General features: G+C 39.5%; 2 protein-coding genes and 2 pseudogenes across 2 annotated transcripts; 2 read left to right on the forward strand and 2 right to left on the reverse strand.

Moving 5' to 3' along the window:
- Positions 1-6945: 6945 nt before the first annotated feature.
- Positions 6946-7972, reverse strand: Olfr102 (olfactory receptor 102). The gene has a single exon (NM_001011721.2). It carries the CDS (start codon positions 7915-7917, stop codon positions 6991-6993), a length of 927 nt encoding a protein of 308 aa, NP_001011721.2. The 5' UTR covers positions 7918-7972; the 3' UTR covers positions 6946-6990.
- A 21851-nt stretch (positions 7973-29823) lies between these two features.
- Positions 29824-30765, reverse strand: Olfr103 (olfactory receptor 103). The gene has a single exon (NM_146833.1). It carries the CDS (start codon positions 30763-30765, stop codon positions 29824-29826), a length of 942 nt encoding a protein of 313 aa, NP_667044.1.
- Positions 55655-56634, forward strand: Olfr104-ps (olfactory receptor 104, pseudogene; annotated as a pseudogene).
- On the forward strand, positions 70249-70809 carry Olfr757-ps1 (olfactory receptor 757, pseudogene 1; annotated as a pseudogene).

A 72089-nucleotide genomic window follows, 5' to 3' on the forward strand; every position in this document is an offset into this window, starting at 1 on the left:
GCAGTGGCCTCCACAATGTGCAAGTATGTGGTGTGCAGATGAAAGAGAAAAAGAAATGAAGCAGCTTATGTGTTATGAAGAGAGATGGAACTGGAGACTCAAGGGTGGAGAGAAGTGGCCTGTTGTGAGTGGCCAGTCCTGCCACTTGGGGCTTTGATGAGGTTCAAGCCTGAGGTGTTATTGAGGATCATGCCTGGATCCTTGATAAAGCAGCAGCAGTAGGTGGTATCAATGTCCATGGTCCATATTATCACTAGAGAACATGGAGACATCACTTTCAGGGTAATGGCACAGTACCATTTAGATTTTTAGTAGCTGTACAGAAGTCGCTCTGTCCCTTACTGGTTGCAGTGCTTTTAAATGTGACCCCATATCACAGCAGCTGTCATATTTGGAAGACCAGGCCCTGAACCTTTCCCAGGAATCACAGTGGAGCTGGCCCTGGTGGTGGAGATGTGGGTGAGGATGAGCTGGCCCTGACAACACGAATGTGGGAGAACTGATCCTACCACTACTGGTCAGCTGTATGGTGGCCCAGGTGTAGTTCTTGAAGCTACCATGGGGTCATAAAAAAGGGATAGCTCCTCACCACCTACAGCACTGAGGAGAGTGGATAGTGTATCTGGCCTGAACAGCACAGGAGAGCTGACCCTGGGGGTGGGGACTACAGTAAGTGGTTTTGTGTGTGTGAGGTGGAGAGAGCTGGTCCCACCACTCCTCTGCCATGAGGTAGGGTGTGGATAGAGGTGCTATCCTCCTCCTTCCTCTCTCCACTTGTAACACTTGGAAGAGCAGGCCCTGCAGTTCACCTTAGCAACACATTTGAGCTGTGGATAGGGCAAAGTGATCCAGCCCCAAAGGTCAAGAGCATTGTAGAGCTAACCACTCCACTCCTCTGCTGTGAGATGGCCGGGCAGCATAGATGTTGTCTGCTGTCTCACTGTCCTCGCCTGTGGCAGTTGGGAGAACTTTTTCTTTGGTCAAGAGGACAGATGAGCTGGCCTTGTTCCTCAGGCTGAGGATTTCAGGAGCACTGGCCCTGTACCTTGTCTAGGCTGCACGGTAGAGCTAGCCCTGGATGTTTGGGCACAGATGAGGATGCAACAATTGGGAGAGTAGGCCCTTTGCCTCGACTGGGCTGCACAGTGGAGTAGGCTGGATATGTGAGTGTGGTTGAGATGACCCAGAGGGCATCATTGCAGGAGAACTGACCCTGCTTCCTGCAGATGTTATTAGATTGGCTTAAGAAGAGTAGTCATGAAGAACTTACCCTGATGGTACACTGACCAGCTCAGCTATCACCCAGGCTCAGATCCAGGGCTCTGCGTTGTCGCACTCTAAAATCTTTACCATGTACAAACAGTTAAGATGTGTGAAAGGGCCAGTCTTGCTGATCCAAAGCTCCAGGATCTCCAATACACAGGGCAACAACAGAATAACGAAGAGGAGACCCAGTGAGGATCTAATATTGATGGTGTCAAAGAAGCCAGAACCAGACCAATTGCAATGAACATGCAAGTGAAGATATGTGGACAGAAGGATATACTGTGGGACACCTTGTGCCATAGTATAGCTTCCATGATGAGATGTTCTCTTTCTCTCTCTCTCTCTCTCTCTCTCTCTCTCTCTCTCTCTCTCTCTCTCTCTCTCTCTCTGTTATTTAGCATGTAGATTGTAAGGGCAAAGAGCAGATATGAAGGATGGGGATGAGCAGGAATGGGGTGCATAATGTGAAACACAAGAATCAATCAAAAGTTTTTTTTAAAGGTAATTATAAACAAAGGTCTTCAAGAAACTTTGGAGACATGAAACCTTCACTGTGCACAATATGTAGGTGTGCAACTTACACCACTGAGAAGAAATTCTTATGTTACCTAAACTACAAATCACGGCTATATTTCCTGAAAATGAGAAAATCAGAGCACATTAGTTTCCAGAGAAGTGAGTAAAGGCACCCAGCTTCACCTGGTAACCATGTAAAAATGACACATAAGGGCATAGATAAACAAATAAATAAATATTGTTCACACAACCTGGGCAATTTAAATAAAAACAAAACCACAACTCTATGACTTTTCTTTTTCGTTTTAAAATAAAATCTAAAATATTTTCAAGAGATTTTATTGTTGTTTTAATGTGTGAGGAAGGGAGGAGGGTATTGTCTGCATGTTTGTCTGTAAATCACACTTATCCAGGTGGCCAGAAGAGGGCATCAGATGCCTTGGAAGTTGGGTCACAGCCAGTGCTTTTAACCAATGCACGATCTCTGAAGTCCTTTAAAAAGATTGTAAAGTAAAATTTGATAGCATTAATTTGAAAAGTAAAGTTTGATAAAGGTGCTGCCTCCTCTCATTCAGAAACGGTCATTGTTACTTTGATGGAATCCAAACGGAAATAACTAGATAGTAAGAAAATAGACACATTCACTAAATGACACTGAGAAAAACTTCAAATCTTTAGATCACAACTATGGGGAATTCTGGCTTAGCAGGAAATGTTTTGCTGGTTGCGAACACCTAACAGTGGTGACCATCTCCATAGGATCAGCCCTAGCTCATCACCAAAGAGCTTTCCTACTGAGGTACAGTTTCTACAGCCTTGTGGCCCCATTGCAGGAACTGAAGGAAGGAGCTTTTCACCTTTTGTCAAGAGCAAAGATCTCTTCTACTTTAAAGTTTATTGTTTTCTTTTTAATATCTTTAATTGTTTTGTTTTTTAGGAGGGGTAAGTCCATATGGGTTTCATTCTTTTAAAAGAAAATCTCATTGAATACATACTGAATATATTTTGTCCTGCCTTTATGTGCACATATGTGCACTCACATACTAGAGCATGGCCTACATTCCTGAAGAAAAAAGACTCTCCTTCTCCCAGTAGCTATTTACTGCCCAAGCTCTTCAGCTAGGGGTGGAAATTCATGCAATTTTGTCTGACTTAATCTTGTGAAAAACTTGTGTATTCAGTCCTGGGCATTGTGAGATCATGTGCACAACTGCATTTTCATTTCTAGTGTACAGCAAACACTGTTTGTCTACAAACATTTACTTCACCAGAGAAAGCAAAGGAAGTTGTATGGTGAAGATAAAGGGTATATAGAGGAGGAGTTGGAGAACAAGGACTAGTGGGTGGATTAGATACAAACATATAAATATTAAATAAAGATATTTGACAAATAAAATAGGTTTGGAACAATCTAACCACAAGACACAATCTCACCTTGGACTAAATTCCAACTTGAACACTGGTAGCTAAGTCTACTCAACCCTTAGAGTGTTGGTGGGGAAAGAGAAGTTACTGACCAGATTTTTCAGAGTTTTGACAGTCAGATATAAAATATTTCAACATCCTTCTGCCTATATACATTTGATATGTCTACTTAATGAAGTATGTTATCTAAACTGTTTATAAAGCTAGGTTTATGTCAGGAGCCATCATAGGACAAGCTAATCATTAGCAGGAGATCTTCCTGAGATGGTCTGCCTGGGCAATAATAATCCACAACAATTTTTCCCCATAGGCAAGGCCCAGGAGAAAATTATTTTAGGGAAGATTCCTGCTGTTAATATGCTTTCTCTGTATTATTAAACATACATGACAATCACTAGGTATTAGTCCACCCTTTGAGCAGATCTCTGCAGATCTACAAAGATGTATTGTCTTGCCGTGATGGTATATAAACAGATGACTTCTTAATTCTTAATGATGATCCCATGAGAATTCCTAAAATTATATCAGTATTTCTTAAGCTCTTTTTATAGTGGGACTACTATTAAGTTCTTTCTGATACTTAAAACTGCATTGTGAACTCTGTCAGTCCCACTATGTGCCACAGTTAATTGCTTCTAGATACTAATCAGACTTTCTACTACTCAGAGTACATTCCAAAAGGCCATAAAACCATTAACCTAAGCTCATAAAAGGGAGATAATGATTTATTATAGGTGCTAGAACAGAACACAAAATATTGACTAGGTTTATCTATAGAAAACGTCACTAATAACTTAATTATGATTTTCAACTCTCAGTGAACCTGTGAAGCTGTCACAGGTGATCAAGTTTTAGCTAGATAAATGCTCCTAATGGATGTGCATGTAATGATACTTACTGTTGTAAACTTTTTATTTGATTTACGACTTGATTTTAGGTGTGAACTTGTGATGAACTTTTTACCATGTGATCATGTATTCTGAAAGATGTATACATGCTGAGGACAAAGAAAAGAGTCAGAACTGAGCTGAGGAGTATTTTTTAAGACAGAATACTTTTTTTTTTTTAAAGACAGATCTGAACAGAGCTTTTTAGAACAGAACTGAGGTTTTTTTTTTTTTGTTTTTTTGTTTTTTTTCTTTTAAGTCTGGACACAAGAGAATGTTTTAAACAGAACTGAACTAAAAAAGAACTTAGCTGTAAAGGCATAGCATTGGGAGAAAAGGCATTGAGAGTTAAAGAATTATTGTGATATCAGAGCAGGAGAGAGATAGTATAGAAGGAGAATACAGAGTAGAATAACTTAGAAACTCTACGCAACATAACAAACTTAGAGAGCAATATGCAGAATGCAGAGGGAAAGAGGGAAAATGAAGATGCTGCAGAGAGAGCAGAGGGAGGAGAACGGATCTTTTCTTAATAATAAGGCAGGCTTAGTCTTTTTTTTTTCCCTTCAAGACAGAGTTTCTCTGTGTAGCCCTGGCTATCCTGGAACTCACTCTGTAGACTAGGCAGGCCCCGAACTCAGAAATTTGCCCTCTGCCTCCCAAGTGCTGGGATTAAAGGCGTGTGCCACCACTGTCTGGCCAGGCTTACTTTTAATAAAGAGAACAGAGCTTTCTTCTTCTTCTTCTTCTTCTTCTTCTTCTTCTTCTTCTTCTTCTTCTTCTTCTTCTTCTTCTTCTTCTTCTTCTTCTTCTTCTTCTTCTTCTTCCTCTTCTTCTTCTTCTTCTTCTTCTTCTTCTTCTTCTTCTTCTTCTTCTTCTTCTTTTTCTTCTTCTTCTTCTTTTTCTTCTTCTTCTTCTTTTATTTTTGTATTTTTTTAAATATACTTTTTATTAGGTATTTATTTCATTTTCATTTCCAATGCTATCCCAAAAGTCCCCCACACCCTCCCCCACCCACTCCTCCACCCACCCACTCCCACTTCTTGGCCCTGGCTTTCCCCTGTACTGAGGCATATAAAGTTTGCACTACCAATGGGGCTCTCTTTCCACTGATGGCCAACTAGGCTATCTTCTGATACATATGCAGCTAGAGACACAAGCTCCGGGGGGTACTGGTTAGTTCATATTATTGTTACACCTATAGGGTTGTAGATTCCCCCCAGCTCCTTGGGTAATTTCTCTAGGTCCTCCATTGGGGGCCCTGGGATCTATCCAATAGCTGACTGTGAGCATCCACTTCTGTGTTTGCTAGGCCCCGGCATAGTCTCACAAGAGACAGCTATATCAGGGTCCTTTCAGCAAAATCTTGCTAGTGTATGCAATGGTGTCGGCGTTTGGAGGCTGATTATGGGATGGATCCCTGGATATGGCAGTCTTTAGATGGTCCATCCTTTTGTCTCAGCTCCAAACTTTGTCTCTGTAACTCCTTCCATGGGTGGTTACAGAGCTTTCTTCTTACAGGCTTGGGTTTAATTCATTTAGCAATAAAAGTGTAGATAAGTTTTCTTTCGCAATGCAGTAAAGATTGAAGCTCATTTTCCATCCAGAATGAATAAGTTCTTTCTGCATTAGTGCTTGTTTTTGTTTTTTTTTGTTTTGTTTTTTTTTTGTTTTTGTTTTTGCTCCAAATGCATATGTAAGTATGGATGTGTGTGTTTAAGTATGTAATTGTGAGAATGTATTTATGTGTGTGTGTGTGTGTAAGTATATAAATGTGGTAATGTATGAAAGCTCATCCCAACTGGTTTGAATGGAAATGTATAAATGTACATGATTGAATCTATATATGAATTTATATGTGTTTATTCATATTTGCTTATGTAAACATTTTCATTCTGTGAGTATTATTCTCTTTTCATGGTTCAAAACTAGTTTATTGCTCCAAAATTCCCCCTAGCCTGACAAGTAAGAGACATCTGGATAACAGAGAAAAGGCTCAAGCAATTAAAGTTTTACTTAATCCACACCTGCTGTTAGACTACAGATGTTAGTTGCCTAAGCCAGGGGCTTTTAATCCTCACAGCAAAAAAAATGTTCTAGGATGTTTTAGAAGTTACCATCTGCATTTCAGTATAGTTAGAGAGCTAGACTGTCTGAAGACACTCAGTCTTTAAAACCAGACCAGAGTCCTACTCTGTGCCTCTTCTTAACTGGTACCAGGTCTGGAGGGTCCAGGCATGTATGGGATATACAGACCTATAATCCCAGCAATTGAGAGTTGAAGCAAGAGTATGGGGAATTCAGGGCCAGCCTGAGTTATAGGAGACCTAGTCTCAAAAATAATAGTCAATAATAAAATTTAAAAAATAAAAACTTATCCCTTCACTTCCAATAGCCCAGAATTACAGAAACAGAATTAGAAAAAGAAATGTTTTGTCTCTGAAATTTTAGCAGCTCATTCATGATATGCAACTAAGATTTCCAGTTGATAAACCATAGTTTAAACAATTCTTCAAAATAAGCAAGTGAAATGACATTCATACAAAAATATGAGTTGAACAATGAACAAGTGTAAGTACTAAATATTCTAGAAGTGGGTAGTATACACAAATTTCTATACTCAGTTACATATAAGACACATTGCAGTAAGTTAAAAGTCAACTGCTATCAACTGATGTGCCAAAATCAAATTTAGGAAATAAATTCTATGATTAAATCACCACAAATTAACTTTCCCCTGCATTAAAAGATCAATACAATTAGATATATTTGACATTATTCAATTTGTTCAGTAATATATGTGTACATCTACTATACATAAGAACATATCTTAATTTTAGAAATATATATTGCCTGGTTATTTACACCAAAGCAGAGTTATTTAGATTTCTTCAAATCAGAGCCATCTTCTCACCTTTCTATTCAATGCACTCCTCACTTCCTTGTTTCTCAAGGTGTAGATGAGTGGATTGAGAGCAGGGGTGACCACACTGTACATGATGGCAATGATTCTGTCCTGATCCAGAGAGCTGCCTGAGGCAGGACGGATGTAGGTGAAGAGAACTGGAACATAGAGCAGAATCACAACCATGAAGTGGGAGGCACAGGTAGACAGAGCTTTGTGGAGCATGCTGCAAGAACGAGTCTTGAGGAAAAGATAGGTGATGATGTAGAAATAGGAGAGAAATGTCAGAAAAAAGGGAGTGAGGGCAATGGTGCCTGTGACTGTATTGAGCAGCCAAAGGTTGAGCTCAGTGTTTCCACAGGCCAGATCCAACAATGGCTTAATATCACAGAAGAAATGATGGACATGATTGGGACCACAGAAGCTCAAACGAGATGTCATTACAGAGTGAAGTAAGGCATGGAAAAAGCCCAGGGTCCAGATAGTAACAGTCATGTGAATACAGAGCTGGTGATTCATGATCACAGAATAGTGGAGTGGTCTGCAGATAGCCACAAAGCGGTCAAATGCCATCACTGGCAGCAGCATGGCCTCAGTGCTACCCAGGAAGTGGAAGAAATGGAGCTGAGTTATGCATCCCAAGAAGGAAATTGCTTTGCTTGTGGAGAGGAGGTTCTGCAGCATCTTTGGCAGTGTCACAGTGGAGAAGCAGATATCTAGACATGCTAGGTTTCCCAGGAAGAAATACATAGGTGAGTGGAGTCTTGGGTCCAAGATGACAATCATCAGGATGGCTCCATTCCCAGTTATATTGACAAAGTAGATTGTGAAGAAAACCACAAAGAGAATAGGGTTTAATTCTTGTATATCTGTTACTCCCAGGAGGAGAAATTCAGTGACTGAGGTTTGATTAGACATCACCTATAAGAAAGGACAATTAGTATATAATACTACCCTGCATGTTAACCAGTCGTTCTAGCCATAGATTTTCTTTTCATAACCAAAATATTTTGAGAGGTAGTTATTTTTTTTCCATGATGCCTTCTCAATTTTTTCCTGGTATTTATCCATTATTATGTTAAGTAACAATGTTAAATACATGTCTGCTGTGGGTTGTGATCAAACATCTTCTAATTTACTACATTATTCATAATCATTTCCTTTTTATTAATAGAACTTTTTAAAAAAATTTTTGATAACATTTTATTTAATCAAAGATGCCAAAATAATGTGATGTTAACAAGAAAGCATTATAAGACATTTTCTGTTTACATTGACATTTGAATAAATTTTTAAATTCTGCATTTTAATATGTAAGCAATATGAAAAAGATGAATGTAATTAACTCTCCATTCTTGCTTTTGAGTCTTTCAAAGGCTTTGTTAACAAATCTTTTAATAGAACACAAGCTCATCATATTTTCTTTGTGTGACCATTTCCATTTTGACCTTATCTCCTCCTTATCTCTTTCTTAAGTTGGCTTCACCATGGAGTAGCTTTTAAATAGTTCACAATGTAGATATCTAAAAGGTAAATACACTTGAAAGATTCTAACTAGAGGAGGTTGAGAATAGATGGACTTATTGCAACCACTGGCCTTTTATAGAAAAGAATCATAGCACCAAAATAATTGGCCAATGTGATTACATGAAATTAAAATATTCTGTGTAGCCAAGATCCTATTCATAGAGCCTACAGAATGGGCAAAAACATTCTCTAGGTATATGTAAGGCAAAGGATTAGTATCATCTAAAGTATGTAATGGATTGCAATAGTTAACCACAGTAAAGTCTACAAATCAATAAATTGACCAATAACTAAATAGACATTTCTCAAAAATAAGATATGAATGGCTAATAAATAATTTTAAAATTTTGAGCTTCCTTAGTTACCAAAGAAATGCAAGTTAATCTCCTTTGACATTTCTCTCACTCTGGACACAATGAAATTCATTAAGAAAGCAGAAGACAACAAATGCTCTTGAGGAATGTAAAGTGGTGCAGCCACCACGGAAATCAGGCTGTTTGTTTCTCTACAAACTAAAGACCACCATGTGACCCAGCTATACGGAATTTGAGATGGATCTATAGAAATGTATGTCCTACTACAGAGATAAGTTGCATATCTATGTTTATTCCTGTTGTATTCACAATGGTCACGGAAATAAATTAGCCTAGATGTTCATGATGTGACAGCAAATAATGAAAACTTGGTACATATACACAATGAAATTTTATCCATCTGAAAAGTAAAGTGAAATTATGGATTTGCCAGAACTGTGATGTTAAGCAGGCAAACTAAGCAAAGAAGGACAAATACCATATGTTGTCTCTTATATTCAGACCTAGTTAAATATGTAGATCCAAGTTGGTCTGAACATGGGAAAAAAACCCAGAAAACTAGAAAGGTGACCATGTGATTAGGGAAAGAAGAATTTTTAAAAGGAAAGTGGAAGACAGTGGAACAATGTGGAAGGAAATTGCAGGGGACCATATAAGAGGAGGAGACAGGGAGAAAACAGGAGTGGGAGCTAGGTCAACCAAAATGAAATATGCTTGAAAATCCCATGTGGAAATCTACTATCTTGCAAGCTAATTTTAAAAACAAAATTAATACATTTTCATGCATAAACATGAAAAGGAAAGCTATGTTTTAATATAGTATTATAAGCTATGTTTTAATATAGTAGTATTATATTATTTATCTATGTACATTATTGAGAGCAGGGAAAAATTCTATGTAAGAACATTTCTATTTTTCTACATTATATATTATTTATGTAACCACTCAAGCCTTAGAAATAACTAGATGAAGAAAATAATTAATGAACTGAGGAAAAATTATAAGGATCCTGAGGGATTCTTAGTTTTATAGCTAGAAGACCTTCTGAGAAATGGGGTTGCCACTTGTGTAATTCTGTCAAGTGTTGCTTCCAAACAATTCAGGGTTAGTGTCTTGATAGTGTTGCCTCTTCTATGTGTTTATAAACACAACAGACATTTGTGTTTAAAATCTAGTGCCATGGCAAAATATACTTACCATTCTATTAGTCAGAAATCAAAGTAATAGCACTAAAACACATACAGGGAAAATATTTACCTATGAAAGAAAACTATCAACCGGACTGCTTCGTACACTCACAACTTATTTTTGTTCATCACATTTTAATATTTAGAACTTTCCAATTTGGAGAACTACACATTCTCCAAACAGGAACCAAGTACAATGTAATTAGAGGAAACATAGCATTGAAATACAGAAGCCAAAGAGCTTTCATGAGCATCACACACGGTGAGGAGTCCATCACTAGGAAGGAAATCAGAATGCTTATTAGGGTTTAATGTTACAAACGGACAGACTAAAGAATGGGACATTTCAATCTTAATTCATTCTCTTACCTGACTGAGTGTTAAAACATTTTCTTTTTCAGGCACATGTCCAGTCATTGCACAGGTTGTGAAGTATTTGAAGTGGCAGTTCATGCTACACATCTGGCTTACAGTCTTCATCTGTAGACACCTCTCTATTGTCCTGGAATTCTGAAAGCACTGTAACAAGACTGAGATCTAGACATGAAAGTCCTAAGGGAGCTTGTCCCTCAGGCTGAGCAGGTTAGATGTGAAAATACATAGGGTACTTTTATTCACCTGTCACTGGGGAAACTAAGCTTGCACAATTCCTCTGTGCTTCTTGTGTTTTTTCCTTTTGTTTGTTCCTTATTTTCAGATACATGAACAATGGAGGTCTAGGTGGCCATGCACATCAACAGTCAATTTCCTGTTATCTCTTTAGATTTTTGAGTTCAATCCCTCTCATATATAAATTTCCTTGAAATGCATTATCCACTTAATGGAAAAAGTAGTCATAAAAGTTTTATTTTTAATTGATGGCAGATACATTGTTTTGACTTGTGCTATTGAATAATCTTTCCCACTTGTGATGGTTTGTATATGTTTGGCCCAGGGAGTGGTACTATTAGAATTTGTGGCCCTGTTTGAGTAGGTTTGCCATTTTTGCAGTAGGCATTGCACTGTGTGTGTGGGCTTTATGACCTTCATCCTAGCTTCCTGAAAGTCAATATTCTGCTAGCTGCCTTTAGATAAAGATGTAGAACTCTCAGAACTGCCTGCACTATGCCTGCCTAGATGCTGCCATACTCTCACCTTGATGATAATGGATTGAACCTCTGCACCTGTAAGCCAGACCCAATTCAATATTGTCCTTTATATGATTTGCCTCGGTCGTGGTGTCTGCTCACAGCAGTAAAATCCTAAGACACCATTCCTATTCTCCTGTCTTCATCTCCCAAGTATTGTAATTATAGAGATGTACCACTATGACTGACTCAAGATATGTCTATTTTCTGTGAAGCTATATCATGTTACCTTAGAATTACCTGTTATACAGTCTCTCTTTTCTCCAACATCAGTCTTCATACCTTCAATGTTAGTGTAAGAGATAGCCCAGTGGATAGGGTGCCTGCTGTGCAAGCATGAACAACATAGTTTCTAATCCCAAGACCCACCTAAAAGCCAGAATCGAGGAGTGGCAACCTGAAATACCAGGACTCAAAGGGAAAGATCGAAGATTCCTGGAGAAAATTGACTAGCTAGATGAGTCATATCAGAGAGCTCTTGTTCAGGGAAAGGTCTTGCCTCAATAAAGTGAAGAGTGATTGAAGATGATACCCAATGTGAATTTCAACCCTCCACAAGTAAATGAACAAACACAAAGACACATGTGCCTTACAAATTCAACCATGTGTAAAAAGAAGAAAACCAAATATTTCTGGGTGCTTGGATTTATTCTTGTGGCCTCTTTTCTATTTCACTGGTCTATGTCTCTGTTTTTGTACTAGAAACCTGTTTGTCATACACCACCTCTGTCCCCCTTAAGAGAGGAACCTTTGTCTTCTTTGCCTTCAGTGGCTGATGGCATCAGAGATCTTCCCCCTTTACCGCCTATTAAGGATCATTCTTTGCCCCCACATAGGGAGGAAATTAATACCTCAGACCTTTATCCTTACTTAATTGATCTTGATAATGGACTGCCACCTACTAAAGAGGCCACAATCACTCTAGCCTCCCCCCGCCCCCCATTGAGAGGCACTGCCGCACTCCAGTCTTTCTTTCCCCCACTACCCTATGGGACTTTAGATGCAGTTTGTTTGTTTGTTTGTTTTTTGGTTTTTCGAGACAGAGTTTCTCTGTGTATCCTTGGCTGTCCTGGAACTCACTTTGTAGACCAGGCTGACCTCGAACTCAGAAATCCGCCTGCCTCTGCCTCCCAAGTGCTGGGATTAAAAGCGTGGGCCACCACACCTGGCTTAGATGCAGGTTTTGACCCACCTGCCATGACAGGTGCCCACCGTCAGTTAACTGCTGACATAGCATTCCTGTGCCATATGGTAGAGACCTAAAAGGAATAAGTACAATTGCTTAGAGCTCTCCAGTCATTGGAGGTCGAGGTGCATGATCTAACTAATGCCTTCCCCTCAGCAACAGTGGCCTCAGGTCTCTGTTAAAACTAAAAAAGATCAGAAAAAGAAGGTCCTAGCCTTCCTCCTCTCCCTAAGGAGTGGAATCACAGTCTCTAGTGATTCCCCGTTCCCAAAAACTGACTTGAAGGAAAGCCAGAGAGCTAGTGAGGAAGAGGAGGAAATAGATGATGAGCTTCAGCCGATTCACAGGAGACCGAGGTTACTGAGGCACCTCCAGCCAAGCCCGATGATATCCTTCCCTGCTATCACTATCAACTGCTAGATTTAAGATTCTGGAAAAACTTAAAATGGCAGTATCTAATTACAGCCCTACTGTCCCCTTTACTTTAGCACTCCTTGAATCCTCTACAGACTTACACCTAAAGAATTTTCGCAGCTCACTTGAGCTGCAGTCAAAGGTGGCAACTTTGTATTATGGAAATCAGAGGTGGCAGAGACAGCAAAAGAAATCAAAATTAAAAACTGCGTGTGACCAGACACTAAGTCATGGACAGCGAGGAAGATTTTGGCCGGCTGCCTGGCCCCTGACTGATTCAGCCACACATTTACAGGGGATCGGGCATTCAAAAAACCCTCAAGTCAGCACTCGGACACTTAGGTGGACAGAACAAGAAGGAAATAGTCCCATACGTGATTTCTGATTTACCAGTCAATCTCTGGGAGAGAGATATTCTCTTCCAAATGAATGTTTTCATGTGCAGCAATGAAGTGGTGACAAAACAAATGCTGACCCATGATTTCTGCCAGGACAAGGATTAGGAAAACAAGTACAAGGCATAAAAGAACCTTTGACTATGATGCAGAGATTTGACCAGCAAGGCTCGGGATCCCAGCCTCAGCCTTTTTCCTAACAGCCATGGTAATGCTTGCTCCCCAGACTCACACAGAGAAAATTTCCTGGAATGATATTGCCCCTGTCTGGGTTGATCAGTGGCCACTAACTCAAGAGAAACTGTCTGCTGCAAAACAGTTAGTGCTGGAACAGTTGGCAGCTGGTCACATTGGCCATCTTCCTCTCCCTGGAACACCCCAATTTTTGTTATTAAGCAAAAGTCTGGCAAGTGGAGACTCTTATGGGAGCCCCGCAGCCTGGACTTCCATCTCCTGCCACCATCCCAGCAAATTTCTTTAAAATTCTTACTGATTTAAAAGATTCCTTTTTCTCCATACCCCTTCATTCATATTGTCATCATTTTGCATTTAGCCTTTCTCAAAATAATTTCCAGGGACCCATGGATCACTTTTACTGACAAGTTGTACCTCAGGCCATGGCAAATAGCCCTACCCTAGCTCAGAAATATGTAGCCCATGTAATCCAACCTGTTAGAAATGCTTGGCCACGCCCTTCTGGTCCACACCAGCACTGGGGCACCTTGGGCATATAGTCTGCAGACACCCACAAGGTACCCACAGGACCCTCCATGGGACCTTAAGATCTCTGGTGATTGGAACATAGCTTCTGCACCAATCCAATCGTGCAGGACCTGAGAATGCGATAATTAGGGAAGCAGAAAACCTGGCCTGATCAGGGGAACAAGTCCCTTCTGGTCCATGCCAGCACTGGGGTACCTTGGGCACAGAGTCTGCGGACACCCACAAGGTACACACAGGACCCTCCACGGGATCTTAAGACCTCTGGTGAGTGGATCATAACTTCTGCCAGGAGGCAGGTTTGAACATCAGATATCTGGGCACCTTCCCTGCAAGAGGAGAGCTTGCCTGCAGAGAGTACTCTGAACACTGAAACTCAGGAGAGAGCTATTCTCCCAGGTCTGCTGATATAGGCTAACAGAAACACCTTAGGAACAAGCTCTAACCAGAGACAACTAGAACAACTAACTCCAGAGATTACCAGATGGCAAAAGGCAAATGTAAGAATCTTACTAACAGAAACCAAGACCACTCACCATCATCAGAACACAGCACTCCCACCCCACCCAGTCCTGGGCACCTCAACACAACCGAACAGATAGTCCCGGATTTAAAAGCATATCTCATGATGATGGCAGAGGACATCAAGAAGGACTTTAATAACTCACTTAAAGAAATACAGGAGAACACTGCTAAACAGGTAGAAGACATTAAAGAGGAAGAACAAAAATCCCTTAAAGAATTGCAGGAAAACATGACCAAACAGGTGATGGAATGGAATAAAACCATCCAAGAACTAAAAAGAGAAGAAGACACAATAAAAAACCCAAAGTGAGGCAACACTGGAGATAGAAAACCTAGGAAAGAAATCTGGAACCATAGATGTGAGCATCAGCAACAGAATACAAGAGATGGAAGAGAGAATCTCAGGTGCAGAAGATTCCATAGAGAACATCTGCACAACAATCAAAGAAAATACAAAACGCAAAAGGATCCTAACTCAAAACATCCAGGAAATCCAGGACACAATGAGAAGACCAAACCTAAGGATAATAGGAATAGATGAGAATGAAGATTTTCAACTTAAAGGGCCAGCAAATATCTTTAACAAAATTATAGAAGAAAACTTCCCAAACCTAGAGAAAGAGATGCCCATGAACATTCAAGAAGCCTACAGAATTCCAAATAGACTGGACCAGAAAAGAAATTACTCCTGACACATAATAATCAGAACAACAAATGCACTAAATAAAGATAGAATATTAAAAGCAGTAAGGGAAAAAGGTCAAGTAACATATAAAGGCAGGCCTATCGGATTTACACTAGACTTTTCACCAGAGACTATGAAAGCCAGAAGATCCTGGACAGATGTCATACAGACCCTAAGAGAACACAAATGCCAGCCCAGGCTACTATACCCAGCCAAACTCTCAATTACAACAGACTGAGAAAACAAATTATTCCACGAAAAACCCAAATTCACACATTATCTTTCCATGAATCCAGCCCTTCAAAGGATAATAACAGAAAAAACCAATACAAGGACAGAAACCACGCCCTAGAAAAACGCAAGAAAGTAATCCCTCAACAAACGAAAAACAAGACAGCCACAAGAACAGAATGCCAACTCTAACAACAAAAATAATAGGAAGCAATAATTACTTTACCTTAATATCTCTTAATATCAATGGAATCAATTCCCCAATAAAAAGACATAGACTAACAGACTGGCTACACAAACAGGATCCAACATTCTGCTGCTTACAGGAAACCCATCTCAGGGAAAAAGACAGACACTACCTCAGAGTGAAAGGCTGGAAAACAATTTTCCAAGCAAATGGTCTGAAGAAACAAGCTGGAGTAGCCATTCTAATATTGAATAAAATCGACTTCCAACCCAAAGTTATCAAAAAAGACAAGGAGGGACACGTTATACTCATCAGCTTCCAAACGCTGACACCATTGCACACACTAGCAAGATTTGCTGAAAGGACCCAGATATAGCTGTCTCTTGTGAGACTAGGCTGGGGCCTAGCAAACACAGAAGTGAATGCTCACAGACAGCTATTGGATGGATCAGAGGGCCCCAGTGGAGGGGCTAGAGAAAGTACCGAAGGATCTAAAGGGATCTGCAACCCTATAGGTGGAACAATATTATGAACTAACCAGCACCTCGGAGCTCTTGACTCTAGCTGCATATGTATCAAAAGATGGCCTAGTCGTCCATAACTGGAAAGAGAGGCCCATTGGACTTGCAAACTTTATATGCCCCAGTACAGGGGAACGCCAGGGCTAAAAAGTGGGAGTGGCTGGGTAGGGGAGTGGGGGGGGGTGAGGGTATGGGGGACTTTTGGGATAGCATTGGAAATGTAAATGAGTAAAATACCTAATTAAAAAAAAAGAAATGCTTGACCACAAATATATATACTTCATTACACAGATGACATTTTGCTTGCAGCCCCTAATAAATAACAGGCCTTCTCATGTTTTCAGCAACTTAAAAAGCACTAAGTTCTTGGGGACTTAAAATTGCCCCCGAAAAGCTTCAGATAAAAGATCCTTATTCCTGTCTGGATTATGAACTCTAGTTGGGATAGGTCTGTACCCCCAAAGGTTGAGCTTCAACTTTCTTCCCTTAAAACTTTACATGATTATCAACAGTTTTTCAGGAACCTCCAGTGTGTTCACCCCTATCTAAAGATTCCTCCTGAGGTTTTAGTTTCCCTCAGTGAATGCCTCTCAGGAGACTCCCATCCTTTTCCCCCCAGAGCCCTTATGCCCCAAGCCATTTCAGCCCCGCAGCAGATAAGTCATGCCACATCTTCCCAAATCTCATTTCAAATTCATTATACTGCCCCACTTTATTTTATTGTCTGTGCTACCACACATACCCTGGAGGGGGGTCTCTGGCAGCAGCCCCAGACCCCCACCAAATAGGATATCCTTTGTTATGGGTATATCTCCCCTCAAGTCCAAGTAAGGTCTTAGCAACCTATTATTCTTTGTCTGCTGCCCTAATTGTTAAAGCATGAATAATGTCCAGACACTATTTTGGCAAAAATCCTGATATTATCATTATCCCTTATACCTCAGATCAAGCTGAATGGCTTCTTCAATCTAATGATGATTTGGCTATAGCCTGTGCCCCCTTTGTGTGCACCATAGATAATCATTATCCAAATACCTCCTTATACAATTTGCAAAGATGCATTCCTTGACTTTCCCCAAAGACTCCAGACCTTGAAGGCTCATTGGTGTTTACAGATGGTTCCTCAACAGGCAAAGCTGCCTATGTTGTACCAGATCAGGTTACTTCAGTGCAGTCCCCATATTTCTCTGCCCAGCTGGTAGAATTGTTTGCAGTCCTTCAGGTTTTTAAAATGTTACCAATGACCCCATTTAATTTGTATACCGATAGTGCCTATGTGGCCCATTCTATTTCTGTTTTAGAGACAGTTCCATATATTAAGCCTGCTTCTACTGCTTCCAAATTATTTGTGGAGATCCAATCCCTAATCATTAAAAGGACAGTGCCATTTTTTTTGGTGGGACATTTGAGAGCCAATTCTGGCATGGGTGGTCCTCTGTCACATGGAAATGCCCTGACTGATGGGGCCACTTTCGTAGTATTCCCCTCCCTACTTGATTCCATAGATTTGACTAAATGGGCTCATGCTCTGCATCACTTAAATGCTTCTACCTTGTGCCAGATGTTCAAGATTTCTAGAGATGAAGCAAGAGAAATAGTTAAGTCCTGTGGTGGATGTGCCACTCTGCTGCATGTTCCTCACCTGGGAGTCAACCCCAGGGGACTCATCCCTAATGAACAATGACAGATGGATGTTACCCATTTTCCCTCCTTTGGTTAAAATATGTGCATGTTACAGTTGATACCTATAGCAGATTTATACATGCATCTCCCCTTTCTGGACAGGCATTGTGTGATGTGATATCACATACTTTACAGTGCATAGCTGCCATGGGAAAACCACAGATGATTAAAACTGACAATGGCACTGGCTATACAGGAACCAAGTTCCAACAGTTTTGTTCCCAGTTTGACATCAAACATGTTACTGGTGTTCCCTATAATCCTCATCAGACTTAATAAAATATGCTTTGGCACTTGACTGAATTTAACGATGCTTATTCCCCCTTGACACCTCGAAATAAGCTCAATCATGCTCTCTGTGTTCTTAACTTCTTGTCCCTGGGCAATGAAGTCAGGTCGGCAGCTGACTGCCTGTGGCATCCTAAGTCACAGATTCTTATGCATTAATGCGATGGAAAGATCCCCTCACTGGACAGTGGAAAGGGCCAGATCCCATCCTCATTTGGGGACGAGGGTCCGCTTGCATCTATTGTAAAGAGAAAGCTGGCCCAAGATGGTTACCAGAGAGGCTAGTAAAAACTCTTAACCTATCTGTGTCCAGAATGGAGCAACTGTATCCTCCTGAGACAAATCTCATTTCTTTTCCAGATACTGTTCCAGATGAAGATACTCGTGATCTTGTGGCTGACTAGAATAATCACCAATCTTCAACTGCCTCCACCCAAATCTCCTAATAATAGGCACATCCCTTGGAATTATACTTGAGTGGTCCTTTCAGAGAGAAGAAATGATATTGTCTGGGCCACTTCCAAGATTTCCACCAATATTTGGTGGCCGGCCAGCCTTACCCCTGATCTTTGCAAACTAGTGCAGGGAGTGGTGGCCCCCTGTGGTCTTGAATACCAGCTAGATTTATACAAAGCCCCAGAAGATAATATGCCCAACACCCAGAGTAATATTTCTCAAGATTTATTGATTTCGGTTAGTAGCTCAGCCAAACGTGGCTGCAATAATTCCATCAGGAGAACCTTACTTCAAGATACAGATTTTTACACCCACTGCACCACCATGGCTGCTCCTCCATCATAAGTGCAGTGGCAAAACTGACCTTTATTGTGCCAGCTGGGGTTGTGAGACCTTGAGGGCAGCCAACTGGAATCCTACCTCCTCCTGGGATTATATTACTGTTTCCTGGAATTTTTCACGCCCCCAGAATTCTTTAAATACCAATCCTCTCTGTAAAAATTCTGTGTCACCTAGGTTGGTGCCTTCCCCTGTCCATTATATTGACAGACCATGCTATGTCCAAAAATCGGGTACAGGGATTTTCATGGGGTCTCCACCTTTATCAATCAGGCACAGATACTGGCCTCACATTTACCATTAAGCTCCTCAAAGCACCTGTTCATGCCAAATTGCCAGTTCCTATTCGTTCCAACCCTGTTTTAGTCCCCCAACTGCAGCCACCCAAAAAAACCTGACCCTCTGTCTTTTACAGAAACTGCTCATACCACTACCTTAAAAACTTCCTTTGCTCCCATAGCCAATCCTCCCCACTCCATTCAGACCAAAAACCTTAACCTCACTTTAGTGAATCAAACCTTCCTTATGCTCAATGCCACCTCCTCTCCTCTAACTTTGTTGATAATTGCTGGCTGTGTTACCATTCCCAACCACCTTTTAATGATGGCATTGCTGTTCCTGGCCATTTTACCCCTACAAATAATTCCCACCATTGCCGCTGGCAACCTGGAGAGTGGAATGGTTTATTCCTCTCTCAGGTCTCTGGATTAGGCCTCTGTGTGACTCATAATACACTTCTTCCACAGTATGCCCATCTTTGTAATGTTACCCTTGCACCTGAGATTAATAGCCAGTATTTAGTTCCTCCAAATCATACTTGGTGGGTTTTCCTTGATAGCCTCATGCCCTGTCTTTCAGCCAGTCCTTTTTCTGCCAAGAATTCTGATTTTTGCATTCTTGGACAATTGGTCCCTCAATTAATTTATTATCATTCAGAAAAGTTTTTTTTTTTTCATTTGTGGGATCAGTCTGCTGATTCCTCCCCTTCACTGGTTCACTAGCTAAGAGAGTCCCTAACTGCCATCACCATTTCTGCCCTTCTAGGCCTTGGTGCCATGGGTGTGGTGACTGTCATCTCCTCATATGTTCTCTCCAAGTCTAGGTATCAAGGACTCAGTGTCACCATTGATAAAGACATTCAGCGTCTCCAACAAGGCATTGATGACCTCTCTGATTCCCTCTCCTACTTAGCTGAATTTGTCCTCCAAAAATCACAGAGGACTTGATTTACTCTTTTTACAGCAGGGAGAGCTGTGTGCAGCTCTCAAGGAAGAATCCTGCTTTTATGTAGACAAGACTGGGGTGGTCAAAGAAAGCATGAGAAAAGTCAGAAAAGGACTAGGGAAGAGAGTGAGAGAGAGTGAGAGAGAAGAGAGCTGGTATAAAAATTGGTTTTCAACCTCTCTGTGGTTTTCAACCCTACTTCCTTCCATTTTGGGACCACTAGTGGGATTGATTTTGCTTATTTCATTTGGCCCCTGGCCCCTTAACAGACTTACCAACTTTGTGAAATGTCAGATAGATGATTTGGCAGCAAAATCTATCCATGTACATTATTATAAATTAGCTATGGAGGACCAAGAGATTCGAGACGAGGTTGATATTCACTCCAGGGTATTCCCAAAACCCATCTCTACCCAATGCAATTAAGGGGAACTTCCACCCCAGGACCAAGTAGAGAGCGGTCACCCAGAACCCTCTCTGACTGGTGAACTAAGTTCTTACTTGGGCTTTGAGGCAAAGTACTGCAAGGGAATATAAAGCAAAAACTAAAAATATCTTTCTGGGTTCCCTGAGGGACAATCCTGACTGCATAGGGGTTGATGTCCAAACTATCCCCTCTCCAGGAAAAAGACATCAGGACTGGTATGGCCCTAATGCCTCACTGGACAATACCAGGAGGACTGGAGCCATTACAAGGTCCCCTTTAGTCACTGGAGGTCAAGCCTCTATCTCTGCCTTAGCAAATGCTAAAATTGCCATGGTCCTTCTGTACTAAGAAAATGGGGGAGATGTTGGAAGTGATCTTGTTTGAACATTGACTGCCTTAAGTGCTTGCTGGCACAAAGTCTTGGCCTCAGTGGGAAAGTACCAGCCCAGCTGAGTACAAATAGACATAGATCCTGAAGTTAGCAGAGAACAAATAGCTATAAATCTTGTGGGCAGGTGCCTAATAACCCATTCTGTTCTGATCTTCCTGATGAACTATTTATTCAGTCAATATCCAGTTCCTGGGAACAGGTACATTTCCCAGAGACAAAGCAACCCCACTCCACCCCCCTTCCTGCTCCTATGAGCATATAACCTGTGAGGGAAAAATAAATATTTGTCAGCTTGATCAGACTTCTTGACTTGCTGTCCATTCTTCACATTTCCTATCCCCCATTCTCTTCCAGATGCCCACAAGTCCCCGTGGACTGTCCTGTGGGTCAGGACAAATAGTTAGCAGGTGATCTTCCTGAGATGGTCTGCCTCGAATTATTATCCATGAAAGATTTGTTCCTATAGACAAGACCCAGGAGAAAGTTATTTTAGGAAAGATTCCTGCTATTAATATGCTTTTCCTGTTATTATTGAATGTATATAACAATCACTAGGTATTAGCTCACCATTTTGTGCAGAGCTCTGCAGATATAGGAAGATGTAATGTCTTAAATTGATGCTATGTAGACAAATGATTTATTAATTTTTAATGATGATCCTATAATAATTCCTAAAATCACATCAGTATTTATTAAGCTCTTTTATAGTGGGATGCTATTATATTATTTTCTGATATTCAAAACTGCAATGGGAACTCTGCCAGTCTCCCATGTGTCAGCAGTTAATTGCTTCTAGATAGTAATCAGACTTTCTACTACTCAGAGTGCATTCCAAGATGTTGTAAAACAATTAACTAAAACTCCTTAAAATGGAACTAATGATTTATTATAGGTTCTAGGATAGAAGATAAAATATTGTCTGGGTTTACCTATACAAAACTTCACTAATAACAGTTATGGTTTTTAACTTTCAATGAACCTGTGAAGCTGTGATGGGTGATGAATGTTTAGCCAGATAAGTATTCCTAAATGATACACATGTAAACCTACTCTGTTGTAAATTTCTATTTCAATTTATGATTTGATTTTATGTGTGAATTTGTGATGAACTTTTTAACATGTAATCATGTATTCAGAAAGGTGTTTAAGTGCTGAGGACAAAGAGAAGAGTCATAACTGAGCTGAGAAGAATTGAGCTGTGAGAGCCATCTGAGCTGAGAAGTTTTTAGAGAGAATACTTTTTACATAGAACTGAACTCAAGAAGAATTTGGAAGTATAGGCATAGCATTCGGAGAAAAGGCAGTGAGAGTAAGAGCATTATTTTGACATCAGAGCAGCAGGAGTGAGCAAGATTAGAAGGAGAATGCAGAGTGGAATTACTTAGAACTCTAGGTAACATAAAAAACCAAGAGAGTAATGTGCAGAATGCAGACAGAAAGAGGGAAAAGAAGGTGCTGCTGAGAGCAGAAGCAGCAAGTAGGTTTCTCCTTACCATGACACAGTACAGCTCTTTTCTTAATAACAAGGAAGGCTTAGTTTTATTAAGGGAACAAATCTTTCTTCTTACTAACTTGGGTTTAATTTATTTAGCACTAAAAGGGTAGAAGCTTTTTCTTTCTCTGTGCAATAAAGTTTGGAGTTCATTTTTTCATCCAGAATGAGTGACTTCATTCTGCAATAGTGTTTGGTCTTTTGCTTCATATGCATGTGTAAGCATGCATATGTGTGTATAAGTATGTAATTATGAGAATGTATGCAAGCTTGTCCCAACTGGTTTGAATGGGAATGTATAAATGCACATGTCTGAACGTGTATATGAATTTATGTTTTTATGCACATTTCCTTATGTAAAAGGATTTTTTTCTGCAAGCATTATTCTCTTCTCCTGGTTCAATAGAAGTTTATTGCTCCATTTGTTGTCGAATTGCTCTGGCTAATACTTCAAGTACTATGTTGAAAAGGTAGGGAGAAAGTGGGCAGCCTTGTCTAGTCCCTGATTTTAGTGGGATTGCTTCCAGCTTCTCTCCATTTACTTTGATGTTGGCTACTGGTTTGCTGTAGATTGCTTTTATCATGTTTAGGTATGGGCCTTGAATTCCTGATCTTTCCAACACTTTTATCATGAATGGGTGTTGGATCTTGTCAAATGCTTTTTCTGCATCTAACGAGATGATCATGTGGTTTTTGTCTTTGAGTTTGTTTATATAATGGATTACATTGATGGATTTTCGTATATTAAACCATCCCTGAATCCCTGGAATAAAACCTACTTGGTCAGGATGGATGATTGCTTTAATGTGTTCTTGGATTCGGTTAGCGAGAATTTTATTGAGGATTTTTGCATCGATGTTCATAAGAGAAATTGGTCTGAAGTTCTCTATCTTTGTTGGATCTTTCTGTGGTTTAGGTATCAGAGTAATTGTGGCTTCATAAAATGAGTTGGGTAGAGTACCTTCTACTTCTATTTTGTGAAATAGTTTGTGCAGAACTGGAATTAGATCTTCTTTGAAGGTCTGATAGAACTCTGCACTAAACCCATCTGGTCCTGGGCTTTTTTTGGTTGGGAGACTATTAATAACTGCTTCTATTTCTTTAGGTGATATGGACTGTTTAGATGGTCAACTTGATCCTGATTCAACTTTGGTACCTGGTATCTGTCCAGAAATTTGTCCATTTCATCCAGGTTTTCCAGTTTTGTTGAGTATAGCCTTTTGTAGAAGGATCTGATGGTGTTTTGGATTTCTTCAGGATCTGTTGTTATGTCTCCCTTTTCATTTCTGATTTTGTTAATTAGGATTTTGTCCCTGTGCCCTTTAGTGAGTCTAGCTAAGGGTTTATCTATCTTGTTGATTTTCTCAAAGAACCAACTCCTCGTTTGGTTAATTCTTTGAATAGTTCTTCTTGTTTCCACTTGGTTGATTTCACCCCTGAGTTTGATTATTTCCTGCCGTCTACTCCTCTTGGGTGAATTTGCTTCCTTTTTTTCTAGGGCTTTTAGATGTGTTGTCAAGCTGCTAGTATGTGCTGTCTCCCGTTTCTTCTTGGAGGCACTCAGAGCTATGAGTTTCCCTCTTAGAAATGCTTTCATTGTGTCCCATAGGTTTGGGTACGTTGTGGCTTCATTTTCATTAAACTCTAAAAAGTCTTTAATTTCTTTCTTTATTCCTTCCTTGACCAAGGTATCATTGAGAAGAGTGTTATTCAGTTTCCACGTGAATGTTGGCTTTCCATTATTTATGTTGTTATTGAAGATCAGTCTTAGGCCATGGTGGTCTGATAGGATACATGGGACAATTTCAATATTTTTGTATCTTTTGAGGCCTGTTTTGTGACCAATTATATGGTCAGTTTTGGAGAAGGTCCCGTGAGACTATGCCGGGGCCTAGCAAACACAGAAGTGGATGCTTACAGTCAGCTAATGGATGGATCATAGGGCTCCCAATGGAGGAGCTAGAGAAAGTAGCCAAGGAGCTAAAGGGATCTGCAACCCTATAGGTGGAACAACATTATGAACTAACCAGTATCCCGGAGCTCTTGACTCTAGCTGCATATATATCAAAAGATGGCCTAGTCGGCCATCACTGGAAAGAGAGGCCCATTGGACTTGCAAACTTTATATGCCCCAGTACAGGGGAACACCAGGGCCAAAAAGGGGGAGTGGGTGGGCAGGGGAGTGGGGGTGGGTGGATATGGGGGACTTTTGGTATAGCATTGGAAATGTAAATGAGCTAAATACCTAATAAAAAATGGAAAAAAAAATAAAAGTGACTACTGGTATATTGAAAAAAAAAAAAAAAAAAAAGAAGTTTATTGCTCCAAACTTTCTCCTAGCCTAACAAGTAAGAGGCATCTGGACAAAAGGAAAAAGGCTCTAGAAATTAATCCTTTACTTAATCTCCTGCTGTTTTAGGATGAGGTGCTAAGTGCCAGAGACTGCAGTTTCTGATCTCACAGATACACAGAAGACAGGTTAGCTATAGTAGCAAAGTAACTTAAACTTAGAAAAGTAAACTTCTAACTATTATACTGCAACCCTAAATATATCAAAAGACAAAATCTTACCCTCTGCTGACGCTCTTCCTCCTACTATACCTCAAGAAGAACCAACAAGAAAGAAGACCCTGCTGGGACTGGACCCTGGTACCCACCCCATCCAGAGCCCGTATTTCTTAAATTTCATTTCTACTGTAATCATCTTCACAGAACAGAGAGAGCTGTGCTCCAGAGTTTCTTGTTCTCAGCAAACATAACTTCCATAAATTATCCGCATGTCTTCCTCTTCTAATGGACAGTATACCTCTTGTGGCAATGAGCAGAGGAACACCTTATTGGCAGTGTTGTTCTTATATGTGTAAGGGGCAGAGCAAATGGCAGTTTGTGCATTCTAGGTTGATGTTTGGCTTGGTGATCAAAATTGTTTAATGCCTAGGACACATAAAATTAGGCAAACGTTATATGCCCCAGTAAAGGGGAATGCCAGGGCCAAAAAATGGGAATGGGTGGGTAGGGGAGTGGGGGGGAGGACTTTTGGGATAGCATTGGAAATGTAATTGAAGAAAATACGTAATAAAAAAAAGAAAAAAAATCAAATCAAATCAAATCAAATCAAATCAAATCAAATCAAATCCAGGTGGTGTAGCATGGGAGGAGGAGAACAGGGACAGAGATCTGCATTATGCCATCCCTCATGGGAAGGCTGGAAAAAGATGCCCAGAGACTTGCCCTTCAAGAAGGGTGGGTCACAGAGCTCTTCCCACCAAAATGTAGACCAGCCAAGTCACTCACAGACCTGCCCTCCAGCCCTTAGCACAGATGAGACATAGATACTTGGCTGGCACTACTGAAGCTCAATCAGAGGAAGTCACCCAGTAATACACCAGCCAAGGTGTTAGCCTGAAGAAGAAGCCTCCACAATGTGTGAGTATGTGGTGGACAGATGGGAGAGGAAAAGTGGAGCAGCTTGAGCATTATGAAGTCAAATGGAACTGGAGTCTTAAGGGTGGAAAGAAGTGACCTGCTGAGTGGCCATCCCAGCCAACTGGGGACTTGGTGAGGTTCAAGCCTGAGCTGCCACTGAGGTTCATGTCTGGATCCTTAACTAAGCAGCAGCAGGAGGTGTTGTCAATGTCCATGGTCCACATTACCACTAGAGAACACGGGGTCATCCCTCATCAGGAGAGTAGCAGAGAATCATTTAGATTTCCAGTAGCTGTGTAGAAGTGGCCCTGTGCCTCACTGGTTGCAGTGCTCTTGAGAACTGGTCCCATGTCTCACTAGCAGTTGCACCAGGGTCAGTAGGCCCTGAACCTTGCCCAGGTAGCATAGTGGATCTGGCCTTGGTGCTGGGGTGTGGGTGAGCTGGCCCTGAAGTTGTGAGTGTGGAAGAACTGATCCTACCACCAATGGACTGCTGTATGGTGGTACAGGTGCAGTTCGCCAAGATGCCAATGAGATCATGAAAGGAGAATAACTCCTCACCAGTTGAAGCACTGGGGAGAATGGACATTGTATTTGGCCTGTACAGCACAGGAGAGCTGACCCTGGGGTTGGGGACTACCGTACACGGTCTTATGTGTGTGAAGGAGGGAGAGCTGGCCCCACCAGTCCTCTTCCATGATGTAGGGTGAGTATGGAGCTGATACCCTCCTCCTCCTCCTCACTCTCACCACCTGTAACATTTAGGAGAGCAGGTCCTGCAGTTCACATTAGCTGCACAGTAGAGCTGAAGATAGGACAGAGTGATCCAGTCCTAAGGGCAAGAGCATTGGAGAGCTGGCCCCTCCACACCTCTACTGTAAGATGGTATTGGGAGCATGAATGCTCTCTGCTGTTTCACCCTTCCCACCTGAGGCCATTGGGAGAGGTGGCCCTGGGGTCAAGAAGGTTGAGCTGCTCTTACCCCTTATCAGCTGAGGAACTCAGGAGAGCTGGCCCTGTACCTTGACTGGACTGCACATTAGAGCTGGCCCTGGTTGAGTTGGCATGAGTGAATCATACCCTCACAGAATGCAGCAGTTGGGAGAGTAGGCCCTGTGCCTTCACTGGGCTGCATAGTGGAGCTGACTGGATATATGGGTGTGGTTGAGCTAGCCCAGAGGGCATGATTGCAGGAGAACTGACTCTGCCTCCTGCAGATGTCATTGGGAGGTCTAAGCAGAGCAATGCTGGAAAGCCTACCCTGATTGTGCAATGACAAGCTCAGCTACCACCCAGGCTCAGATCAAGGACTCTGAGTTGGCCCAACCCAATATATACACCATGTATAAACATTTGGGCTTGTAAAAGGGCTAGTCCTATTGATCCAAAGCAGCAAGATCTCCAATGCACAGGGTAACAACAGAATAATCAGGTGGAGACCCAGTGAATATTCAATATTGATGGTTTCACAGAAGCCAGAGATCTGGAACCAGATCAATTACTCATTGCAATGAACACGTGAAAGTGAAGTTATGTGGACAGAGAGATATATTGTGGGACACACTGTATCACACTACAGCTTCCATGATGAGATGTTTTCTATGCTTGCGTGTGTGTGTGTGTGTGTGTGTGTGTGTGTGTGTGTTACTTGGCATGTAGGTTGGAAGGGCAAAGGGCAGATATGAAGGATGGGGATGAGCAGGATTTGGATGCATAATGTGAAACTCACAAGAATCAATAAAAAATTTGAAGGACATTATAAACAAAGTACTTCAAGAACCATTTGGAGACATGAAACCTTCACTGTGCACAGTATGTAGGTGTGCAGCATGCACCACTGAGCAGGAATCCTTATGTTACCTAAATTAGAAACCACAGCTAGCTTTCCTGAAAATGAGAAAATCAGAGCATATTGGATACTAGAGAATGACTGGAGGCACCCAAATTTACTGGGTAGCCCTGCAGAAAACAAATGAATAAACAAATAAATAAATACCCCTTACTCAACCTGAGCAGTTAAAAAACAAAACATAACAAACAAACAAACAAACAAAAAAACAACCACACAAATCTGAGCTTTCATGAATTTTTTTTTTAAATAAAATCTGAAGTATTTTCAAAAGATTTTATTGTTACTGTTTTCATCTGTGAAGAAGGGAGGGGGTATTTGCTGCATGTTTGTCTGTAAACCACACTCACAAAGCCAGAAGAGGGCATCAGATGCCTTGAAAATGGAGTTACAGGCAGTTGTGTGTCACCATGGCAGTGCTTGGAATAGAATGATATTCAGCTGCTAAAGCTGCCAGTGCTTCTAACCAATGCACCATCTCTGCAGTCCTTCAAAAATATTTTAAAGTAAAATTGGATAGCACATAGTTTGAAAAAGAAATTCTTATAAGGGTATCTTCTCTCATTTAGGAGCAATCGTTATTTGGAATGAATCCAAACTGAAATAACTAGATAGTAAGAAAATAGACACATTTACTAAATGACTCCGAGAAACACTTTGAATCTTTAGACCACAACTATGTGGAATTTTGGCCCAGCAGGAAGGATTTTGCTGGTTTTGGCCATCTGCATTGGACCTGCCCTAGCTCACCACCAAAGAGCTTTCATACTCAGTTACTGCTTCTGCAGCCTTGTAGCTCAGTTGCAGGCACTGAAGGAGAGAGATTTTTCTCTTTTGACCAAGAACAAAGATCTCCTCCATCATAAAGTTTAGTGTTTTAGTGTTTTCTTTTTAATATCTTTTTGTTGTTTTGTTAGGAGGGGTAAATCTGTGGACTCCATGGGTTCCATTAAAAAAATTCATTGAATAGACACTGAATCCATTTTGTACTGTGTGCACTCATACACTAGAGCATGGCCCACATTCTTCAAGAAAATAGACTCTCCTTCTTCCAGTAGCTATTTAGTGCCACTTCATCTAGGGGTGGAAATTCATGGATTTTTGTCTGGCTTAATCTTTTGAAAGACTGTAATTCAGTCCCAACCATTGTGAGTTCATGTGCACAACTGTGTACTCATGTCTAATGTATAGCAAACACTGTATACAGACATCTATTCCTTCACAGGAGTAGGACAGTAAACATGAAAAGTATATAGCAGAGGAGTTGGATAATAAGGAATAAGAGGTGAATTAGATATAAACACATGATATGAGTATAAATATTAAATATAAGTATTTAATAAATAAAATTGGTTTGAAAACATCTTACCACAAGAAACACTCTCACCTTGGACTGTTTTCCATTGCTTGAATGGTGGTAGCTAAGTTACTCAACACTCAGAATGTTGTTGAGACAAAAGAAGTTACTAAAGAGATTTTGAAGAGTATAGGCAGTCAGATGTAAAATAACTCAACAACATTATGCTGATATATATTTGATATTTACTTAATAAAGTATATTGTCTAAACTGTTTATAAAGCTGGGTGTGGTAGTAAATATCTATAATCCCAGCAGTTGAGAGGTGGAGGCAAGAACATGAGGAATTCAAGGACAGCTTAAGCTACAGGAGATCTGAACTCAAAAAAAATAATCACTAATAAAAATTTTAAAATAAAAACTTATCCACTCACCATCAAAAGCTCAAGTTTAACTGAATCAGAATCACATATAAAAGAAATGTTTTGCCTCTGGAATTTTTAGTAGCTTTGCACCTAACTTTTCAACTGAGCAACCATAGTATTAATAATTCCTCAAAATAAGCAAGCATATTGATATTCATCCAACTAATATGAGTTGACAGATGAACAAGTGTAATTACTAGTTATACTAAACATAGGTAGTATAAACATATTTATATACCTAGTTACATACAAGGCACATTAGAGTGTGTCCTAAGTCCATGTTATCAACTAATATGTCCAAAACAAATTCAGGGACTGAATTCTATAATTAGAGTCCAACAAGTTCAATTCCTCTTACTTTAATTAGAACATATTTTTACATATATTTTCCATCATTCAATTTTTCATAATATATGTGTGCATCTGTCATACTTAAAAACATATCTTAATTTTAGAAATATATCTTAATTTCTTATTGCCTGGTTATTTACACCTCAGTAGAGTTCTTTAGATTTCTTCAAGTAAGAGACATCTTCTCACCTTCCTATTCAATGCACTCCTCACTTCCTTGTTTCTCAAGGTGTAGATTAGTGGATTGAGAGCAGGGGTGACCACACTGTACATGATGGCAATGATTCTGTCCTGGTCTAAAGAGCTGCCTGAGGTGGGACGGATATAGGTGAAGAGAACAGGAGCATAGAACAGAACAACAACCATGAAGTGAGAGGCACAAGTAGACAGTGCTTTGTGGAGCATGCTGCAAGAACGGGTCTTGAGGAAAAGATAGGTGATGATGTAGAAATAAGAGAGAAATGTCAGAAAAAAGGGGACTGAGGCAATGGTACCTGTAACGGTATTAAGCAGCCAAAGGTTGAGCTCAGTGTTTCCACAGGCCAGCTCCAGTAATGGCTTAACATCACAGAAGAAATGATGAATATGATTGAGACCACAGAAGCTCAAACGAGATGTCATTACAGAATGAAGCAAGGCATGGAGAAAAGCAATGGTCCAGATGGTCACAGCCATAAGGATACAGACCTGCCAATTCATGATGACAGAATAGTGAAGTGGTCTGCAGATAGCCACAAAGCGGTCAAATGCCATCACTGCTAGCAGCAGGGATTCTGTGGTACCCAGGAAGTGGAAGAAATGAAGCTGAGTTATGCATCCCAAGAGGGAAATTGCTTTGTTTGTAGAGAGAAGGTTCTCCAGCATTTTTGGCACTGTTACAGTGGAGTAGGAGATATCTAGACATGCTAGGTTTCCCAGGAAGAAATACATAGGTGAGTGGAGTCTTGGGTCTAAGATGACAATCATCAGGATGGCTCCATTCCCAGTTATATTGACAAAGTAGATGGTGAAGAAAATAGCAAAGAGAAAGGGCTGTGGTTCTTGTATGTCTCTCACTCCCAAAAGGATAAATTCTGTGACAGAGGTTTGATTCAACATCACCTAAAAGAAACACAGCATAGTTTGTCGAATGCAACCAGGAATGAGGCCAATCTATCCAGACTAGAATTTTCTTGCTTAGACAGGAGGAGGAGGAGGAGGAGGAGGAGGAGGAGGAGGAGGAGGAGGAGGAGGAGGAGGAGGAGGAGGAGGAGGAGGAGAAGAGGGAAGAGGAGGCCTAGGAAGAAAAAAATCAATGCTTTGTGTAATCCAGCCTCAGATCCTGTGTAATATTTGATTGTTTAGATCTTGAACAGCCATGATATCTGATTTAACTATGTTTAAAATTTAGATTCATCATTAACACTTTCCTTCTCTAAGAGTTTGGTGTCATTTTGTCTAGACATCACGTTCTCTGGTTGTGAACATCTACATTTGAATAAAAATTTCATTTATCTCTAAATCAGCTTTGTGGTATGTTGCTTTTTAAAGATTCTGTTATACAATATTTTATCTGATGAGTATAATCATCAAATGAGAGTAATAGTCAAGAATAAAATAATTTCATCATAAAGTCTCTGAAGAAGTAGAAATGCCCTGAAATAGCAGTAGTCACGTGTTCTTTGATTATTAATGCTGACAATACTACTTTATTAATCTCTTCCTGGCCCACATGCCCAGTAAAGTCAAGGGACCCTATTTAATGAAAAGGCAGCGGGGAGCTCAAAATCACACACTCTTTGTCAATTTGAGGTATTTTGAAAATCTCATTGCTGTAATAGATGATTAGCTTATTGTCTTACTATATTTTGAGCTTGAACATTTTCTCAAACAAGAAATCAGGTGACATCTTCAGTGAAAAATATTGCTGTACATATCTCTTGTTTACTTTTTCTTGAGATCCTTAAATACAGAACTACTTTCTGTGAGCTCAAGTTCCTTCCTTGTTTCACTAAAACAATGTCTTTTTAAGTATCGATGCCTTTGGTTTCTATAAATCCTACTTTTGTCTTATGACATATTTGAAATCATTTCAGTTTGACAGAAATAAATCCACCCTTCAGCTATAAAGGTATGTTCCAAGTTGAACTCACTTTCACCACAGTTCCTTTAGCAGGTCCCTGGCACCTGTTGTATTATGACAAAGTAGTCTGTCTGTCTGCTTTATTCCAACTCTCTTATACGTTACTACAGGTTGCAAGCTCTCCTTGTTTTTTGTTTTTTAATCTAACTTTACTTTTCATAATAAGAAACTCTGCCTTTTATGTGTTTTCTTTATTTAACCTTACTTTTCATAAGGAACTCTGCCTTCTAGTAAGGAAATACATTCATATTTATTTATTTTTCTAAATTGACCTAAAAATATTTTATTCAGTGAATGACTTAGCTCTTTAGGAATTATAAATGAGCAGTTCACTATAAGACATGACTTAAAACTAAATCTGTACTGATCACCGATATAAAGAATTCTTTTGGGTATTTTATCAAGGATCCAGCAACATCTTTGGCTGTACTGACAGTGGCAGATAGGATTGGTGAAGCAGCTTCTTTTCTGTTCCTTTTCATTAAATAGATGCCCTGTGAAGCTTTTACATCTTAGGAAAGACAAGCCAGGACATATGAGACACTTGAAGTGTTGGAGCACATGGGTAGAAAGTAGGAACTAGAAGAAAGTCTGAAATGATAGACATACATAGCCACTTCCTAAAAGAAAGAAATGGTTGGAGTTGAGAGGAAGTTTATTTGACATGACCAGGTTGAAAGTAGGGAGTCTTTGAGAGCCCATGACACTTTTGGCTTTACCATCGAGATGAATTTTAGAATTAACCTCTACTCCACCTCCTCAAAAGACCATCTCCTAACAGAGTAACTTTCTTTGGTAGCTAGGCACAGTATATTTAAAATCCTTACTACTTTTTAAAAATGCAAATAATCTTCCAAACACTGCCATTCTAGTTTTTCTAATCCATAAAATAGAATAGCATCAAAAATATATTTGAAAAAAAAAACAAACAAAATCTCAAGGAACAATAGATCAAACAAGAGGTCAACATTCCCTGAGTTTTAGAGAACATTTTGTTTGCCACACTTCTCTCTGTGACATGATTTTTTTTTTTTCACTATTGTTTCAATATTTAGAGATTGCAGATTTGCTTTGGATAATAACTAAAGACCCAGGAATATTGAATTGAGAATAAGGCATAGTGGTAAAAATGTGAGAAAGAACTTGTTTTTATGACCTGTAATAGGGAGTTTGCCCATTATAAAATGGGAAAGTAATTCTAAATCTTAGACACTAGTTCTAATGCCAGGAAGAGGCAGATCACAACACAGAAAGTATGACCAATTTTCCAGCCTGCTTGTGTTTTCATTTTCTTACCTGACTGGACAGGTAAAAAGTCTCTGCTTCTTGTGATTATAAATAATAGAAAAATATATGAGGCAATAGTTTAGGGATCAGTCCACAAGGATGAGTTATTTGCACTGAATCCAACGGCATAAATTCTTTGTCTTCAGAAATTTCTTTCTCACCTTCTGAAAAAATCTGCTGGCTCTAAAAATCATGAGACTCTAAAAATAAAAGTCCTGAGAGAGCTTGTCCCCTGGTGCTGAGAATTATTCTAAGAGTAAGTAAGGAGCCGTCTTATGAAATCACCACTTTTCTGTTGTGCTTCCTATTGTATAATTATGATTAATCCTTAATAGAAAACAAAGGACAATCCAAGTCTCCATGGCCTGATAAGTTTTTTATTAGCAAAACTTCCCTTAATTTCTTCAGATAGAAGTGAAACTTCACTATCTGTTCCTGAGGACTCCCTGGAAAAAATACCCTGAAATTTAAAGTGGATAGTTGGAGGTGAAAATCCAGCTCTCTTTCTGATGAAAATTGATCATGTCACACTGAGAGTACTGTATGGAAAATTGCTAACAAAGCAGAAATCAACAGTACTGAATTGTTCTAACTGTTGAATGACATAACTGTTCAACACTGTGCCCCACCCCACAAAAAGTATTATTTTCTTTTAATGTCTTTAATAATCTATATTAACTTATTGATTATCAACTTGACAGACTGAATATTTTTAATATGTTCATCATGGAACACCATTGACTTTTTAAAAAGTACAACTTGTCAGAAGATTAATGTTATTGAGATCTGAGTATCTGGCAAAACAGTTTGCAGAAAATGAATGAAGTCCTTAAACTAAGTCCTTGCTTATAAGTATAGGACTTAGTTGGGTCCACTCAAAAGCCTGGGTGTGACTGCCTATCTGTGCAGTACTGGGGAAGGGGCAAAGACAGGAGAATCTCTAGGACTTGCTGATTGTCAGCCTACTGGTGTGGGGTTGTGGGGGAACTCCATGTTCAGTGAGACATTTTTTCTCAAGGGAATAATAGAAAGTGATAGAGTACATACACACACACACACACACACACACACACACACACACTTATCTAAGTTAGGGTTAGTATAGCTATGATAAAATATGATGAAATACCATGACCAAAAACAACTTAAGGGAAGGAAAGGGCTTATTTCAACAATTCATTCCATATCAAAAGTTCATCATCAAAAGCAGTGGGGGCATAAACCCAAGCAGGGTTTGAACCTGCAGAGTGATGCATGGGCCAAAGAGGGGTGCTGCTTCCTTGCTTGTTCCTCATGGCTTCCTCAACATGCTTTTACTTTTTTATTGGTTATTTTATTTATTTGCATTCCAAATGTCCCCCTTCCAGGTTCCCCCTGCATACTCCCATTCCCCTTCACTTTTTCTCTAAGAGGGTGCTCCTCCATCTACCCACCCACTCCAACCTCACCACTCTAGCGTCTCCCTAAGCTGGGACATCAAGCCTCCACAAGACCAAGAGCCTCTCATCCCATTGATGCCGCTAAGGTAATCCTCTGCTACATATGCCGCTGGAGTCATGGACCCATTCATGTATATTCTTCGGTCCCTGGGAGCTCTGAGGTGTTCGGTTAGTTGATTTTGTTGTTCTTCCTACAGGCTTGCAATCCCCTTCAGCTCCTTCAGTCCTTCTTTTAACTGTTCCATTGGGGTCCTTGGGCTCAGTCCGATGGTTGGCTGTATCTGCATCTGTATTAGTCAGGTGCTGGCAGAGACTCTCAGAAGACAGCTATACTAGGCTCCTGTTAGCAAGCACTTCTTGGCCTCACCAATAGTGTTAGGGTTTGGTGTCTGCAAATGAGATGGATCCCTAGGTGGGGTGGTCTCTGGATGCCCTTTCCTTCAGTCTCTGCTCCATATTTTGTCCCTCTATTTCCTTTAGACAGGAAAAATTCTGGGTTAAAAATTTTGAGGTGGGTGGTTGGCTGCAACCCTCAACTGAGGTCTGTGCCTATCTACGGGAGGTGAGCTTTACAGGTTCTATCTCCTCTTTGTTGGGTATTTCTGTTAAGGTCAACCATGTTGGGTTCTGGGAACCTCTCGCTTCCCTAGCTTCTGGGACTTTTTAGTGGCTACACCCACTTCCAACCCCCCACTGCTACTTATTTCTATTTATTTTCCTGACCCTCTGGACTTCTCTCCTGCCTCTTCCCATACCTGATCCTGCCTCACCTTTTCCTCTCCATTTCCTCTCTTTCTCCAAGACCCTGTCCTCCCTCTATCTCCTATCATTACTTTGATTACTATGATTACTGGATGGTTTTAGCTCCTTTGTGAAAGATCAAGTGGCCAGAGGTGTGTGGGTTTATTTCTGGGCCTTCAATTCTATTCCATTGATCTACCTGCCTATCACAGTACCAATACCATGCACTTTTTGTTTTCTTTTCACCATTGCTCTATAGTACAGCTTGAAGTCAGGGATGGTGATTCCACAAGAAGTTCTGTTATTGTTGATAATAGTTTTCGCTATCTTAGGTTTTCTCTTATTCCAGAAGAATCTGCAAATTTCTCTTTCTAACTCTGTGAAGAATTGAGTTGGAATTTTGATGGGGACTGCATTGAATCTATAGATTGCTTTGGGCAAGATGACCATTTTTACTATATCACTCCTGCCAATCCATAAGCATGGGAGATCTTTCCATATTCTGAGATCTTTCATTTCTTTCTTCAGAGACTTGAAGTTCTTATCACACAGATCTTTCACTTCCTTAGTTAGAGTCACACCAAGGTGTTTTATGTTATTTGTGACAATTGTGAAGGGTGTTGTTTCCCTAATTTCTTTCTTAGCCTGTCGAATCTTTGTGTAGATGTAGGCCATTGATTTGTTTGAGTTAATTTTTTTATTATTTTTATTAGATCTTTTTTATATACATTTCAAATTTCAAATGCTATCCCAAAAGTTCCCCATACCCTCTCCCCCACCCCCCTACCCACCCACTCCTACTTCTTGGTCCTCGCGTTCCCCTGTACTGAGGCATATGAAGCTTGCAAGACCAATGGGCCTCTTCTCCCAATGATGGCTGACTAGGCCATCTTCTGATACATATGCAGCTAGAGACATGAGCTCCGGGGGTACTGGTTAGTTCATATTGTTGTTCCACCTATAGGGTAGCAGATCCCTTTAGCTCCTTGGGTACTTTCTCTAGCTCCTCCATTGGGGGCACTGTGATCCATCAAATAGCTGACTGTGAGCATCCACTTCTGTGTTTGCTAGGCCCCAGCATAGTCTCACAAGAGAGAGCTATATCAGGGTCCTTTCAGCAAAATCTTGCTAGTGTAAGCAATGGTGTCAGCGTTTGGAGGCTGATTATGGGATGGATCCCCAGGTATGGCAGTCTCTAGATGGTCCATCCTTTCGTCTCAGCTCCAAACTTTGTCTCTGTAACTCCTTCCATCGGTGTTTTGTTCCCAATTCTAAGAAGGGGCAAAGTGTCCACACTTTGGTCTTCGTTCTTCTTGAGTTTCATGTGTTTTGTAAATTGTATCTTATATCTTGGGTATTCTAAATTTTTGGGCTAATATCCACTTATCAGAAAGTACATATCATGTGAGTTCTTTTGTGATTGGGTTACCTCACTCAGGATGATGCCCTCCAGGTCCATCCATTTGCCTAGGAATTTTATAACTTCATTCTTTTTAATAGCTGCTTAGTACTCCATTGTGTAGATGTACCACATTTTCTGTATCCATTCCTCTGTTGAGGGACAACTGGGTTCTTTCCAGCTTCTGGCTATTATAAATAAGGCTGCTATGAACATAGTGGAGCATGTGTCCTTCTTACTGGTTGGGACATCTTCTAGATATATGCCCAGGAAGTGGTATTTCGGGATCCTCCGGTAATACAATGTCCAATTTTCTGAGGAACTGCCAGACTGATTTCCAGAGTGGTTGTACAAGCTTTCAATCCCACCAACAATGGAGGAGTGTTCCTCTTTCTCCACATCCTCGCCAGCATCTTCTCTCACCTGAATTTTTGATCTTAGCCATTCTCAATGGTGTGAGGTGGAATCTCAGGGTTGTTTTGATTTGCATTTCCCTGATGATTAATGATGCTGAACATTTTTTCAGGTGTTTCTCAACCATTCAGTATTCCTCAGGTGAGAATTCTTTGTTTAACTCTGAGTCCCATTTTTAATAGGATTATTTGATTTTCTGGAGTCCACCTTCTTGAGTTCTTTATATATGTTGGATATTAGTCCCCTATCTGATTTAGGATAGGTAAGGATCCTTTCCCAATCTGTTGGTGGACTTTTTGTCTTATTGACGGTGTCTTTTGCCTTACAGAACCGTTGCAATTTTATAAGGTCCCATTTGTCAATTCTCGATCTTACAGCACAAGCCGTTGCTGTTCTATTCAGGAATTTTTCCCCTGTGCCCATATCTTCAAGGCTTTTCCCCACTTTCTCCTTTAAAAGTTTCACTGTCTCTGGTTTTATGTGGAGTTCCTTGATCCACTTAGATTTGACTTTAGTACAAGGAGATAGGAATGGATCAATTTGCATTCTTCTATATGATAATCGCCAGTTGTGCAAGCACCATTTATTGAACATGCTGTCTTTTTTCCACTCGATGGTTTTAGCTCCCTTGTCAAAGATCAAGTGACCATAGGTGTGTGGGTTCATTTCTGGGTCTTCAATTCTATTCCATTGGTCTTCTTGGCTGTCGCTATACCAGTACCATGCAGTTTTTTATTACACTTGCTCTGTAATATAGCTTTAGGTCAGGCATGGTGATTCCACTAGAGGTTCTTTTATCCTTGAGAAGAGTTTTTGCTATCCTAGGTTTTTTGTTATTCTAAATGAATTTGAAGATTGCCCTTTCTAATTCATTGAAGAATTGGGTTGGAATTTTAATGGGGATTGCATTGAACTGTAGATTGCTTTTGGGAAGATAGTCATTTTTACTATATTGATCCAGCCAATCCATGAGCATGGGAGATCTTTCCATCTTCTGAGATCTTCTTTAATTTCTTTCTTCAGAGACTTGAAGTTCACAAGGAGGAAAATTATGTCCTAGCAAAAGCAAGAAAGTAATCTTTCAACAAACCTAAAAGAAGACAGCCACAAGAACAGAATGCCAACTCTAACAACAAAAATAACAGGAAGCAACAATTACTTTTATTCAATATCTCTTAATATCAATGGACTCAATTCCCCCATGAAAAGACATAGACCAACAGACTGGCTAAACAAAAAGGACTCAACATTTTGCTGTTTACTGGAAACCCATCTCAGGGAAAAGGATAGACACTAGCTCATAATGAAAGGCTGGAAAACAATTTTCCAAGCAAATGGTCTGAAGAAACAAGCTGGAGTTGCCATTCTAATATCTAATAAAATCGACTTCCAACCCAAAGTTATCAAAAAAGACAAGGAGGGACACTTCATACTCATCAAAGGTAAAATCTTCCAAGAGGAACTCTCAATTCTGAATATATATTCTCCAAATGCAAGGGCAACCACATTCATAAAAGAAACTTTACTAAAGCTCAAAGCACACATTGCACCTCACACAATAATAGTGGGAGTCTTCAACACACCACTTTCATCAATGGACAGATCGTAGAAACAGAAACTAAACAGGGACACAGTGAAACTAACAGAAGTTATGAAACAAATGGATTTAACAGATATCTGCAGAACATTTTATCCTAAAACAAAAGGATATACCTTCTTCTCAGCACCTCATGGTACCTTCTCCAATATTGACCATATAATTGGTCACAAAACAGGCCTCAACAGATACAAAAATATTGAAATTGTCCCATGCATCTTATCAGACCACCATGGACTAAGGCTTATCTTCAATAACAACATAAATAATGGAAAGCCAACATTCACGTGGAAACTGAACAACACTCTTCTCAATGATACCTTGTTCAAGGAAGGAATAATGAAAAAAGTTAAGGACTTTTTAGAGTTTAATGAAAATGAAGCCACAACATACCCAAACTTATGGGCCACGATGAAATCATTTCTAAGAGAAAAACTCATAGCTCTGAGTGCCTCCAAAAAGAAACTAGAGAGAGCACACACTAGCAGCTTGACAACACATTCAGGGATGATTTAATATACCTAAAATCTCTAGAACAAAGGAAGCAAATTCACCCAAATGAATTAGATGGCAGGAAATAATCAAACTGGGGGCTAAATCAACTAAGTGGAAACAAGGAGAACTATTCAAAGAATCAACCAAGTGAGGAACTGGTTCTTTGAGAAAATCAACAATATAGATAAACCCTTAGCCAGACTCACTACAGGGCACAGGGACAGCATCCTAATTAACAAAATCAGAAGTGAAAAGGGAGACATAACAACAGATCCTAAAGAATTCCAATACACCATCAGATCCTTCTACCAAAGGCTATACTCAAGAAAACTGGGCAACCTGGATGAAATGGAAAATTTTCTAGAGAGATACCAAGTACCAAAGTTAAATCAGGATCAGGTTAATGATCTAAACAGTCCTATATCCCCTAAAGAAATAGAAGCAGTCATTAATAGTCTCCCAACCAAAAAAAGCCCAGGACCAGATGGGTTTAGTGCAGAGTTCTATCAGACATTCAAAGAAGACCTAATTCCACATCTTCACAAACTATTCCACAAAATACAAGCAGAAGGTATTCTATCTAATTCATTCTATGAAGCCACAATTACTCTGATATGTAAGACCCAACAAAGATAGCGAACTTCAGACCAATTTCCCTTATGAATATTGATGCAAAAATACTCAATAAAATTCTTGCTATCCAAATCCAAGAACACATCAAAACAATCATCCATCCTGACCAAGTAGGTTTCATTCCAGGGATTCAGGGATAGCTTAATATACGGAAATCCATCAATGTAATCCACTATATAGACAAATTTAAAGACAAAAGACACATGATCATCTTGTTAGATGTGGAGAAATCATTTGACAAAACCCAACACCCATTTATGATAAAAGTCTTAGAAAGATGAATAATTCAAGACCCATACCTAAACATGATAAAAGCAATCTACAGCAAACCAGTAGCCAACATCAAAGTAAATTGTGAGAAGCTAGAAGCAATTCCACTAAAATCAGGGACTAGACAAGGCTGCCCAATTTCTCCCTTCCTATTCAATATAGTACTTGAAATCCTAGCCAGAGCAATTCGACAACAAAAGGAGATCAAGGGGATACAAATTGGAAAGGAAGAAGTCAAAATATCACTTTTTGCAGATGATATGATAGTATATATAAGTGACCCTAAAAATTCCACCAGAGAACTCCTAAACCTGATAAACAGCTTCAGTGAAGTAGCTGGATATAAAATTAAGTCAAACAGGTCAATTGCTTTTCTCTACACAAAGGATAAACAGGTTGAGAAAAAAATTAGGGAAATAACACCCTTCACAATAGTCCCAAATAATATAAAATACCTTGGCGTGATTCTAACTAAGGAAGTGAAAGATCTGTTTGATAAGAACTCCAAGTCTTGGAGTTAATTTTATATCTAGGTACTGCATTGAAGTTGTTTATCAGGTTTAGGAGTTCTCTGGTGAAATTTCTGGGGTCACTTATGTAGACTATCATATCATCTGCAAATAGTGATAATTTGACTTCTTCCTTCCCAAATGTATCCCTTTGATCTCTTTTTGTTGTCTAATTGCTCTGGCTAGGATGTCAAGTACTCTATTGAATAGGTTGGAAAAGAGTGGGCAACCTTGTCTAGACCCTGATTTTAGTGGGATTGCTTCAAGTTTCTCTCCATTTAGTTTGATGTTGGCTACTGTTTTGCTGTATATTGCTTTTACTATGTTTAGGTGTGGGCCTTGAATTCCTGCTCTTTCCAAGACTATTATCATGAACAGGTGTTGGATTTTATCAAATGCTTTCTCAGCATCTAATGACATGATCATATGGTTTTTGTCTGAGATTGTTTGTGTAGTGGACTACGTTGATGGATTTCCATATATTAAACCTTCACTGCGTCCTTGGGATGAAGCCTACTTGACCATGATGGATGATCGCTTTGATCTGTTCTTGGATTTGGTTTGTGAGAATTTTATTGAGTACTTTTGCATGGGTATGCATAAGGGAAATTGTTCTGAAGTTCTCTTTCTTTGTTGGGTCTTTATGTGGTTTAGGTATCAGAGTAATTGTGGCTTCATAGAACAATTTGGGTAGAGTACCTTTTGTTTCTATTTTGTGAAATAATTTGAGGAGAATTGGAACTAGGTCTTCTTTGATGATCTGATAGAACTCCGGACTAAACCTATATGGTCCTGGGATTTTTTTGGTTGGGAGACTATTAATGACTGTTTATCTTTTTTTAGGGGATATGGGACTGTTTAGATTGTTACTTGGTATCTGTCTAGAAAATTGTCAATTTCATCCAGATTTCAGTTGTCTTGAATAGGCTTTTGTTGTAGGATCTGATGATGTTTTGGATTTCCTCAGTTTCTGTTTTTATCTCTCCCTTTTCATTTCTGATTTTGTTAATTAGGATACTGTCCCTGTGCCCTCTAGTTAGTCTGGCTAAGGGTTTATCTATCTTGTTGATTCTCTCAAAGAACCAGCTCTTGGTTTTGTTGATTCTTTGTATAGTTCTTTTAGTTTTTACTTGTTTGTCTTCAGCCCAGAGTTTGATTATTTCCTGCCATCTACTCCTCTTGGGTGAATTTGCTCTCTTTTGTTCTATAGATTTTATGTGTTCTGTCAAGCTGCTAGTGTATGTTCTTTCTACTTTCTTTATGCAGGCACTGAGAGCTATTAGTTTTTCTCTTAGGACTGCTTTCATTGTGTCCTGTAAGTTTGGGTATGATGCAGCTTCATTTTCATTAAACACTAAAAAGTCTTTAATTTCTTCCTTGACCAAGTTATCATTGAGTAGAGTGTGGTTCAGCTTCCATATTGAAATGGGCTTTCTATTATTTATGTTGTTGTTGAAGATCAGCCTTTGTGGTGATGGGACTATTTCAATATTTTTGTATCTGTTGAATCCTGTTTTGTGACCGATTATGTGGTCAATTTTGGAGGAGGTACCATGAGGCGCTGAAAAGAAGGTATATCCTTTGGTTTTAGGACAAAATTTTCTATAGATAGCTGTTAAATCCATTTGTTTCATAACTTCTGTTTGTTTCACTGTGTCCCTATTTAGTTTCTGTTTCCAGGATCTGTCCATTGATGAGAGTGTGGTGTTGAAATCTCCCACTATTATTGTGTGTGGTGCAATCTGTCCTTTGAGCATTAGCAAAGTTTCTTTTATGATTGTGGCTGCCCTTGCATTTGGAGAATAGATGTTCAGAATTGAGAATTCATCTTGGTAGATTTTACCTTTGATGAGTATGAATTATCTATTCCTCCTTATCTTTTGTGATAACTTTATATTGAATGTCGATTTTATTCAGTATTAGAATGGCTACTCCAGCTTCTTTCTTTGAACAGTTTGCTTGGAAAAATTGTTTACCAGGCATTTACTCTGAGGTAGTGTCTGTCTTTGTCACTGATGTTGGTTTCCTGTATGCAGCAAAATGTTGGATCCTGTTTATGTAAGCAGTTTGTTAGTTTATGTCTTTTTATCGGGAAATTGAGTCCATTGATATTAAGATATATTAAGGAAAAGTAATTGTTGTTTCATGTTATTTTTGTTGTTAGAGTTGGAATTCTGTTCATGTGGCTATCTTCTTTTAGGTTTGTTGAAAGATTACTTTCTTGTTTTTTTCTAGGGTGTAGCTTCCCTCCTTGTGTTAGAGTTTCCCATTTATTATTGCTTGAATGGCTGGATTTGTGGAAAGATATTGTGTAAATTTTGTTTTGTCATGGAATGCCTTGGTTTCTCCATCTATGGTAATTGTGAATTTTGTTTGGTATAGTAGCCTGGGCTAGCATATGTGTTTTCTTTTTCTTTTTTTTCTTTCCATTTTTTATTAGGTATTTAGCTCATTTACATTTCCAATGCTATACCAAAAGTCCCCCATACCCACCCACCCCCACTCCCCTACCCACCCACTCCCCCTTTTTGGCCCTGGCGTTCCCCTGTTCTGGGGCATATAAAGTTTGCGTGTCCAATGGGCCTCTCTTTCCAGTGATGGCCGACTAGGCCATCTTTTGATACATATGCAGCTAGAGTCAAGAGCTCCGGGGTACTGGTTAGTTCATAATGTTGATCCACCTATAGGGTTGCAGATCCCGTTAGCTCCTTGGGTACTTTCTCTAGCTCCTCCATTGGGAGCCCTGTGATCCATCCATTAGCTGACTGTGAGCATCCACTTCTGTGTTTGCTAGGCCCCGGCATAGTCTCACAAGAGACAGCTACATCTGGGTCCTTTCGATAAAATCTTGCTAGTGTATGCAATGGTGTCAGCGTTTGGATGCTGATTATGGGGTGGATCCCTGGATATGGCAGTCTCTACATGGTCCATCCTTTCATCTCAGCTCCAAACTTTGTCTCTGTAACTCCTTCCATGAGTGTTTTGTTCCCACTTCTAAGGAGGGGCATAGTGTCCACACTTCAGTCTTCATTTTTCTTGAGTTTCATGTGTTTAGGAAATTGTATCTTATATCTTGGGTATCCTAGGTTTTGGGCTAATATCCACTTATCAGTGAGTACATATTGTGTGAGTTCCTTTGTGAATGTGTTACCTCAATCAGGATGATGCCCTCCAGGTCCATCCATTTGGCTAGGAATTTCATAAATTCGTTCTTTTTAATAGCTGAGTAGTACTCCATTGTGTAGATGTACCACATTTTCTGTATCCATTCCTCTGTTGAGGGGCATCTGGGTTCTTTCCAGCTTCTGGCTATTATAAATAAGGCTGCTATGAACATAGTGGAGCATGTGTCCTTCTTACCAGTTGGGGCATCTTCTGGATATATGCCCAGGAGAGGTATTGCTGGATCCTTCGGTAGTACTATGTCCAATTTTCTGAGGAACGCCAGACGGATTTCCAGAGTGGTTGTACAAGCCTGCAATCCCACCAACAATGGAGGAGTGTTCCTCTTTCTCCACATCCTCGCCAGCATCTGCTGTCACCTGAATTTTTGATCTTAGCCATTCTGACTGATGTGAGGTGGAATCTCAGGGTTGTTTTGATTTGCATTTCCCTGATGATTAAGGATGTTGAACATTTTTTCAGGTGCTTCTCTGCCATTCGGTATTCCTCAGGTGAGAATTCTTTGTTCAGTTCTGAGCCCCATTTTTTAATGGGGTTATTTGATTTTCTGAAGTCCACCTTCTTGAGTTCTTTATATATGTTGGATATTAGTCCCCTATCTGATTTAGGATAGGTAAAGATCCTTTCCCAATCTGTTGGTGGTCTTTTTGTCTTATTGACGGTGTCTTTTGCCTTGCAGAAACTTTGGAGTTTCATTAGGTCCCATTTGTCAATTCTCGATGTTACGGCACAAGCCATTGCTGTTCTGTTCAGGAATTTTTCCCCTGTGCCCATATCTTCAAGGCTTTTCCCCACTTTCTCCTCTATAAGTTTCAGTGTCTCTGGTTTTATGTGAAGTTCTTTGATCCATTTAGATTTGACCTTAGTACAAGGAGATAAGTATGGATCGATTCGCATTCTTCTACATGATAACAACCAGTTGTGCCAGCACCAATTGTTGAAAATGCTGTCTTTCTTCCACTGGATGGTTTTAGCTCCCTTGTCGAAGATCAAGTGACCATAGGTGTGTGGGTTCATTTCTGGGTCTTCAATTCTATTCCATTGGTCTACTTGTCTGTCTCTATACCAGTACCATGCAGTTTTTACCACAATTGCTCTGTAGTAAAGCTTTAGGTCAGGCATGGTGATTCCACCAGAGGTTCTTTTATCCTTGAGAAGAGTTTTTGCTATCCTAGGTTTTTTGTTATTCCAGATGAATTTGCAAATTGCTCCTTCTAATTCGTTGAAGAATTGAGTTGGAATTTTGATGGGGATTGCATTGAATCTGTAGATTGCTTTTGGCAAGATAGCCATTTTTACAATGTTGATCCTGCCAATCCATGAGCATGGGAGATCTTTCCATCTTCTGAGATCTTCTTTAATTTCTTTCTTTAGAGACTTGAAGTTTTTATCATACAGATCTTTCACTTCCTTAGTTAGAGTCACGCCGAGATATTTTATATTATTTGTGACTATTGAGAAGGGTGTTGTTTCCCTAATTTCTTTCTCAGCCTGTTTATTCTTTGTGTAGAGAAAGGCCATTGACTTGTTTGAGTTAATTTTATATCCAGCTACTTCACTGAAGCTGTTTATCAGGTTTAGGAGTTCTCTGGTGGAATTTTTAGGGTCACTTATATATACTATCATATTATCTGCAAAAAGTGATATTTTGACTTCCTCCTTTCCAATTTGTATCCCCTTTATCTCCTTTTGTTGTCGAATTGCTCTGGCTAATACTTCAAGTACTATGTTGAAAAGGTAGGGAGAAAGTGGGCAGCCTTGTCTAGTCCCTGATTTTAGTGGGATTGCTTCCAGCTTCTCTCCATTTACTTTGATGTTGGCTACTGGTTTGCTGTAGATTGCTTTTATCATGTTTAGGTATGGGCCTTGAATTCCTGATCTTTCCAGAAGTTTTATCATGAATGGGTGTTGGATCTTGTCAAATGCTTTTTCTGCATCTAAGGAGATGATCATGTGGTTTTTGTCTTTGAGTTTGTTTATATAGTGGATTACATTGGTGGATTTTCGTATATTAAACCATCCCTGCATCCCTGGAATAAAGCCTACTTGGTCAGGATGGATGATTGCTTTAATGTGTTCTTGTATTTGGTTAGCGAGAATTTTATTGAGGATTTTTGCATCGATATTCATAAGAGAAATTGGTCTGAAGTTCTCTATCTTTGTTCGATCTTTCTGTGGTTTAGGTATCAGAGTAATAGTGGCTTCATAAAATGAGTTGGGTAGAGTACCTTCTACTTCTATCTTGTGAAAAAGTTTGTGCAGAGCTGGAATTAGATCTTCTTTGAAGGTCTGATAGAACTCTGCACTAAACCCGTCTGGTCCTGGGCTTTTTTTGGCTGGGAGACTGTTTATAACTGCTTCTATTTCTTTAGGGGATATGGGACTGTTTAGAAGGTCAACTTGATCCTGATTCAACTTTGGTACCTGGTATCTGTCCAGAAATTTGTCCATTTCGTCCAGGTTTTCCAGTTTTGTTGAGTATAGCCTTTTGTAGAAGGATCTGATGGTGTTTTGGATTTCTTCAGAATCCGTTGTTATGTCTCCCTTTTCAGTTCTGATTTTGTTAATTAGGATTTTGTCTCTGTGCCCTCTAGTGAGTCTAGCTAAGGGTTTATCTATCTTGTTGATTTTCTCAAAGAACCAACTCCTCGTTTGGTTAATTCTTTGAATAGTTCTTCTTGTTTCCACTTGGTTGATTTCACCCCTGAGTTTGATTATTTCCTGCCGTCTACTCCTCTTGGATGAATTTGCTTCCTTTTTTTCTAGAGCTTTTAGATGTGTTGTCAAGCTGCTAGTATGTGCTCTCTCCCGCTTCTTCTTGGAGGCACTCAGAACTATTAGTTTCCCTCTTAGAAATGCTTTCATTGTGTCCCAAAGGTTTGGGTATGTTGTGGCTTCATTTTCATTAAACTCTAAAAAGTCTTTAATTACTTTCTTTATTCCTTCCTTGACCAAGGTATCATTGAGAAGAGTGTTGTTCAGTTTCCACGTGAGTGTTGGCTTTCTGTTATTTTTTTTTGTTATTGAAGATCAGCCTTAGTGCATGGTGATCTGATAGGATACATGGGACAATTTCAATATTTTTGAATCTGTTGAGGCCTGTTTTGTGACCTATTATGTGGTCAATTTTGGAGAAGGTACCATGAGGTGCTGAGAAGAAGGTATATCCTTTTGTTTTAGGATAAAATGTTCTGTAGATATCTGTCAGATCCATTTGTTTCATCACTTCTGTTAGTTTCACTGTGTCCCTGTTTAGTTTCTGTTTCCATGATCTGTCCATTGGTGAAAGTGGTGTGTTGAAGTCTCCCACTATTATTGTGTGAGGTGCAATGTGTGCTTTGAGCTTTACTAAAGTTTCTTTAATGAATGTGGCTGCCCTTGTATTTGGAGCATAGATATTCAGAATTGAGAGTTCCTCTTGGAGGATTTTACCTTTGATGAGAACGAAGTGCCCCTCCTTGTCTTTTTTGATGACTTTGGGTTGGAAGTCAATCTTATCAGATATTAGGATGGCTACTCCAGCTTGTTTCTTCATACCATTTGCTTGGAAAATTGTTTTCCAGCCTTTTATTCTGAGGTAGTGTCTATCTTTTTCTCTGAGATGTGTCTCCTGTAAACAGCAAAATGTTGGGTCTTGTTTGTGTAGCCAGTTTGTTAGTCTATGTCTTTTTATTGGGGGAGTTGAGACCATTGATGTTAAGAGATATTAAGGAAAAGTAATTGTTGCTTCCTGTTATTTTTTTGTTAAAGTTGGCATTCTGTTCTCGTGGCTGTCTTCTTTTAGGTTTGTTGAGGGATTACCTTCTTGTTTTTTCTAGGGCATTGTTCCCGTTCTTGTATTGGTTTTTTTCTGTTATTAACCTTTGAAGGGCTGGGTTCGTGGAGAGAGAATGTGTAAATTTGGTTTTGTCGTGGAATACTTTGGTTTCTCCATCTATGGTAATTGAGAGTTTGGCTGGGTATCGTAGCCTGGGCTGGAATTTGTGTTCTCTTAGTGTCTGTATAACATCTGTCCAGGCTCTTCTGGCTTTCATAGTCTCTGGTGAAAAATCTGGTGTAATTCTGATAGGCTTGCCTTTGTATGTTACTTGACCTTTTTCCCTTACTGCTTTTAGTATTCTATCTTTATTTAGTGCATTTGGTGTTCTGATTATTATGTGTCGGGAGGGATTTCTTTTCTGGTCCAGTCTATTTGGGTTCTGTAGGCTTCTTGTATGTTCATAGGTATCTCTTTCTTTATATTTGGGACGTTTTCTTCAATAATTTTGTTGAAGATGTTTGCTGGTCCTTTGAGTTGAAAATCTTCATTCTCATCAACTCCTATTATCCGTAGGTTTGGTCTTCTCACTGTGTCCTGGATTTCCTGGATGTTTTGAGTTAGGATCTTTTTGCGTTTTGTATTTTCTTTGATTGTTGTGCCGATGTTCTCTATGGAATCTTCTGCACCTGAGATTCTCTCTTCCATCTCTTGTATTCTGTTGCTGATGCTCAAATCTATGGTTCCAGATTTCTTTCCTAGGGTTTCTATCTCCAGTGTTGCCTCACTTTGAGTTTTCTTTATTGTGTCTACTTCCCTTTTTAGGTCTAGTATGGTTTTGTTCATTTCCATCACCTGTTTGTATGTTTTTTCCTCTTTTTCTGTAAGGACTTCTACCTGTTTGATTGTGTTTTCCTGTTTTTCTTTAAGGACTTGTAACTCTTTAGCGGTGTTCTCCTGTATTTCTTTAAGTGATTTATTAAAGTCCTTCTTGATGTCTTCTACCATCATCATGAGATATGCTTTTAAATCTAGGTCTAGGTTTTCGGGTGTGTTGGGGTGCCCTGGACTGGGCGAAGTGGGAGTGCTGGGTTCTGATGATGGTGAGTGGTCTTGGTTCCTGTTAGGAGGATTCCTACGTTTACTTTTCGCCATCTGGTAATCTCTGGGGTTAGTAGTTATAGTTGACTCTGTTTAGAGATTGTTCTTCTGGTGATTCTGTTACTGTCTCTCAGCAGACCTGGGAGACAGATTCTCTCCTCTGAGTTTCAGTGCTCAGAGCACTCTCTGCTGGCAAGCTCTCTTACAGGGAAGGTGCGCAGATATCTTGTTTTTGGACCTCCTCCTGGTCGAAGAAGAAGGCCAAAACAGGGCCTCTCTCAGAAGCTGTGTTGCTTTGGCAGTTCCCAGAAGCTGTCAGCTTCTGTGGTGCAGACTCTCACCTGTGCAGACTAAATTCCTAAGTTCCAGGGAGTCCTGGAACCAAGATGGCGACCGCTGCTCCTGAGGCTGAGGCCGCCTCCCAAGCCAGGCGGACACCTGTCCTCTGGTCCGGATGGTGGCCGGCTGTCTGCGGCCCGGCAAGGGTGCTGCCTCAGCGGCTCTGTGCTTCTGCCTGTCCCAGAAGCTGTCCGGTTCTCTGGCGCACCCTCTGACCTCAGCATATGTGTTTTCTTAGGGTTTTTATGACATCTGACTAGGATTTTCTGGCTTTCATAGTTTCTGGCGAGAAGTCTAGTGTAATTCTGATAGGTCTGCCTTTATGTTACTTGACCATTTTCCCTTAGTGCTCTTAATATTCTTTCATTTTTTTGTGTGCATTTGATGTTTTGATTATTATGTGACAGGAACAATTTCTTTTCTGGTTCAAACTATTTGTAGTTCTGTAAGCTCCTTGTGTGTTCATGGGCACCTCTTTCTTTAGGTTAGGGAAGTTTTCTTCTATAATTTTGCTGAAGATATTTACTGGCCCTTTAATTTGGGAATCTTCTCTCGCTTCTATACCTATTATCCTGAGGTTTTGTCTTCTCATTGTGTCCTGGGTTTCCTGTATGTTTTGGGTTGTGATCTTTTTGAATTTTGCATTTTCATTGATTGTTGTGTCAATGTTTTCTATGGTGTCTTCTGCAACTGGGATCCTCTCTTCTATCTCTTGTATTCTGTTGGAGATGCTTGCATCTATTGCTCCTGACTTCTTTCCTAGGTTTTCTATCTCCAGAATTTTCTTCTTTCATGATTTCTTTATTGTTTCTATTTCTATTTTTTATCCTAGATGATTTTGGTCAATGCCTTGTCCTGTTTGGTTGTGTTTTCCTGCAATTATTTAAGGAATTTTTGTGTTTCCTTTTTGAGGATTTCTTCCTGTTTACCTGTGTTCTCCTCTATTTCTTTAAAGGAGTTATTTATGTCCTTCTTAAAGTCCTCCATCATCATGATGAGTAGTGACTTTAGATCCATATCTTGCTTTTCTGGTTTGAATGGTGTATTTAGAACTTGCTATGGTGGGAAAATTGGGTTCTGATGATGCCAATGTACCTTGGTTTCTCTTTCTTCTGTTCTTACACTTGCCTCCTGCCATCTGATTATCTCAAGTGCTCCCTGCACTCGCTATATCTGATTGGAGCCTGTCCTTTCTCTAATCCAGGTTGAGTCAGAACTCCTCAGAGTCCAGCTATTTCTGTGATCCTGTGATTCTGGGATCCTGTGATCTTGAGATTCTGGATGTGTCAGAGTTTCTGGAAGTCAAGCTACCTCTGAGAGCCTGAGATCCTGGTGTGACCATGCTCTTGGGATCCTGGAATCCTGAGATTCTAAGATCCTGGGTGTGCTAGAGTACCTGGGCGTGGAGTCTCTCAGGGGACTCTCTGCTGAGTTTGTGGCCAAGGTAGACTGGCACCAACCAGAAGGTGTCTTTTTAATTATTATTATTTTATTATTTTATATATTTACATTCCAGTTGTTCCTCCCCTCCCCCACAATGTGTCCTCCTTCCAACAGTTTCTCATCTCTTTCCTCTTCCCCCTTGCCTTTGAGCGGGTGAGCCCTGCCACCAGACCTCCTACTTCCTTGTGGCCTCAAGTCTTTTGAGGATTAAGCAAATCTTCTCTCCAGGCAGACCTCTAATATATTTGTTCCAGGGGCCTCTGACCAGCAAGTGATGGCTCAGTCTCTGAGAGCTCTCTGGGGATTGGTTTAGTTGAGACTATTGGTTTTACTATGGAGTCTCTCTGCCCTTCAGGTTCTTCAATCCTTCTCCTAATTCAACCATTAGGTCTCTTACTTCAGTCCAGTGATTGGGTATTAGTATTCGCTTCTGTCTCAGTCAGCTGGTAGGACCTTTCAGAGGACAGCCATGCCAGCCTCCCATTGGTTAGCACATCATAGCATCAGTAATAGTGTCAGGCCTTGGTGCTCGCCCCTCCCCCAGCATCCCCCTCTCCCCAACCCTCTGAAATGGATCCAAAGTTGGGCCAGTCAGTTGGCAGCCTTTCCATCAGTTCTCTTCTCCATTTTTGTCCCTGCAGGTATTTTAGATAGAAACAATTCTGGGTCAGAAATTTTGACTGTTGGTTAGTAATCCTGTCCCTTCACTTGAGGCTCTGTCTATCTACTGGAGGTGAACTCCCTCTGCCCAATGTTTGTCACTTTGGCTAAGGTCACCCTTATTGAGTCCTTAGTGTTTTTCACCTTCCAGGTCTCTGTTACTTTCTAGAGAGTCCTCCTACCTCCCCCTACCCAAGGTTACTTATTGCCATTCATTCTCTTGGCCATCTGGGCTTTTCTACTGTCCCTGTCCCATACCTGATCCTGTTCCTCTTTCCTCTTCCTCTCCCTTCTCCCACCCAGGTTCCTCCCCCCTTCTGACTTCCATTATTATTTTCTTCCTCCTTCTTATTGGAACTGACACATTCCCATTTGGGCCTTCAATCTTTTAAAGAAAAACTTACCTCTTTTATATCCACTATTTCCTTTTTGGGAGCCACATCAATATGTATTCAGAAAAACAACAGAGTCAGTTAAAGCTAGAACAGAGCTAGTCAGATATCTCAGTGGGCAAAGACAGTTGCAAACAAACCTGACAAGCTGAGTTAAATCCCTTAGACCCATATGGTGGAAGAAGAGAATCAGCTCTTTAAACTTGCACACTGACCTATACATGTTGGAGCTCATGTACACCCAAGTAAATATGTGTGTGTATGTGTGTGTGTGCGTGCAATAAATAAATAATTTTAATAAAATATAGAAAACAAACACAACCATTGTTGTGTGAGCAGTCTCTTTAAATAAGGAAAAGAAGGAGATTAAAACTATATTTGTATACTCTTGTAAACACAGTAGATAATTAAAAAAAACAGAGGCAAGAAAGGTATTTGAAATTCCTTCATCACATTTTCTGAGGCAGGTGGATAAATAGCCTTACACACCTCCCTGGACAAAGGGCAACTGGGTTAAAGCATGACTGGGAGGCAATAGGAATTACCACCTGAGTGAGGCTCTTATTGAGGAAATTGCCAACTCTCAGTTCAAGCTCTTACCTTCCCTTTCCAAAACTCATCACTGAGAGGTGAACTGAAAACATTTTTACCATGTTACCGTTGCAATTCTACTCCTGTATATGACTGAAAGAATTTCAAGTCAAGATATCACAGAGACACTTGCACATCAATGTACAATACTACTCACAGAATGTAAGTTATGGAGAAAAAAACTCGGTGTCTGTTTACAGAAGAATGAATCAAGAAAATGTTATGTTATGTTGTTGTCATGAAAACCTATAAATTAGCATTAAACTCATTAAATCAATTAAGACAGTGCCAATTGTGGTTCCTAGATTATTTAGATTTTATAAAGACACAGGAAATCATGTATGTACGTACATATGATAAGAACTAAAAGGAAAACTATCTAGATTCTAGAATCTAGAGGATCCAGGAGGAATAATGGACAAGGGCACAGGGGATTAGTAAGAAGAAACATATGAATGTAAAGGGTGGAAGAAGTTTAATGTCTATCACCTTCTTATATAAATGTCCCTATGTAGCCTAATACCATGTCCAGTGAGTGAATAAATTCCATTGTGAAAGAATGTAAAGAAAATATGTATGGGTTAAAGAGAGCTACATATTAGATCCCAGTGTGGGTGATTAAATCATTAAATACAAAGATAACTTGTAGTAACTTTGACTTTAACATAGCAAATGTAAAATTGTTCATATAACAAATATAAAAGTTACAACATTTCGATGACTAAGAGAAAATAAACATGACGGGTCCTCTGCAAAAAGTACTACTATAAACTTCAAGATGGTGTCTACAAAGCAGTAGCCAAGCTGGAGGCTTATCTTATGTATCTCATAGGGCAGGTGCCCATGTAGCTTGTGAGAAATAGAGGAGCACAAAGGTGAGGAAAAGAAACTTGTTTATTTTCATACCTATTCTGCTCAGTACCAGGGGATGGGCCCCCTTGGGATTTATGTCTCCAGATTTGTCTCATTAAAACACCAAGGGAATTGTTGGTGGCACAGAGGATTCTGGAGATGAAATGTAGGCCAGAACAACAACATGAGCTGTCACTTCCAATATTTTACAATCTCTGCAATTTGTGTACATAAACCTGAGAATTTTTGTCATTTGTGCTGTGAACAATCAGCCAGGTAAGAGAATGAATTAGGTGTAAGCTTGGAAATTTCCTGTATTTTCTGTTCTCTATGGGATGATCTGTCTGTTTGCAACATTAAACATCAATACTCAGGTCCAGAGTTGGTTCCCTGCCTTGAAATGGACTCTTCATTATGTGTCAGTATTGTGAAGGCTGTTTGTTTTCTGTATTTTGTTACCATAACTCACCTCAATTAGCCATCATGGTTACTTAAACATTCTGTAAAGTCAATGTGAAATCCCCAAATATTGAAAGTGCTGAACAGAATCAGTAGCATTGACCATTTCAATTGCTATTTTTCTTTAGCATTTTGGTCAATATGTATGATATATATCTTTAAAACTACTTTGTTTTCTAGCCCAAAGATTCATAAATTAACTGACTCAAAGGAGTTGAACTTTTCAAAAGAACATTGGTTGTGTTTATAAACAGAGAAAATGTGCATGATTATTAAAGAAAATGCCCTGAGTTCTTTGAAGGCAACCCTTCACAGAAAGACCCTCTGATGATATCATTTCTCGGACTGTGTTCCAGGTTTAAAGCTTAGAATTCTTCAAAACCCTTACAAGCTTTCTACAGTTCATTAACTTTTCATTTTTTTAGATGGACAAGTTGTTTTGTTCACCTGTTAGTGTCTCACACCTTGAGTGTTTCCTCCTTTGTAGGCAATCTCCTTGGTGTCTCCTTTTGTCTAACTCCAGTGCAGCTTGGGAAGTTCTCTCTGTCTGTCCCAGCAACACAGGCTCTCCACACACTGATTCTTATTCTTTTTTTTATGTACACAGAATGAGTCCAGCTCATCTTAAATGAAAGGAATCAGAAACACTACTTCCCATAGCTATGTCTGCTCCTACCAGTGTATCTCAAGAAGGTAATTCAGGTACTTTCCTATATTGTGAGGACAAAAGCAATTTTAACAGTTACCTTTCTTTTTTAGTAAGTTCCGACTCTACAATTAAATAGGAAACCTTTCCCAAACAATCTATTCCTCAAAAGCTTTAACATTCATGAAAAATATTCAGTTTTGCTTTATGTAGATAAAAGAAATTATTCATTTCTTTAGGTGAAAACGAGTCTTCATTTGATAGGAAGTAATGCCAGGAATCAATTTCATAGAGAGGAAACTGTCTTAAAATTGGGAGAGCTGAACTACCCTGGAAACTTTAGAGTAGGATGATTTAAGGCAGCCTGACTTTGGGGAAGTTAAAACACAAGAGAATTATTTACCATGGTCCCATTAGTGCTGCTAGTGGAGAGGCAAGTAAACCTCCTCAATATTTGAAGAACGAGTTTAAATAGGTAACAGAGAGTCAAAATTTCAAAGACACTAATGCCGTAGGTTTTTATAGTTCCTTCTGATGAACTGAGGGAAAAGACTGCCAGGCACACCCAGACCACATATTCTTATTCATATATTCTGGGCCCTAGAAAAGGCTTTCTTTAGTTTAAGAATATCCAGGAAGATAGAAATTTCATAAAGTATAAACTATAATGCAAAAAGAGCCTTGGGTCAGCATGGCATTATAACTATAACCCCATCACTCAAGAAACTGGGGGAGGGGCTAGAGAGATAGCTTAGCAGTTAAGAACACTGACTGCTTTTCCCAAGGTCATGAGTTCAATTCCCAGCAACCACATTATGGTTCACAACCATCTGCAATGAAATCTGATGCCCCCTTCGGGTGTGTCTGAAGAGAGCAACAATATGCTCACATAAAATAAATGAATAAATGAATAAATCTTAAAAAAATCCGAGGGAGGAGACAGAATCATGGTGGGTACAATTTGAGAGTGTCAAAAAACATCTTTGGGTTCTATTTCTAAAGCTGTCAATGGTTCAGATTATTGAAAGACATTAAGCCCATTATTTTCTAGAAAACTGAAAATGTTATGCACATATCTGGTTAGACACTTGAGATTAATATGGTCATGTTTCTTATCTCATCTGGCCCAAGAATGAATAAAAAACTAATCAGTGCAAAGATGTTTGTATACCTTATACTTTCTTAAATTGAGGTGGAGTTGCTATGTTATGATAAGTTGTCTATTCTTTCTATTAACTCTGTGATTGAAACAAATTCGTCCCTGCCTACTGTCTTCACATTAAAACCCTTCAAGAGTATTCTTACCTTTCAGAGTCTGTCTGCCTGGTGAGATATTTTAAAATCTGTTCACTGTTAGAGACAATTAATGAAATGAAAAGAAAGCTGGATTACTATGTAAATACTCACAGCTAGAAAAAATGGTAGGATGGTACCTGTTCTGCATCTCCAATAAAAAGACATTAATAATGAAAACTATAATAAATTAAAAATGTTTGAATAGGAATACACAACAGAAATTCAGGCTTAATATTTTTATGGTCTGATAGGCAAATATATAAGATATTCACAAGAACTTTGCAGGGTTTTAGAAACTACTCTCATGAACTATGTTTCAGTTGGCATGAAATTATTGCCTAGTAAGACTTATGGACAAGAGTGTTAGTATTCCACAAACTATTCTATCTTTTCTTTTTAAGTGTTATTGAATCACACATTAGTCACTGAATTTCTCCTCTTGGGGGTGACAGACATTCAAGAATTAAACCCTATTCTCTTTGTCACGGTCCTTGCCATGTATTTTGTCAATGTGGCTGGGAATGGAGCCATCCTGATGATCGTCATTTCAGATCCAAGACTCCACTTGCCTATGTATTTCTTCCTGGGAAACCTAGCATGCCTAGATATCTGCTTCTCCACTGTAACAGTGCCAAAGATGTTAGAGAACTTCTTCTCTACAAGCAAAGCAATTTCCTTCTTGGGATGCATAACTCAGCTTCATTTCTTCCACTTCCTGGGTAGCACAGAAGCCCTGCTGCTGACAGTCATGGCATTTGACCGCTTTGTGGCTATCTGCAGACCACTGCACTACCCTGCCATTATGAACAGTCAGGTCTGCATCCAGGTGGCTATCTCCATCTGGGCCATTCCTTTTCTTCATGCTTTAGTTCACTCTATATTGACGTCTCAATTGAACTTTTGTGGTTCCAACCACATCCATCATTTCTTCTGTGATGTTAAGCCATTACTGGAGCTGGCCTGTGGAAACACTGAGCTCAACAGGTGGCTGCTCAATACTCTCACAGGGACAGTTGCCATTGGCCTCTTCTTTCTGACATTTCTCTCTTATTTCTACATTGTCACGTATCTCTTTCTGAAGACTCGTTCCTGCAGTATGCTGCACAAAGCACTGTCCACTTGCGCCTCTCACTTCATGGTTGTCATGATTTTCTATGCTCCTGTTCTCTTTATTTATATCAATCCTGATTCAGGGAGCTCCCTGGAAAAGGACAGGATCATTGCTGTCATGTACACTGTGGTCACCCCTGCACTCAATCCACTTATCTATACTCTGAGGAACAAGGAAGTGAGAGGTGCTCTGAATAGAAAAATCAGAATATTACTTTGACTTGAAGAAATCCAGTAAGTTATTCTGAAATATTAAAACACAAGTAACTAATGTGAATACTGACATGTGAATTTTTTGATTCTGCAATTGTTTATGATATGTATAACAAAGATGACCAGGTAAAGAATAAATATATGAGAAAATGTTGTCCAATTGTATTTGAAATTCCAGTATATAAATAAGATGGAAATTGGAACAAACAAGGTGCTTCCTATAAAATGCCAACTCTGAATTTGTTTGGGAGAAAAGCATTGTTGAATCCAATTTGGTATCCTTTCATATATCTTTATATGTAAAATGAAGTATATAAATTGCTGGGAGTAGATAAAAGGAACTTGTCTTCCATACTGCCCTTTTGACTTTAGACTTTATTTTACCTAACCTGACCAATTCCCTCCTTTTTTTTTAATTAGATATTTTCTTTATATACATTTTAAATGTTATCCCAAAAGTTCCCTATACCCTCCCTCCATACTGCTCTCTTCCCCACCCACTCCTGCTTCTTAGCCCTGGCATTCCCCTGTACTGGGGCATAGCAATTCCCCTTTTAAGCAACATAGTTCCAGAAACATACTTGTTACCAACAACTCTTTATGCAATAATAATTATCCAAAATATAAAGGCTCTAACAACATTTGAAGAACAAATTTGATTGATTGGGGAAAACCCCACTTACATTCAATATCAGCTGGCAATGATGGAACACTTTGTGTAGTCCCTAATTCCTGTGTTCTGACTGGTTTAAGTGATAACTGTAATAAACTTGGTTCATCTGCTTGCAAGTTTTGTCCTTACCCTAGTTGGGGCTGCCACAAGAAACAAGGCTCCTGAATTCTTTTTAGTGACCATGATCTCTCAGCGACTCTGCTTATGTGATAGGATTGATAAAAGGTTTTACCATCTCATTAGCCCATTGGTATATTCTCTTCTCTTCCTCATAGCACAGAATGGGTGAAATATAAGAAAATATGACTGAATTACCCATGTTTTGAATAGATGGATATTAATCAGCACACTTATCTATAATGTCAGTTAGTTTCAATTTCCATAATGTGATCAATAAAATCCCTTTAAGAGGTAGAACTGGAAATGCAATCCAATATCTGAAACATGCCATGTTTACACTTTACAACTGACCAATCAATCTCCCTAGGTCTTCTTCTATAGAGTTTAGGTTTTTTTCTTTTTTTCCTTTTTTCTTTTTTGAGACAGGGCTTATTGAAAATTTCCATGGTGTCCTGGAACTGACCATTGTATAGGAAGACCTTGAATGTGCTGGTTTCCTGGTCAGTCTCTCAAGTGGCTGGGGACACAGCCCTTGCATTGTCACAATCTATGATCAAAGAAATTAGGATTCTTGGGATTAGATAGATCCAACTGAATAGATAGTCAAAAGCCATTATTTTTACCTCTCTAAACTTCACAGACTTTTCATTGGAGGTCTTTGGACTTTCCACTCACTAAATGATTGCTGTGAAAATAAGGGTGGGTCAAATTTACTGTGATGTGGCTTATAGGTATAGATTAAGCTACATATGGTTGGAAGCACAGACTATGCTGTAGAGGGAAGCTGAATGTAGACTTGTAACATAAGATCAACCAGGAGAAAGAGCCCCTGTGTGGTCTGCTGGGGGTGGGGGTGGGGGTGGGGAAAAGCCCCAGTGTGGGGTGTTTCTTCGTTCTTGTCCGTTCTTGAGGCAGCAGAGGGGGAAGAGTGTAGGTGGAGGATAAGACTTTGTCTTACTGAGTTTCTGGGGTAAGACCTTGTCTTATGAGAAATTTCAGGTTGCTGTATAATAAAAAGTTTACTTATCTAAGTCTAAGTTACTACGCTATTGTAGCTAACCTGCCTTCTGTGATCCTCTGAGGCCAGAAATTGCAGTCTCTGGCACTTAGCTCCTCATCCTAAAACAGCAGGAGATTAGGTAAAGGATTAATTGCTAGAGTCTTTCCCCTATTGTCCAGAAGCCTCTTGCTTGTCAGGATAGGGCCTACTTTGGAATAATAAACTTTTACCAGGAGAAGAGAGTAACACTTGCAGAAGGAAAAACTTGTATGTAAGCAAATATGCATAATCTCACATAAATCCCTATTTGGCTTCATTCATGCTTATTTATTCATTTTCATTCAGAACCCAGCTGGGCCCAACTTGCATGCATTCTCACAATTACATACTTACATACACATCCATACTTACATATGCATATGGAGCAAAAGACCAAGCACTGGTGCAGAAAGAACTCACTCATTCTGGATGAGAATTGCCCTCCAATCTTTATTACATAGAGAAAGAAAAGTTTTCTACCTTTTTAATGCTAAATGAATTAAACCCATGTTTGTAAGAAAAAAAGCTTCGTTTCTTTTAATAAGCCTAACCTGCCTTGTTCTTACCATGGGACCTGTTCTGTACCATGGTAAGGAGAAGCCTGCCTGCTCCTTCTGTTTTCTGCGAGATCTTCTTTTTTCCTCTTCCCCTCTGCATTCTTCACACTGCTCTCTTAGTATTTTATGTTATCTATAATTTCTAAGTTACTTCACTCTGCATTCTCCTTCTAATCTAAAAAGTGTTCTGACTAAAAACTTCTCCTCAGCTCAGTTCTTCTCACCTCCCTTCCTCTCACCCTAGTCCCTCAGTTCTGACTTTTCTCTTTGTCCTCAGCTCTTAAACATCCTTCAGAATACATGATCACATGTTACAAAAATTCATCAAAATTTCATACAGAAATCAAATCATAAATTGAAATAGAAGTTTACAACAGAGAATGTTTACATGCATATCCATTAGGAGTAATTATCTGGCTAAACATCCATCACTTGTCTCAGTTCCACAGGTTCACTGGTTTAAAACCATAACTAAGTTATTAGTGAAGTGTTGTATAGATAAACCCAGTCGATATTTTAATCTTTTGTCCTAACACCTATAATAAATCATTAGTTCCCTTTTAATGACCTTTGGTTAATTGTTTTTACAACCTCTTAGTATGTGCTCTGGGTAGGAGAAAGCCTGGTTACCATCTAAGAGCAATTAACTGGGGGACTGACAGAGTTCTCATTGCAGCTCTGACTATCAGAAAAGGACCTAATAGCAGTCCTATTAATAAAAGAGCTTAATAATCACAGATATAATTTTAGGATCATCACTAAGACTTAAGTCATCTATTTGTCTATATAGCATCACTACAAGATAGTACATCTTCGTGGATATGCAGATCTCTGCTTCAGAGGGGTGTGCTCCAACTTAGTGTTTGTTATATATGTTTAATAATAACAGGAAAAGCATATTAAAAGCAAGAATCTTTCCTATAGTAAGTCTTCCAGAACCTTGCTTAATGAGGGCTCACCTGTCACAGATTATATAATAATCTGAGGCAGGCCACTTCAGGATGATCACCTGCTAGTTATTACCTTGTCCCATTATGGCTCCCGACAGTGGTCCTGTTAGTGGGGTGTGATGTTGATGACGCACAAGGCACTGAGTGACTCTGAATTACCTGGTAATGCCTGTAAGACTTCTCAAGATGAACCATCACAAGTCCATCCCTTGTGAGTTTGACACAAAACAATGCATTTTAAGCTACAATATTACACCATAGCCTCTGAAAACTCACACTCATATAGTAATGCAAATGCATCACTTTGAGGCCTTTGAGTGAATCACAATCAAGGTTGATGCAGCCTGCACTGCAATGAATACAGGGTTTTTCAAGGAATGTCATGCTCTTGGAAGCTGTGAAAATTTTGCAAGGTAGAACATAGCTTAAAGAATCTCATTTCTAGAGATGTACCTTTGATAGTTATTTGAGCTTCCTTTTTCAACCCCCTTTGCTCTTTGTGGACCATGAAGGAAAAACCTCTTCCATCACTCTTCTCCTGATATGGTTTTTGGCTGAAATGACTGAACCAAAAAAAAAAAAAAAAAAAAAAAAAAAAAAAAAAAAAAAAAAAAAAAAGCCCTGAACCTTCAGAAACTAGGAGCCAATCCAAATTATTTTTCTTTTTTCCTTTTCTTTCTCTTTTAAATTTTTTTCAATTTTTTATTATATATTTTCTTCATTTACATTTTAAATGCTATCCAGAAAGTCCCCTATACTCTCCCCCCTGCCCTGCTCCCCTACCCACCCAGTCCTACTTCTTGGCCTTGGCATTTCCCTGTACTGGGGCATAGAAAGTCTGCAAGGACAAGAGGCCTCTCTTCCCATTGATGGATGACTAACTCATCTGCTGCTACGTATGCAGCTGGAGACACAAGCTCTGGGGGTACTGGTTAGTTAATATTGTTGTTTTGCTCTTTGTGGACCATGAAGGAAAAACCTATAGTGTTGCAGACTCCTTCAGCTCCTTGAGTACTTTCTCTAGCTACTCCATTGGGGGCACTGTATTCCATCCAATAGATGACTATGGGCATCCACTTCTGTATTTGCCAGGCACTGGCAGAGCCTCACAGAGAAAGCTATATCAGAGTCCTGTCAGCAAAGTCTTTCTGGCATATGCAATAGTATCTGGGTTTGGTGGTTGTATATGGAATGGATCCCTGGGTGGGTCAGTCTCTGGATGGTCTTTCCTTCTGCCTTAGCTCCAAACTTTGTCTCTATAACTCCTTCCATGGGTATTTTGTTCCCCATTCTAAGAAGGAGCTAAGTATCCACACTTTAGTCTTTCTTCTTGAGTTTCATGAGTTTAGCAAATTGTAACTTCTAAGTTTCTGTGAGTGCATATCATGTGTGTTTTTTTGTGATTGGGATACCTCACTCAGGATGACATCCTCCAGATGCACCCATTTGCCTAAGAATTTCATGAATTCATTGTTTTTAATTGCTGAGTAGTACTCCATTGTGTAAATGTACCACATTTTCTGTATCCATTCCTCTGTTGAGGGACAGCTGGGTTCTTTCCAGCTTCTGGCTATTATAAATAAGGCTGCTATGAACATAGTGGAGCATGTGTCCTTATTACAAGTTGGAACATCTTCTGGGTATATGCCCAGGAGAGGAATTGCTGAATCTTCCAGTAGTACTATGTCCAATTTTCTGAGAAACAGCCTGACTGATTTCCAGAGTGGTTGTACCAACTTGCAATCCCACCAATAATGGAGGAGTGTTGCTCTTTCTCCACATCCTCACCAGCATCTTAGCCATTCTGAATGGTGTGAAGTGGAATCTCAGGGTTGTTTTGATTTGCATTTCCCTGATGATTAAGGATATTGTACACCTTTTCAGGTGCGTCTCAGCCATTTGGTATTCCTCAGTTGAGAATTCTTTGTTTAGCTCTGTAACCCATTTTTAATAGGGTTATTTGAGTTTCTGTAGTCCATCTTCTTGAGTTTTTTATATATATTGGATACTAGTCCCTTATATGATTTAGGATTGGTAAAGTCCTTTCCCAATCTGTTGGTGGTCTTTTTCTTATTGACAGTGTCTTTTGCCTTACAGAAGCTTTGTAATTTTATGAGGTCCCATTTGTCGATTCTTGATCTTACAGTATTACTGTTCTGTTCAGGAATTTTTCCCCTTTGCCCATATCTTCAAGGCTTTCCCCCAGTTTCTCCTCTATAAGTTTCAGTGTCTCCGGTTTTATGTGGAGTTCCTTGATCCACTTAGACTTGACCTTATCACAAGGAGATAAGAATGGATCAATTTGCATTCTTCTACATGCTGATTGCCAGTTGTGCCAGCACCATTTGTTGAAAATACTTTCTTTTTTCCACTGGATGGTTTTTAGCTCCCTTGTCAAACGTCAAGTGACCATAGGTGTGTGGGTTCATTTCTGGGTCTTCAATTCTATTCCATTGATCTACCTGTCTGTCATTGTACCAGTACCCTGAAGTTTTACCACAATTGCTCTGTAGTACAGATTGAAGTCAGGCATGGTGATTTCCCCAGAGGTTCTTTTATTGTTGAGAATAGTTTTTGATATCCTTGGTTTTTTATTATTCCAGATGAATTTGCAAATTTCCCTTTCTAACTCAGTGACAATTTGAATTGGAATTTTGATGGGTATTGCATTGAATCTGTAGATTGCTTTCGGCAGGATAGCCATTTTGACTATATTAATCCTGCCAATCCATGAGCATGGGGTATCTTTTCATCTTCTGAGATCTTTGATTTCTTTCTTCAGAGACTTGACGTTTTTATTATACAGATCCTTCACTTCTTTAGTTAGAGTCACACCAAGGTATTTTGTATTATTTGTGATTATTGTGAAGGGTGTTGTTTCCCTAATTTCTTTCTCAGCCTGTTAATCATTTGTGTACACAAAGGCCATTGACTTGTTTGAGTTAATTTTATATCCAGCTACTTCACTGAAGCTGTTTATCAGGTTTAGGAGTTCTCTGATGGAATTTTTAGGATCACTTATATTTGCTATCATATCATCTGCAAAAAGTGATATTTTTAGTCCTTCCTTTCCAATTTGTATCTCCTTGACTTCCTTTTGTTGTCTAATTGCTCTGGCTAGGACTTTGAGCACAATGTTGAATAGGTAGGGAGAAAGCCTTGTCTAGTCCCTGATTTTAGTGGGATTGCTTCCAGCTTCTCTTCATTTAGTTTGGTGTTGGTTACTGGTTTGCTGTAGATTGATTTTACTATGTTTAGGTATGGGCCTTGAATTCCTCATCTTTCTAAGAGTTTTATCATGAATGGGTGTTGGATTTTGTCAAATGCTTTCTCAGCATCTAACCAGATGATCATGTGGTTTTTGTCTTTGAGTTTGTTTATATAGTGGATTATATTGATGGATTTCTGTATATTAAACTATCCCTACATCCCTGAAATGAAGCCTACTTGATCATGATTGACGATTGTTTTGATTGTTCTTAGGTTTGGTTAGTGAGAATTTTAGTATTGATATTCATAAGGGAAACTGGTCTGAAGTTATCTATCTTTGTTGGGTCTTTATGTGGTTTAGGTATCAAAGTAATTGTAGCTTCGTAGAATGAATTGGGTAGAGTACCTTCTGCTTCTATTTTGTGGAATAGTATAAGAAGAATTGGAATTAGGTCTTCTTTGAAGGTCTGATAGAACTCTGTACTAAACCTATCTTGTCCTGTTTTTTTTTTTTTTTTTTTTTGGTTGGCAGACTATTAATGACTGCTTCTATTTCTTTAGGGGATATAGGACTGTTTAGCTCATTAACCTGATCTTGGTTTAACTTTGGTACCTGGTATCTGTCTAGAAATTTGTCCATTTCTTCCAGGTTTTCCAGTTTTTGTTGAGTATAGTATAAGGATCTTATGGTGTTTTGAATTTCCTCAAGTTCTGTTGTTATTTCTCCCTTTTCATTTCTGATTTTGTTAATTAGGATGCTATCCCTGTGCCCTCTAGTGAGTCTGGTTTAATCTATCTTGTTGATTTTCTCAAAGAACCAGCTGCTGGTTTGGTTTATTCTTTGAATAGTTCTTTTTGTTTCCACTTGGTTGATTTTGGCACTGAGTTTGTTTATTTCCTGCCTTCTACTTCTCTTGGGTGAATTTGCTTCCTTTTGTTCTAGAGCTTTTAGGTGTGTTGTCAAGCTGCTACTGTATGCTCTCTCTAGATTCTTTTTGGAGGCACTCAGAGCTATTAGTTTTCCTCTTAGGACCACTTTCATTGTGTCCCATAAGTTTGGGTATGGTTTGTGTTCTTTTTCATTAAACTGTAAAAAGTCTTTAATTTCTTTCCTTATTTCTTCCTTGTCAAAGGTATCATTGAGGAGAGTGTTGTTTAGCTTCCATGTGAATGTTGGCTATGTATTATCTATGTTGGTATTGAAGATCAGCCTTAGTCCATTGTGATCTAATATGATGCATGGGACAATTTCAGAATTTTTGTATCTGTTGAGGCCTGTTTTGTGACCAATTATATGGTAAATTTTGGAGAAGGTACCATGAGGTGCTGAGAAGAATGTATATCCTTTTGTTTTAGGATAAATTGTTCTGTAGATATCTGTTAAATCCATTTGTTTCATAACTTTTGTTAGTTTCAATGTGTCTCTGTTTAGTTTCTGTTTCCACGATCTGTCCATTGATGAAAGTGGTGTGTTGAAGTCTCCCACTATTATTGGGTGAGGTGCAATGTGTGCCTTGAGCTTTACTAAAGTTTCCTTAATGAATGTGGCTGCCCTTGCATTTGGAGCATAGATATTCAGAATTGAGAGTTCATCTTGGAAAATTTTACCTTTGATGTGTATGAAGTGCCCCTCCTTGTCTTTTTTGATAACTTTGGGTTGGAAGTTGATTTTTATTTGATATTAGTATGGCTACTCCAGGTTGTTTCTTCAGACAGTTTGCTTGGAAAATTGTTTTCCAGACTTTCACTCTGAGGTAGTGTCTGTCTTTTTTCTTGAGGTGGGTTTCTTGTAAGCTGCAAAACCTTGGATCCTGTTTGTATAGCCAGTCTGTTAGTCTATGTCTTTTTATTGGGGAATTGAATCCATTGATATTAAGAGATATTAAGGAAAAGTAATTGTTATTTCCTGTTATTTTTGTTGTTAGAGTTGGGATTCTGTTCTCGTGGCTGCCTTCTTTTAGTTGTGTTGAAGGATTACTTCCTTGTTTTTTCCAGGGCGTAATTTCCATCTGTGTATTGGTGTTTTCCAGTTATTATCCTTTGAAGGGCTGGATTCGTGGAAAGATATTGTGTGAAATTGGTTTTGTTTTGGAATTCTTTGTTTTCTCCATCTATGGTAATTGAGAGTTTTGCTGGGTATAGTAGCCTGGGCTGGCATTTGTGTTCTCTTAGTGTCTGTATAACAGCTGTACAGGATTGTCTGGCTTTCATAGTCTCTGGTGAGAAGTCCGGAGTAATTCTAATAGGTCTGCTTTTATATGTTACTTGACTTTTTCTTCCTACTACTTTTAATATTCTGTCTTTATTTAATGCATTTGTTGTTCTGATTATTATGTGTTGGGAAAAATTTCTTTTTTGGTCTAGTCTATTTGGAGTTCTGTAGGCTTCTTGTATGTTCATGGGCATCTATTTAGGTTTGGGAAGTTCTCTTCTATAATCTTGTTGAAGACATTTGCTCGCCCTTTAAGTTGAAAACCTTCATTCTCTTCTACTCCTACTATCCGTAGCTTTGGTCTTCTCATTGTGTCCTGGATTTCCTGAATGTTTTGAGTTAGGATATTTTTACATTTTGCATTTTCTTTGATTGCTGTGCCCATGTTCTCTATGGGATCTTCTGCACCTGAGATTCTCTTTTTCATCTCTTGTATGCTGTAGCTGATGCTTGCATCTGTGGTTTCTGATTTCTTTCCTAGGATTTCTATCTTCAGAGTTGTCTCCCTTTGTGATTTCTTTATTGTTTCTACTTCCATTTTTAGATCCTGGATGGTTTTGTTCAATTCCATCACCTGTTTGGTAATGTTTTCCTGTAACTCTCTTAGGGACTTTTGTGCTTCCTACTTAAGGGCTTCTAGCTGTTTACCTGTGTTTTCCTGTATTTCGTTCTTAAAGTCCTCCATCATCATCATGAGAAGAGACTTTAGATACATGTTTTGCTTTTCTGGTATGATGGTGTATCCAGGACTTGCTATGGTGGGAAAGTTTGGTTCTGATGATGCCAAGTAACCTTGGTTTGTGTTGCTTCTGTTCTTGGGCTTGCCTCCTGCCATTTGATTATCTCAAATGCTTGCTGCCCTCAACATATCTGATTGGAGCCTGTCCTTCCTATAATCCCAGTTGATTCAGGACTCCTCAGAGTCCAGCTTTCTCTGTGATCCTTTGATTTTGGGCTCCTCTGAACCTGAGATTCTGGGTTTGTCAGAGTTCTTGCCAGTCAAGCTTCCTCTGACACCTTGAAATCCTGGTGTGATCAAGCTCCTGTTATCCTGGGATCCTGTTTTCCTAAGATCCTGGGCGTGTTACAGTGCCTGGAAGTGATGTCTTCTTTGAGGACTGTAGAGGTGTCTGGTCTGTTTGAAACCAAGGTAAACCAGTATTGATCAGAAGGAACCTGGGCCTCTGGTCAGGCAGGCCTCAGGTGTCCTTGTTCCTGCTTTCACAGGCCTGTCAAAATTGGTTTGGAGCAGATGTTGTGTTCCACTGATACTAAGATCGTGTGGAGATTCCTCTGGGGACCATTGAGGTGTCCGCTGATTCTGCACCCAAGGTGACCAGGTGGTGGCACCAACTGGAAGGGCCCTTTTCTTCCTTTTCCTTCCTCTTCCTGTTTCTTTTCCTCTTTCTATTTATCTTCTTGTTCTTCTTCCTCTTTCCTTTCCTACTCTTTTCTTCTTCTTCTTCTTCTTCTTCTTCTTCTTCTCCTTCTCCTTCTCCTTCTCCTTCTCCTTCTCCTTCTCCTTCTCCTTCTCCTTCTCCTCCTCCTCCTCCTCCTCCTCCTCCTCCTTTTTCATCTTCTCCATCTTCTTTTTCTTCTCTTTTTGCCTAGGTTACAAACTTTCAGACTTAATAATGTGTCTCCAGACTGAATAATCCCCTTAGATATGCACAGACCTTGTTCAGCATCATAGAACCTTTTGTGTCAGGAATGTGAGGAGGAATCCTGAATCCACAGGCCAGTAGAGAGAAAGGACTAGAAAGGGATTTGTTTTAGTATTTCAGAATATTCAATGAACTGACAGAAGTAAATAAATATTAATTACCCAACATTATCTAAAGCAAATTATGTTGTTTGTATCTAGGGACATACTATGAAAATCTATGCCCCTTCACAATGCTTCATTCCCCATTTTATTAAAACAGAGAATATGCACCTTCAGTGAGTTATAGCATATCTAATTTAGATTGATATTATAGTTGTAAAAGATTCTCTATCATGGGTACACCTTGTTCTTGAAGAAAAGAATCATTTACTGTTTCTGTTAAAATAACTTACCTTTTATGACCTGGACTAGTAGGACCTTCTTTATTGATGGTTCCCTAAAGGGGAGTATGATGGATGAAAAAATAAAGAAGACAAGAATGTTTTGATTAAGAGATTTTTCATGAGCTGCTGGCTCATGATAAGTAAGCTCATTAAGACTTACAGCTTGGGCTGGCAAGATTGTTCAGTGGGTAAGAGCACTGACTGCTCTTCTGAAGGTTATGATCTGGTGTATCTGAAATCAGCTACAGTGTACTTATATATAATAACAAATAAATCTTTGGGATGGAGTAAGCAGGGACTCAGCGAGCAAAGTTGACCAGAGTGAGCAGGGCTGACCATAGTGAACAGAGGTCCTAATAATTCAATCCCCAGCAACTACATGAAGGCTCACAACCATCTGTATAGCTACAGTGTACTCACATACATAAAATAAATAAATCTTTTGTTTTAAAGACTTACAGTATTTTATACACTGCCTGCAAGGCAAAAATGGGACAGAGGGAGCAGAAAACTATCACAGAATGGGATGAATTCAGCCAGGACCTAATCAAGCATTTTTGAACACCCCCCCCCCCCCCCGCACAAAGTCTCAAGAACATCACAAACTAGCACACAGCAGCCTTGGGACTGATAACCACAGCTCTTCAAGGGAGAAAACAACAGGTTTCCAGGAACTGAAAAATTAACTTCTTCAAGGCCCTGATCCCAGCTCCACAATAGACTTTGACAAGTGTGTCCTTGGACAGTAACTATGTTCCCTCATCCTTCCATATGGGCCTCTGAGAAAGCCTGCAATTGCCCTGAGTGGCAGTGTTTAAACTTTGCATATAATCCAGTAGCTTATGCACAGCTCATTCTCTTCTCTTTCTGAATGTAGTATATAAGCACCTGACTCACAGCTTCTATGGATCATTGTTTCCCTAGGAGGCCTCCTATGCCATACATTGGATAAAATTTAAACAATTTTTTCCTTTTAATCTGATGAAATCAGTTTGTCTCTTGAACTCAATCCTTTTCCTAAGAGGCAGAAGAAATAGGATAGTTACTGGAGCTTCACAGTTCTGGCAGGTGGCTGTATGTACCCAGAAGAAACAAAACATTATTTTCTCATACCAGCTCTTTTCTATGCTACCAACCTTTGGACATCTTTACTAGAGAGAAGAACAGACATTTACTAACTTCACATATTATCTTGGTGGTCCTAAATAGTTAAATGTTATTCCAGGCAGACTTCAATAAGTGTTACAATGTAGAGGTATTCTTTATTTTTTTTAAATATTTTTTATTATTACGTATTTTCCTCAATTACATTTAGAATGCTATCCCAAAAGTCCCCCATACCCTCCCCCCTACTTCCCTACCCACCCATTCCCATTTTTTGGCCCTGGCATTCCCCTGTACTGGGGCATATAAAGTTTGCATGTCCAATGGGCCTCTCTTTCCACTGATGGCCGACTAGGCCATCTTTTGATACATATGCAGCTAGAGTCAAGAGCTCCCGGGTACTGGTTAGTTCATAATGTTGCACCTACAGGGTTGCAGATCTCTTTAGCTCCTTGGATACTTTCTCTAGCTCCTCCATTGGGGGCCCTGTGCTCCATCCAATAGCTGACTGTGAGCATCTACTTATGTGTTTGCTAGGCCCCGGCATAGTCTCACAAGAGACAGCTAGCTATATCAGGGTCCTTTCAGCAAAATCTAGCTAGTGTATGCAATGGTGTCATCGTTTGGAGGATAATTAAGGGATGGATCTCTGGGTATGGCAGTCTCTAGATGGTCCATCCTTTTGTCTCAGCTCCAAACTTTGTCTCTGTAACTCCTTCCATGGGTGTTTTGTTCCCAATTCTAAGAGGGGCATAGTGTCCACACTTCAGTCTTCATTCTTCTTGAGTTTCATGTGTTTAGCAAATTGTATCTTATATCTTGGGTATCCTAGGTTTTGGGCTAATATCCACTTATCAGTGAGTACATATTGTGTGAGTTCCTTTGTGAATGTGTTACCTCAATCAGGATGATGCCCTCCAGGTCCATCCATTTGGCTAGGAATTTCATAAATTCGTTCTTTTTAATAGCTGAGTAGTACTCCATTGTGTAGATGTACCACATTTTCTGTATCCATTCCTCTGTTGAGGGGCATCTGGGTTCTTTCCAGCTTCTGGCTATTATAAATAAGGCTGCTATGAACATAGTGGAGCATGTGTCCTTCTTACCAGTTGGGGCATCTTCTGGATATATGCCCAGGAGAGGTATTGCTGGATCCTCCGGTAGTACTATGTCCAATTTTCTGAGGAACCACCAGACTGATTTCCAGAGTGGTTGTACAAGCCTGCAATCCCACCAACAATGGAGGAGTGTTCGTCTTTCTCCACATCCTCTCCAGCATCTGCTGTCACCTGAATTTTTGATCTTAGCCATTCTGACTGGTGTGAGATGGAATCTCAGGGTTGTTTTGATTTGCATTTCTCTGATGATTAAGGATGCTGAGCATTTTTTCAGGTGCTTCTCAGCCATTCGGTATTCCTCAGGTGATAATTCTTTGTTTAGTTCTGAGCCCCATTTTTTAATGGGGTTATTTGATTTTCTGGACTCCACCTTCTTGAGTTCTTTATATATATTGGATATTAGTCCCCTATCTGATTTAGGATAGGTAAAGATCCTTTCCCAATCTGTTGGTGGCCTTTTTGTCTTATTGACAGTGTCTTTTGCCTTACAGAAGCTTTGCAGTTTCATGAGGTTCCATTTGTCAATCCTCGATCTTACAGCACAAGCCATTGCTGTTCTATTCAGGAATTTTTCCTCTGTACTATATATCTTCCAGGATTTAGTGTCAGCTCATGTATGTATGGGGTGTTAGCTGTCTTGGCCAGTGAGATGTGAAATAATTTTTGGAGTTATGCACACAACTGTTATTTCTCCATGTGCTCTGTGGGACCAGTGTCATTCACTAGTTCTGTGATTCCTCTTGGTTTTGAAACTCTCTTGTTTAATGATCATGTAAGTGAGATTGGATCAGTGACTTCTCCATTTGCTGGCATTTTTCTGCTTCATCTCTCCTAATTTTACCTATGTGCACATATTCTCTACTGAGCTAAGGATGCCATTTGTGGAGGGCAAAACCAGTGTCTTTTCTACTTGTCTTTGCCACATAGACAAGTATTTTGTTTATCCCTACTGGTATCTTTGAGTTTCTAAATCACATACAGAATCTTCAACTTCACTAGACTTTATTCTTAATTTTTCATACTTTTCCCTTTCAACACTCAATCCAGGAATCTACAGCCTGAGAAATGAGGCTGTAGACACAGTCCAAAGGAAGATTTTTTTTTCAAAGAAAAATATCTCTTTTTATATCCATTATTTTCACTTTGGGAGCCACATCAATAGGTATTGGGAAAACCAACAGAGTCAATGAATCAATTAAACCTAGAGCAAGGTTAGTCAGATGGCTTATTGGGGTAAAAAAAAATCTGCAATCAAGCTAGACAAGTTGTGTTAAATACCTGAGACCCACATGGTGGGAGAAGAGACCCGTACACATACATACATATATAGGCACAATAAATAAATAAGTTTAATAAAATATAAACTAACAAACACAGCCATTGTTTTTTGAGTAGTCTCTTTAAATGAGGAAAATAAGGAGAGTAGAATTATATTTTATACTCTTGTAAATAGAGTAGATTAAAATCTCACAAGCTAGATGTGAGGGAAAAGTAATTTTCTTTAACTTTAAAGAAACCTACTTAATTTCCTTCTTTGATATATTTTTTCAAAAGCAGAGGCATGAATGATAGCCAATTTGAAATTCCTTAAACATTTTTTCCTGAGCCAGGGGGATAAAGAGCCTTTCACACCTCTTTGAGGAGGGAGCAAGTAGGCTGATACTTGACTGAGAGGCAATAGGAACTACCACCCAAGGCTGCTATTGAGGTCAGAGCTAACTCTCAGTACAGGCTCCTACCTTCTCATCCCCAACATTCATCACTGAGCAGTGAACTGCAAACATTTTTATGATGTTACTCCAGCATTTCTACTCCTGGATATGACTGAAAGAATTCCAAGTTAACATATCACATAGACACTTGCACATCAATGTAAAACATTAATCACAATAGGTAAGTTATGCAATAAACCTAGGTGTCTGTCTGCAGAGGAATGGATGGAGAAACTGTTATCTCTCTTTCTCTGTCTCTCTCTCTTTGTCTCTGTCTCTGTCTGTCTGTCTCTCTCTCTGTTACACACACACACACACACACACACACACACACACACATTTTCAGTTATAGGAAGATCAAAGGTATTTTCTGGGCATGAAAACCTAGCAATAAGCAATAAACATATTACATCAATTAAGACAGTGGCAATTGTGTCTCTTAGATTACATCTATGTTTTATAAAGATAGAAAAATTATTATGTATAAATGACATGAAATAGAAGCAAGACTATCTAGCATCTATACACCCTGGGGGGAATAATGGAAGAAGGCATAGGGAAGAAAGTGTAAAATCATTGTAACATATAGGATAAGGAAATTCAAGCGATATCACTTACTTAACTGAAAATATATTTGTATAGCCTGATACCACATGTTCAGTGAATAAATGCCATTGAGAAAGAATGTAAAGAAAATATCTATGGGTTAAAGAGAACTACAAATGAGAGC

The sequence above is a fragment of the Mus musculus genome, chromosome 17 (assembly GCF_000001635.26).
Source record: "Mus musculus strain C57BL/6J chromosome 17, GRCm38.p6 C57BL/6J".
Lineage (NCBI taxonomy): Eukaryota > Metazoa > Chordata > Mammalia > Rodentia > Muridae > Mus > Mus musculus.

Bases quoted from the DNA above. Each gene is read 5' to 3' on its own strand.
- Olfr102 (NM_001011721.2), bottom strand. From the start codon at position 7,917: ATGTCTAATCAAACCTCAGTCACTGAATTTCTCCTCCTGGGAGTAACA.
- Olfr103 (NM_146833.1), bottom strand. From the start codon at position 30,765: ATGTTGAATCAAACCTCTGTCACAGAATTTATCCTTTTGGGAGTGAGA.